At 39.0% G+C, this 60,948-nt stretch overlaps 1 protein-coding gene across 1 annotated transcript; it reads right to left on the reverse strand.

Moving 5' to 3' along the window:
- Positions 1–43,492: 43,492 nt before the first annotated feature.
- On the reverse strand, positions 43,493–59,146 carry NMBR (neuromedin B receptor). The gene is made up of 3 exons (XM_009896395.2): positions 58,731–59,146; positions 46,244–46,592; positions 43,493–43,894 (listed from the first exon to the last, which is right to left on the reverse strand). The coding sequence occupies exons 1-3, from the start codon at positions 59,144–59,146 to the stop codon at positions 43,493–43,495; spliced, it is 1,167 nt and encodes a 388-aa protein (XP_009894697.2).
- Between the last annotated feature and the right edge of the window lie 1,802 nt (positions 59,147–60,948).

A 60,948-nucleotide genomic window follows, 5' to 3' on the forward strand; every position in this document is an offset into this window, starting at 1 on the left:
GGGTCTCTTCCAACCTTAGTTATACTGTGATACTGTGATACTGTGAAATCCTGCTTTACTGGCAAACAACAACAACAACAAATCTCAAAAAAAATAAACCCCCAAACATAAAGAAAAGCACTTCAGTTGGTTTTTAATTTTAGTTGGTACCTCCAGTTGGTTTTCAAGTTCTTAAATAAATAAATAGCCCTGGCCAGGTAATTGGATGAAATGTAGCACTGAATAGTCATTTACTCTCATGAACTGTATCTCGGATTTTCAGTCTCTGCTAGCGTCATTCACTCCCACACAGTACTCTCTGCATTAAGCCAACTCTTCTTATAAAAGCTAGATTAAAAATCACAGTGAGTCACACTAGACAGTCAAATAATTGAATTTCTCAGGCAATGTTATATTTGTAATATGTATATATAATTCATATGCAACTTTCTATATATTTATATAACATTTATATGTTTCAGCAAGGGAATAGAATAGAATAGAATAGAATAGAATAGAATAGAATAGAATAGAATGGAATAGAATGGAATAGAATGGAATAGAATTAACCAGATTGGAAAATACCTTTGAGATCATTGAGTCCAACCTATCATCCAACACTATCTAATCAACTAAACCATGGCACCAAGCACCCTATCAAGTCTCTTCCTAAACACCTCCAGGGATGCTGACTCCACCACCTCGGTGGGCAGCCCATTCCAGTGGCCTCTTTCTGTGAAGAACTTCCTCCTAACATCCAGCCTAAACTTCCCCTGGCACAGCTTGAGACTGTCTTCTTGTTCTGGTGCTGGTTGCCTGGGAGAAGAGACAAACCTCCACCTGGCTACTACCTCCCTTCAGGTAGTTGTAGACAGCAATAAGATATAGATCTTTCCCAAACAGATGTTGTTTCCTCATTTTTATTAGTAATATGTTCTTGATATTTTATCTTTGTTTAAATCTAGTAGACAAATCTGTAAATTATTTACTGTGTCTACAAGGTACCAGATTCAGGATATGGTTTGTGGGTTTTTTTTCATCTGGGAAAAAAAAAAGATGAAGAAAAGTAAATTCAGAGGTGAGTGAAATCATACTGCCAGGGGCCTGGACTGTAACCAAATTTCTGCATCTCTATTAATTACAGAAAAGAAACAGTAAAACAAATAAGTAAGACCTATCTGTACAACAAAACGGGTAGCCTAAAGACAATTAACCATATGCTACATGGCAGGACAATTAATTATAGAATCATAGAATCACAGAATCAACAAGGTTGGAAATGTCTTCAAAACTCATCAAGTCCAACCTGTCACCCCGCACCTCATGACTACTAAACCATGGCACCAAGTGCCATGTCCAATCTCCTCTTGAACACCTCTAGGGACGGTCACTCCACTACCTCCCTGGGCAGCCCATTCCAATGGCTAACAACTCTTTCTGTGAAGAACTTTTTTCCTCACCTTGAGCCTAAACTTCCCCTGGTGCAGCTTGAGACTGTGTCCTCTTGTTCTGGTGCTGGTTGCCTGGGAGAAAAGACCAACCCCCTCCTGGCGACAACCACCCTTCATGAAGTATGCTTTCTTTAAATATGTATTTTGTAAGAAAAAGCTCCAGCTGTTGAAGGTTTGGAGATGCTGCAGTTTATGGAGAACTGGTGATTGAAAAGCCCTGACTTCTTGCATGACACATGAAGGATGTTGGTGATCTTATTCTGTAGCAATAAACCTTACAACAGTAAATTGTTGGAGTTCAAGACAAGAAAGATTGGGTGCAGAGGGCCGAGATAACAATCCATAATTCTGTCATTGGAAGGTATTATGTGTTAAACCGAGGCACAATTCCCCACAGATCACTGCTCGTACTTAGAGGCAAACCACAACATACGGTTATTTGCCCAGCAAAGCATGGATCTGTTGTTTTCCAGGCTTGTCTTATTTTCTTTGTAGCAAAAAGCTCCTGTAGTAGAAGCATCATAACCTTTTCCCTCATGTCTGAACAATTGCTCAGAATACTTCATGGAACACTACATCTGATAAGACATCTTCCACAGCTTTTTCTCTCAGCAAGAAGTTATATACAGGAGCACATTTGCTAGGTGTAGCTACAACAATGAAATACACTCCTAGCAGTTTCCAAGAAAAAATGTAGAGATCAGGTTAACTGAATATGCTCATTAAGTATTATGAGACTGTTAGCAACTATATATAGCACTGGAGGGTATCACACAGATGCACCATTTAGTAAATAGCAGAGTGAGACAAAACATTAAAATAGAGTACATGTCATCTTAAGATAAACCCATTTCACTTTCAAAGAGCTGCACAGAATTTTAATTAGGCAGCCACAACCACAGTGGGAGCATGTGGTAAGGAGCCATTTGACAGACTCTGGGAAAAGGCAGGGGTGTTATTAAGCCATTTTTTAACCATGATCACTGGCTTGTACTGCATCTATCTGGAGTCAAGTGAGAAAACTTTTTAATAAAATAGAAAATAACCCTATGAATTCATAAGTCAGAGAGAGACTATAAAATTATTACTGTGAAAGTGCTGGGTCTGGAAAGAAGCTTATGGGAACAGCTTTAACTAGGACCCTTCATACCGGGATTACAAGTTTTTTGAGTTTTGGCATCTTCTTTTTATTTTTTTTTTTCTTTATATTTCAAGCAGCATAAAATACTTCCAATTTTCACAAGCTCTTTCCTCCCTTTTTTGTAGAGTCCTAACATCAGCCTGGTTGGTATTAAGGGCAGCTTGAGCCTCAGAGGGTATAGTTTGGAGCCTCCCATCCCAAGTACTGCTTGGACCCCATTTTCCTTCTTTGTGTCACTCTATGTCTACTACCTGATTGCTGTTGGAGTCTCTGCCTAGAAGTCAGCAAGAGCACCTTCATGTCCTCACTGGCACATTGAAAGGGTCTCTGCTCAGTATGGCAAGGGTAAACTGTTTTCAAGCTTAGAAAATTGTTTTCCTTCCCTAGTTTGAGCTCCTATCTGCAATGACACACAGTAATGTCCATGCATCACTTTTATGTGGGGAGCCAGGTGGCTGCTTTGCATACCTGTGGGCTTTGCAATGGTCTCTCTGTAGGACAGCATCTCCCAGTAGGTAGAATAAGGTGGCCAGCTGAATTTATGAGAGAAACAGCAAATGTATAGGAAATAGTTATCTTATGGACTGTGACAGAACTTCATGTATTATTAATGCAACTCTCAGATTGGTGCCTGCATGCTATGATAATACTGCACAGGTATGGGATGTTAGAAGGAGAGCCGGTCCACCATCACTGAGGGCACTAGGGCTGGTTACTGAGTGTCCAGTGGTCACCAGTGGATTCAGATTCTGTTTATACAGGAGCAGATGATTTTTCGGTTAATCTTTGTATTTTAAGAGATACTAAGAGCCTAGAATCGAATCAAGTGAAAAACAAACTGCAGGGACTACAGGTATGCAACTCTGCCTTTGGATTACTAAGTGGCAGGATTTTTATTTCAGTATCTCCCCTCAGATGGGAATAGAAGAATTTGCTAAACTGGACTCTTTACTACAGAAGGTTCTTGTGGCAAGGTTCTAGTTTCTTTTTCTGTTAAGGTCTTCATACAACCTATGTTTTCTATAATTTTGTATAGATACAACCTACAACTGTACCTATTGGTTTATTTCAAGCTCTACTTAAAAATAAAACCAAAAAAAACAAAACCAAAACTTACTTTCAAAAGTAGCTAACATCACTGGATTATAAAAATCATGTAGACTCTTATTTTAGCTTCTATAGTAACTGTTTTAATTCCAAGACATTTCTGTTATCAATGTTCTCTGAAATCAGTCATGTGAAGCTTTGAAAAAGAAACAACTTAAAAGCTTTAAAAGACAATGTTTTGCTTAATCAACAAAGGATTTGAAAGACATTTTTATCATTATTATTGATAAAGAAAGATTTAACAAAACCTCTGCAACTACTGTGAAGGAAGATTTTCATTTTAATTAATGTAAAATGTGCATTAGAAGAATTAGGATAAGTAAACTTGTTTGTGATTACTATAATTGTCTCAGAATCACAATATACTACCTGGTATTTTAACTCCTGATTAAGACAAAATATAAATATAAAGTACTCTTAAATGGCCAAAAAATTAAGAGCCATCAGTCAGCTTGACAGGATGCTTGGTTCCATGGTTTAGTTGATTGGGTAGTGTTGGATGATAGGTTGGACACAATGATCTCGAAGGTCTCTTCCAACCTGGTTTATTCTATTCTATTCTATTCTAAAAGCATAGTAGCTGAAAGCAGAAAAAAAGCCAGAGTGCCTGAATTAAGAACAAATACCAAAAACATCATTAAATATCAAGCTATGTATTGTTTAATAAATATTCCTGATTAGTACTTGGAAAGATGAATAGAGATATTATACTAAATATGAATGATGTAGTAGTTTTCAGTTTATTAATAATTAAGGAAGGCTTTAATTGGTTGTGTGAATGGTGGAGAAATAATATAAACGAAGGAAGCCCAGACAGTTTTATCCATGATAAGAAAAGTACTGGCTGAGGAGTACTGGGCAAGCTAGTGGCCAGAAGTAGCAGCTTATTCAACAGTTCTGATCCAGGCTGACCCATAAATTTCTTTCATGTGGGCCAGTGCCTTTTCTCAGGAAAGGAGGGAGAATTCAAGCTCTCAGGTATCCAACAAGATTCCAAGCACCTGTCAGGCTCCTGAGCATCCGAATGACTCCCAAGCAGCCATCACTCCCCAGACATCTACCTGCTAAACTGCAACAATGAAGGAATGTGCTCTGCTGCCCAAATTGGTCTTGGTCTGAGGAATAATGACTGCTGCTGCGGAATTCTATTGAGAAAACCCAGATCCAGCTCTTGAAGCAGTTGAAGCTGGAATGGTCCATACTTGTTAGCTCTACTAATTCATCAGGCAGGCAGTCTGTAAGCCGGTTGGTCCAGCTATTAGGCCTGTAAAAGTATAAAGAATTCAAATTATCTCATAAAAAATTAAGAATTAAGAGCCTAAGTCAGCACAGTCTATGGAAACAAGATCAAGATCAAGAAACAAGATCTTGTTGAACAAATGTAATGTCCTTACAGGAGGTTTCACTTACAGTGGATAAAGACATAATAAAGACACAGTATAGGCTGAACCAAGACATTCATCTGCATGCTGTGCAACAACCTGATGAATAATGAGGAGTAGACGTGGAGAATAAATGTAGTGGATTAAAATTTATACAATTAACTGATGACAAAATGACATCCTCAAGGGGGAATCATCATAAAATAGATGTATTTCTAGCATTTACAGTGCCTGGTAAGAGAGTGAAAGCTCTCAGTACCTCAGTGATAATAAGCACATAAAGACAGTCCAATAATATTTGCAGATGACAGAGAGCCGACAAAGTGCTAAATGCTGATAAGGAGAGCAATCAGAAAAACTGCTCTGTGGTGCTTGACAAATGAAGCATGCTTAAGCATGTTTCAGCATAGCAAATGCAGAGTAATAGATCTATGACAAGAACAGTATTCTTTGTCCTGCAAAGCAGCATGCTGTTATGTAGCATCATTTCTGCAAAATGAGAATTTTAGCGAGCTGACAAATGAAATTATATCCACTCCTCATTTCCATAAGCATGGCAGGGTGGTAGAAAGAAGACCATGCTTGGAACAACATAAGAAAATTAATGAAGGCTTGGAGAAAGTACTTACAACTTCAATGTTGCAGGTTATGTCCTACCTGGTAATGGCCTCAAGTTTTGCCAGGTGTGGTTTAGGTTGGGTATTAGAAGAAACTTCTTCACTGAAAGGATTATTAAACACTGCAACAGGCTCCCCAGGAAGGTGGTTGAATCCCTATCTCTGGAAATGTTTTTGAAAGACGCATAGATGTGTTGCTAAGGGACGTGGTTTAGTGCCAGACTTGGTTGTTAGATAATGGTTGGACTTGATCATAGAATCAACACCTCAAGACTACTAAACTATGTCTTCAAGTGCCACATCCAACCCTTTTTTGAACACCTCCAGGGACAGTGTCTCCACCCCCATGGCCAGCAACTCTTTCTGTGAAGAACTTTCTCTTCACCTCGAACCTAAACTTCCCCTGGCGCAGTTTGAGACTGTGCCTCTTGTTCTGGTGCTGGTTGCTTGGAGGAAGAGACCAACCCTCACCTGTCTTTCTTCCTTTCAGGTAGTTGTAGAGAGCAATAAGGTCTCCCCTGAGCCTCCTCTTCTTCAGGCTAAACATCCCCAGCTCCCTCAGCTTCTCCTCACACGGCTTGTGCTCAATGCCTCTCACCAGCCTTGTTGCCCTTCTCTGGACACGTTCAAGTGTCTCAGTGTCCTTCTTAAATTGATGATCTTAAAGGTATTTTCCAACCAAAATGATTCTGTGCAAATTTTAAAGATTCATAAAGATATTTGCCTAGAAGGTTTGATTTTGTTGGGGTTTTGTTTGTTTGTTTGTTTTTACAGGGAGAAACTACAAGACATTAAGCAGCTCTAGTGAAGAAAGACATAATGAAACAAATAACTGAAAAATCAAATTCAAATGGAAAAATTAAGCATAACCTCCTGTGATGGTGAATAAACCACAAAAATCAATTACCAAGAGTGATACTGCCAGTTCCACCTCTTTTTTTCTTTAGACAACACTGTTTGTCCTTTCAGAAGAATAGTCAATACAGTGGGATGAACCCAGCACAGGAGTAACTTTTTGAACAAGTTAGCCTCATTCAAAACAATAAACAGTTCAGATGATCTATTGTCCCTTCTACAATAAATGTTGAGTGTCCTAAAATCTTAATTAAGGTAATTATGCATAACACTGTTTCTTTTTTACTTTCAGTGTGGATTTTTACCCTTACTGTATAGCAGATCTCATGTTACCTCCCCTCCAGTGCAAAAAGTATAAGTGCAGTCTTTAAAGCTGAATCAGTAAAAAATAAGGATGAATCATAAGCAATTTTAGGTCTGTTTTAGCTAGCTAGGTAATTAATGATTCAATACATCAGCAATGCTTTTATTCAGTAAAAAATAAAGAAATTATTAGAATGTTTTACATAGAAGTACAGTCACTGAAAGCTATGGGAAGTGTTTTCATCAGTGTCTAGTGGGATATTATTTACAAACTCATGTGCTATTGGAGCAATACTTTATGCAACATTGCAATCTGCAAACCTTATTCAAAGACTGACTTAGTGCAGTGAAAGATGACCTTCACTTCCATTTTCTGCCCATGGTTAGATCCCTGTGAAGCTCAGAGGATTGCAAGCTAATTCAGAATACTGAAGCAAGACTGGCATTATTGTGCCTTTAAAAGTGACACTAACAAACATTGTGGTTGTGCTTGTGTAAAAACCTAACAGATGTTGATTTCTGTACTAGTGCCAAGGGTTGTATTCCCAGTATATGAGGCAGACACTCATCAGAGGTACTTAGCAATTTTTAAGCAGAACTGGAACTTCTTAATCAGATATTGGTTAAACAGAAATTCTGTTGGGAATGAGCTGTGGACCGTGTATTTATTTGCAGTTGTTATCGGAAGTAAATTGCTATATGAAAGTAAAATTTGCTTTCAATCTATTTAAAATAAACCCATCTAGCTGCAGAACAATTCAACTGGTTTAAAACTGTGAAACTTATCTGTTTCATTAAACTGTCTAGGTCGCTCAGGAAAGCATGTGCAACGCTTGTAATAAAATGAAAATAAATGCACCATCAGCAATTGTATTTGTGTTAATTAAAAGCTTAGAGAAAGATTGTAATTGTGATGACACATGCGCAATTACATCATTCTAACTGCCCAATGTGGAAGACAGTCAAAATGAAAATTGAGAGGTTTGTAGCATCTAATGGTTATTAAATACAGTGATACTTTCAGAGATTTAAGTAACTGATTGAGAAAAGCCACAAAAAACTTGGCTCTGCTTAGAGGAACACAGACACAGACAACCAATTTGACTTGTTCCATAAACTCAATAAAGGGAGATGCTGGGTGCAGATATTCACTTTCCCAACACCTAATGTATCCATGATCTGGGTAGAGTATAAATATATTTGTGTAGTATCTGATATTCTGTTATCATGATCTGCAAGTCATCATCTGGGTAGAGTATAAATATATTTGTGTAGTATCTGATACCCTGTTATCATGATCTGCAAGTACATGGCATCTAGCTCGAAGCATGGAAGTTATGTGCAGTGCTGTATCATGCTACACAAGGTGGGGAGATTAATTTACTGCATTAGATTGTTTCTGCCCAGTGCAAGGGTATCTTCACCCTGACACATTTAATGGCACAGGCATGTATATAATTACTTTTCTTCTTTCTTCCAGAAAGATGACTTTGATTTTCAAGATACTGAAGGTGGTCTGTGTAGCCATGTGCTTTGTGCAGCTCATTGTTTTCTCCAGCAGGTGTGGGACTGCTTTACAACCTAGGGGTGCACCAAGTACTTCTGTCCTAAAAAAAACACCTGTGGACAGGAAGCAAGAGAGAGGCAGGAGGTATACAGATACTTAAATTGAAGATAGTCTCAGCAGAGAACCAGGAAACAAAACCCCTTATTTTTAGAGAGACACATGGGTCTAAATTTTCTCATTCAATCATATATATTCAGAGACTGAATGGCCAGATTTCTAGAGATGTTGGACAAGTTTAGGTCCCTAAAGTCACATTCAAGGATAGCTTTCAAATTAGCACAAAAATTTAATCTTAGCTAACAATATCTTATGAATCTTGAAGGTGATCTCAATTGATCCTTCATATTCTAGGGCACAGGTTTTAATTATATCATCTCACTTTTTTTTCCCCCTCAGGGCTCTATGGCTCATTCTATGCTCCAACTAAAGACTTTAGTAGCATTATAAAATCTGAAAAGGAATTATCAGAAAATACATTGGGTGTGAACTTTACAATCTACAATAATTATTCTGAAAATTGTATTCATTGTCAGAACAGGAACCTACGTTATACTGCACGTTATTGTCATTCTGAATTAGGACTGACAACATTCAACTTGGTTTCTTTCCAGAGGCAAGCCCAGACCAAGCAGAAATGTCCTACTCAGCTCACTTGCAAGTAAGCTGGATCTTAGCAAAGTTCATGAGTCTGCTGTTCACGGTGCAAGGACTCATTTTTCTAAGATGTAGTTCTGCCTGTGAAGACAAAATGTATATTGTTCCAAGTATGGAACTAACTCAGGCATGCTGAATTGCCAAAACAACTTTCTAAATGTTATCAGAAAAGCTGCACTTCCTGTCACTAGAAAAGTGGCAGGATACAGAGTTTTGCAGCCAGAACTAGTCTTCTTGTAAAAGAAATCTGTTCAGTGGATTTCATTCTGGGAAAAGCAATAATTTAATCTATATACTGAAAGGCAAAGAATAATGAGTTTTGAAATTTTGCTGGATGTTAGGAAGAAATTCTTCATAGAGTGATTTGCCATTGGAATGGGCTGCCTAGGGTCGCCATCACTGGAGGTGTTTAGGAGGAGACTTGATGGGGTGCTTGGGGCCATGGTTTAGTTAATTAGATAGTGCTGGACGATAGGTTGGACACAGTGATCTCAAAGGTCTCTTCCAACCTGGTCTATTCTATTCTATTCTATTCTATTCTATTCTATTCTATTCTATCCTATCCTATCCTATCCTATTCTTTTCTCTCAGCTGCTTTTAAACTTTCAGGTGAAAAGAAGTAAGCAGTATAAACCTATACCTGAACAGCAGGTATAAGAGGCCTCTGGAACTGGAAAGGTTCACCCAGAGAAAGAATACAGAGCGGATATTCAGCAAGTAATGAAATTGAGGAAAAATAAGAAATGCAACCCCCTTTTCATTAGTGTTTCATAAAAACAACATCTCTCTGATCTTTCCCTCTCCCTAATAGTGCAAATATGCCTTTAATTTTGAAAAGATGTGAAGTCTGCCTCACCTTGGCACATCATTGGGATGCTCTGGCTCTACCTCAGCCTCTTCTCTGAACAGTGATAAAATGCTGCCTTTATTTCATCCACAGAATAATTTGGTTTTGCTGTGAAACAACTGTGTGTTATAACAGTATGACTCAGAAACAGTGGAAATGTGTCCTGCTTTAAAACCATTTTGGGTGAGGTAAGGAAAACCACGCTGAAAGCAGCAGCTCTTTAATCCTGAAAAAGAGTACAGAAACAACAGATTTTAATTCTTATTATTCAGAATACTGCTGTGTAGCACTCCTCATGCAACATAACATTGCAATGAAGCAGCGGAGTTGAAGGGATCACAAGATTGGTCACTGAGCTAGAAAACACCACTGAATATGAACTAATGTAAGGGGAGAAATCCCATAAATCACATACGCCTTGCAAACAGATCACACTCAGAGTGCAGGCAGCAAATGGCACTTTTGTTTGCAGATGAGGGAAGTATGTAGCAGCCACTTTACTATGTTGGTTTGAATCTATGCAGGGAGAAAAAGCCATAACAGTGTATCTGTAGTCTCAATGTGGCTCTCCCCGTGGAGATGGCTTACGTTGCATCCCTCCAGTGGTCAGCTACTTAGTGCACCTCTGCAATCACTAGTGGAAATTGTCAGGCAGAAGTTCTGTGTGTGCCAGGAAAGCCAGGAGGCTTGGAATAATGCCAATTTTCTCTAGGAGTTATTTGAACTAAAATGTGCTCTTTTCATCCATTTTGTCAATATGAGGAGGTTTACAAATTAAGTAACAATGGATGTTGAAAGCGTTTTCAGAGGTTTTTATTTTGGCTGTTGTAGAAATCCTAACTAGTTCTCTTCTTGGGAAAAAAAAAAAAAGAAAAAAAAAAAAGAAGTGGAAGAAAGGAAACTTTTCTACAAATAGTATTACATTGAAAGCTGCTAATGAATGCAATCCAAGAGTCACTTGGATTTATGAGGATTACAGCCTCAACCCAATGAACACATCAGAATTGTATTTTTGGCACAGGAGAGGGAGCAGTTAGGGCTCTTCAAAATAGTGTCCATCTGCCAAGGGTAGTTCCTATTGTGAACATACTCCAGTTTATAAACTCCAAAAACTGCCTTCATATTCCTGACACTTAAGCCGTCTGATCGTTCTTTAGCATTTCCATTGTCTGCCTTCAGGAACAAGAGAGTATCGCTGAGGTTCACCTGAATGTCTGTCTGAAAATAGTCAGCATCTGGGTCAGAACAGTCCTCATTATCAACACAGGCTGGGGAGTGGTGTAATAGGGAGCAGCCCTGCGGAAAAGGACTTGGGCATACTGGCAGACAAGAAAACTGCACATGAACCAACAATGTGCACTTGCAGCCTAGAAGCATGGCCAGCAGATCCAGAGAGGTGATTCTGCCATTCTGCTCTGGTGAGACCTCACCTGAAGTCCTGTGACAAGTGTCCAGATCTGGGGTCGTCAACACAGGAAAGACATGGGCCTAATAGAGAGAATCCAGAGGACGGACACAAAACTGATCAGAGGGCTGGTGTACCTCTCCTAAGAAGACAGGCTGAAAGAGTTGGGATTGTTCAGCCTGAGGAAGACAAGGCTCCCAGGAGACCTTATAGAAGCCTTCCAGTAGCTGAAGGGGGCCTACAAGAAAGCTGAGGAGGAACTGCTTACAAAGACTTGTAGACTATGGCAAGGGACAAAATGTTTTTAAACTAGAGCAGGGTAGATTTAGATTGGATATTGGGAAGAAGTTCTTCACTATGAGGGTGGTGGAACACTAACAGGTTGCCCAGGGAGGTGGTGGAAGCCCCATCCCTGGAGACATTTCAGGTCAGGCTTGACGGTGTTCTGAGCAATCTGATCTAGTTGGACACGTCCCTGCTTATTGCAGGGTGGTGGGACTAGATGACCTTCAAAGGTCCCTTCCAATCCAGTGCATTCTATGATTCAATGATAATTAAAGAAAACTTGACATAACATTTCTCTCAAGAATGACAGGGAAGAAATGTGGTAGTAAGGTAAAACAGAAAATGCTTGTTAGTGCTCTGCCTGCCCTCCCCTCTTCCCCCTTCAATGTCAGTGAAGCAAGCAGAGACCAGAATCCAAGGATACTATACAGAAAGTATGAAAAAGGGGGAAAAAAGGGTGGGAGTGGGGGAAAAACAGGAAAAAAATATTTTGAATGCATGGAGGAGGAAAATCAGAAAGAGCAGGACTGAAGTTTATTGCTAGATAGATGTGAAGAACCGTTAGTCTTTAACCCGAGGAAATCCAGGAAGTGTTTCTGTCATGGGCAAGAACACCTGTTTCTGAAAAGGAATGAAGAATTCACTCTTCGTAACAAATTGCAAGACAAATGCTCTTCCAAGGCTCCTATTTAATTAGCAAAAGTCTGACAATTCCCAGACAGAGATTAAGATGATCTTCAGTTATATTGTTTAATTAACCCTTCAAGGAGGTCCTGAAAGAAGTAAGATTCTAGGATTTTCATTCCTGACTGACAATGCTAACTCTGGCAGCCACTTCTCATTGCCAAAGAATGCTATGCAGGGGATATCTATACTGTAATTCCCTATGTGAATAATGAGAGACTGAAAGATTACAGCTGTGGAAATCTAAATTATACATTTTTTTCATGCTCCTTTGATATAATGTCTGCATGATTTTTATCCATGATAATGCTGATGAAAATGAATCAGGACTCTACTGACTTTGAATCTGCACTGTGACAAATGCAAGATCATTTTCTTTCTTTTGCATCAGTCTCCCAAATATGATGTAACATCCTACTCTTCAGATAGCAATCTCCCCAGAAATCAAATTACATTCATTTTTTACTAATTACAGTTTTACACTTGGCATCCTAATATGACCATTATGCATGCTATTCTATTGGCTCTTAACTCTGCCAAAAGCAACAAATACTGGTTCCTGTAATGTGCAACATGGACTGTTAATTAGGCTCAGATGCTCAGCTTTAGTTTTCCATTTTGAAGCTATTAGGAATGTGCTAATTGTAACACAGCAGGTACATAATAATCTGAGACTCAATTTCATAGTAGTTACAAGGAAAGTGAGATAACTATGTGAGTTAAAAATGGTTTTACAAAGCATAGTGGATCAAATGTCACAAACCCTGGCTTCTCCCAACGGTCAAACACTTATTAATCAATCTTAGTACAAGTTACACAACAGGAGTGCATTTTTATAAGAAGACAAGGAGATGTGTAATGTTACTGCATCTTCCAGTTCCAAATATACAGGGTAAGAAATTTTCATCCTTGGAACAAAATAGAATTATCTCAGTCCTGATACTTGCAGTTCTCTGGTGACATGCAAGCACAGACCTGAGGAAAGCTAACAGGTGATAGAGAGAGTGATTGGAATGGGCTGCTCAGGGAGGTGGTGGAGTCACCATCATTGGAGGTGGTGTTCAGGAGGAGACTTGATGAGGTGCTTGGTGCCATGGTTTAGTTGTTTAAGTGGGTTGGATTGGTTGATGGGTTGGACATGATGATCTTGAAGGTCTCTTCCAACCTGTTATTATTATTATTATTATTATTATTATTATTATTATTATTATTATTATTATTATTATTATTATTATATGCACAGATTTTACCAGCTTGGTAGAAGTACTGGAAAAGTGTCAAGAAATATCAAGAGGACTCAGTATTGGCACTGTTGGAGTACTGACTGCTGTAGTAGCAAAGTGCTGTGGTAAGAGTGTGATGTTGCAGTGGTGGAGTACCACTGCTTGCTACTAGCTATAGTAAATACACTAGCCAGCACATTTTTAAATATCTCTGGCCTTCTTACAATGGAGCATTAAAGCTCTTTCTACTTAATTAGAACCTGTAACTGCCTGATTTTTTTTTTCTTTTCATTTTCCCATCTAAATTTGGCCCAAGCCTCCATTTTTTTCCCAAGAGATTGTTTTAAGGGGGCAAAAAAAATGACACAGCTGCAATGGTTTGGGTAAATGCAATGATTTAAACTATGGTTGTTATAAATCATCCTGGACTCTGAACCTATATCACTATACTTTAACAATATACCCTGAAGTAAAAATATAATAAAATGAAATAACAATTTTAAAAAAAAATAATAATTTTTTAAAATATACAAATCTGCTGCAAGCAGACATACCATTATGTCCACTGTAAACAGAGCATGATAAAGCAGAGGAAGTAATAAAGAGAAAAGCAACGACCTCCTCCCACCTCCCTGGCCCCCAAACTAAGAAATGTTTCATAAGAGGCATTAGTGAACTAACTGCTGGCTTTTTGGTTAGCTTGGAACACTGTGCTATCTTCTAACAGTTTACAGCACATCACTGACTGTTTTCTGTAGCTAGCAATTTTTCATCATTCCCATTAAGTTTTATGCTATCTTTGTTGAATGTAAATGCCATTGACCAGATATTCCAGGCAGGATAAGAAATAATCTCAGTAATAGACTATCTTTAAGTATACAATGGGCTGGCTGAGGGTTGGCAAGGGCAGAAGAAAACATTCTGAACATTCTGACCAAGGGGTATAAAGCTCTTTGTAGGAGTGGACTTTGATACAGTAAGAGAGACATCTCTGCCATTACCCACATCCCAGTGTGAAATACTACTCAACAATCTAAGAATACTTACAGGTACTACTTTTCATTTCTGATTTCTGACCTTTGAAACTATAGTTGGAACATGTTTGGAGTTTTTTTATATTTCCCAAAATATTTTAAAATGTAACATTTTCAGATACTACTTAGTCCTTATTCACTCCCCTAGATGAGGTCAGTGCTAACACTCTTTCTCTAATTATTTATATTTTTAAATCCTTGTGCATTTCTCTGAAACTACAACTGATTCTCAGTTTTCACAGAATCACAGAATCACCAAGATTGGAAGAGACCTCAAAGATCATCAAGTCCATCCTGTCCTTAGGATGTGGATCTTTCAGGAATCATTACTTCAGTCAGTACTGCTAATATGCCCCTTGTCTTACAATACCCAGCAAAGCAAAACCTCCCAAGTGTACTCAGAACTTTTTCTCTTCCAACAGATACAAAGCCAGACATTTGCCTCATCAACAGAATTCAGTAAAGGTAATTTCTTTCTACTTCCTGACAAGGTTTCTCAGTAAATAAAGAGTTGTAGTTCACTGCAATATGGAGCAATACACAAACTACTCACTGTTACATAGGATTGACAGCATTATCAAACACTATTGACACGGCTGAATCTAAACCAGATACTCTGACCTTGAGGGTTCAACACATTTTCCCACATGTAAACATTTAAAATGCAACTGAGGTATGGTACAAGACCTTTCCATGTCTGCTCAATAACAACCAGTGCTCTGCACACTGGTATCTTCAGTCAGGATTCCTCTCTCAGTTTATCCCCCTTTCCATTCACTTTTCTGAAGAGCACCTCTGCAGCAGAATCTGGGAAGAGTTAGGTGGAAATACATAAAACTATCCCTCCCTTTCCCATTCTTTTGCAATAGTGGATACAAGTGTAGGTCAATGTCATGGCTTTCCCCAGGGGATATTGGCCTCATTCTAATCCTTTCATTAGAAAGTATGTTTTAAGATTAGATTCTGTTTGCAAATCTTCTACTTCAATAGTAAGATTATTAGAATTCTGGTTTAATAATTCTGGTTTTAAGAAGAAAATATTTTGGCAAGTTTCTCTTAAAATTCACATCAATGACATTTTGAGAGAATATAGTCTGAAGCACCTGAGACAGGATTTGCACAAATGTTAACAGGGCAGAGATAATGCAAGAAAAGTACATGATAAAAAGAAACAGCTTTTTCCCCCTCTGCCCTGAAAATGCTAGAGCAACTAAAAGGAAGCAACAGAGCCTGAAAAATCACAGACCAAGCACATGAAAAATGGAAACAGACAAAGGAAATTAATAATTTCCTGTATAACCAGAACACCATTTTCAAGATACACAATAGGTTTAAAAATGAAAACAACAAAGGGAGAGAAAAAGTTTATAGGGACCATTGTTTCTTTCTGAAATACCAAACAGCACAAAGTTTCACCATGGTCTGAAAGAAAGCATTTCAAGAAAAAGCTTTGTGTTTGGGCTAAATTCAGCAAATATATTTCCTTGTTTGTTTGTTTGTTTTTTAATACAAAAGTGGCTCTGAAATGTATAATACCATTTAGCCTGGAAGATGCATCCCTTTATGTGGCTAGTAAGAATAGATAGCTATAATGCTCTGCATAAAATTACATGTGCTTCTTTATGATAGCTGTTATTTGCATTAAATAGCAAGTTACAGACACTATATTAAATTATCTAAAACATTATTAACACATGAATAAAACATGCTTCTTGTAATGTAAAGTACAATAACACTTTTGAGGGGAGAGAGTCCTGAAGTTTTAATATAGAGAAAAATACACTCTGAGGAGCAGAACACGGTATGGGCCAGCATATACTGCCACAACTTTGCTCAGTGACACTGATTTACATCAAGTGAGCATTTGGAATGAAACACTCCCTTCTCCCATTAGCAATCACCAAGTAATGGATATGTAAACATGATTTAGGGCAACTGAGCGTTACGGAGCAAAACAGCTGATCTGTGGCCCTATAACCCATAGCTTGCAAGCAGCTCCAGAGCAGCTCCCAATCCAGGGCAAAGTCACACAACTAGCAATGGGATATTGGCATCTACATATTGTCAAGAAGTACAAATTCTCAGGTATGGAAAAAGATGAGCCAAGCACAGGCTGATATCAGCAACTGCCTTGATGCCCAAAGGGTCCTGCAGTCCAGGTCTGCAGGACTAGTGAAAAACATATGTCTTTCTGCTCTTGGATATGATTTTAGGTCACAGTAAATGGCCAGGACAGTGTAGTGGAGAGAGATTCAGGTCAGTGGGACAGAGCCTCAAGGCAGACAATTTGCTCAGGTTTCAGATTTTGATTTTCTAGCACTCGGGAAAATGACAATATATGCTCCAAGCTTGATATTCAAGATACTGAGCACTCCAAATCACTTAAAAGTAGTATTTCTCATTTGTGCTAGAACTGTGTCAGAGATGAGACTGCAACTAGTGCATAAGAGGATAGGAAGTGTAGAGTTGCTTTTTCTATTTCATTGTACTTTAGTACTTCTGGATGTTAACTTATTTTGATGAGCAATAAATTTTTTTAAAGAAGTTGCAAATTAATTTCCTTCAGTGGATAATTCATCTAGACTGCAGATCCTCCCACTAGTCATGCTCAACAAGGAAGAAATTATGAGTTTCTTCTGCTTCATTTCCCCTACTATTTTGACATGAAAATGAGGGAAGGATGTGATGTGATTGCAATGTGTATGCAAGAAAAGAAGGGGAGGGACTGAAATTTTTATACTTATTTGCAATTTTTCCTCTTACTACTACTGTTTTAAAAGAATAAAAACATATAAATGACAATTTTCTCTTTGTGTTGGACGTAGGAGATATCATCTAGCCCTTATACTCATTACGCTGTGATTACACTGAGCCCTCATTTTCAAAGGATTTGTTAGCCCTAAATTCACTGTCTCAAGTACTTGTTTTTAATGTGCATGTAATACTAGAAGTTCATAAAAGGACAAAAAAAATCTGTCACAAAAAATATTGTGGACTTTAAGCTAACTGCAACTCAATCCCAGAAGCTACCTGAATTTGCTTCATGAAGATAACAATATAGAGACTTCAAGCACTACTGTTTTTATGCAGTATGCCTTAGCCACTAAAGGTTTTTACTGATGCAACTGCAAAAAGTTTCTCAGTTCTTTTTTTTCATCACTTATTTAGCTATCAGCTCTGAGAATATTTGAACATCATCAGTGGGGAAAGCCATTGGAAGTCAATGAGATACATCAGTGGTTCATTAAGCTAATAATTCTATTTAGCATAATTATGCAATGGGAAAAATGACACAAATACTTTGCACAAACAGAACAGTGTGAAGGGACTACAATTATTTGGCTTACTAATTAAATTTCCCATTTGACCTCTTTGCTGCAAGTTTAATTTTATAAACTCATCATGCATATCATTCCATGAGTCATGGAATAGTTGAAGTGGTAGCCTACATATACATTTTATCTCTTAATGGAGAACCTTACTAGGGCTTTCCTATGTGTTTGGAGGTTTGCTTTTATTTGCTGAAAATGCTCTGAAATAGTGGTATTTAATCACATTCAATGCAGTAGAACTCCAAGGGATTCAAAGTCATTAAAATCAGTAGAAAGTTTTCATGGGTAGCATGGTTTAAGGCCAAGGGACAGTATTAAAGTTAAATGGATTAGGATACTAAACCACCAAATACATGCAATTGTTTTAATTCTCATTTTCCTTTTCGGTGGGAGAATCAGTGCTGTCCAGGAGAGAAGTCACAGTAGTGGTATGGAACCAAACATGCCATGCACTGCTTAAGGGACTGGAGTTAGCCTTTGATCAAAATGTGTTCAGGTTTAGAGACATAAGACATATTAGTATAAATATGAGTGCTACAGATCTTTAAATCTCCCTGGTGAGTTGAGTCAAATATTTTCCTAGGACTGAGAACTTGAATCACAATATTCAACTCCATTCCTGACTTTAGTTTTAAATGCATAACTTTTTAGATTTTCCATTCTTAAATTTGTCAAATAGAGATCAGTCTACACAGGACTGAAAAGTAGTTTTATTGTTTCCAAACCATATTTTTTTAGATTTTTTTTTTAGAAACCTTCCTTTTTTCCTTCTTCATGCTAAGTGTTTGTAAAGACTGAAAAACAGTATCTTGGCAAGTGTGTCTGAACTCCTACATTTTGATTACAATTCATATCTTTTTTTAACAGACAAAGACTCAATAAAGATTAAACTCTATCTACTCATACTTATGATCTACTGGTGATGCAAACTCACTTTAGCTGTGGTCAATCTGAATACATAGAATACATAGAATAAACCAGGTTGGAAGAGACTTTCAAGATCATCGCATCCAACCCATCAACCAATCCAACACCACCCAAACAACTAACCCATGGCACCAAGCACCCTATCAAGTCTTCTCCTGAAAACCTCCAATGATGGCAACTCCACCACCTCCCCAGGCAGCCCATTCCAATGGGCAATCACTCTCTCTGTATAGAACTTTTTCCTAACATCCAGCCTGAACCTCCTCTGGCGCAGCCTGAGACTGTGTCCTCTTGTTCTGGTACTGGCTGCCTGGGAGAAGAGACCAACATCCGTCTGTCAACAACCTCCCTTCAGGTAGTTGTAGAGAGTAATAAGGTCACCCCTGAGTCTCCTCTTCTCCAGGCTAAGCAACCCCAGCTCCCTCAGCCTCTCCTCGTAGGGCTTGTGTTCCAAACCCCTCATCAACTTTGTTGCTCTTCTCTGGACTCGTTCCAGCAAGTCAGCATCCTTCCTAAACTTACAATGCTTGGAATTGCCAAAGAACTGTGGCAAATCTAAGAGTTTCTTTTTGATAATTGATGTGCTGTACACTTTTAGCTATATTATACAATTGCTATTAACAACTGGATGAATGACTCTTTGGACACACCAAAGGTGATACTCTTGATTTTGATTTTACTTTCTGTCATGTTATCTCTATAATTTTAGTTAGGCACTACTAGAATGAATGCATTGAAACCACAAAAAACACCTCGAGTGAAGAAGTTGTAGGACAGTTCATTTAAGACTAGGAACAAAAACATGTGCTTTAATTTAACCAAATAAGATGTAAAACAGAAGACTAAGGTAAAGAGAACACAAATATTTTTTCCAAGCCTATTTGAAATGCATAAGTGCCTGAAGAGATCTTGGAATGGAAGTAATGAGTATAAAATAAAATTTTCATCAGGCTTGGTAGAAAACCTAGCTTTGTAGCTCATTCTGAATAAAGTAAGGAGACAATAGAAGTAAAAAGTAAGTGGTCAATAAACTTGGAAATCTTAAGAAAATATTCAGGACCTAGTATTTGCTCATACTATTATACATGGGTATGTTCATATTTGTATATGCTTTACTGAATCTATCTTTGTACATGAAGTGTACATGTATAATGTACACAAACATGTACATGTGTATACACACATGCATATAATTTTATTATATTACATGATATATAACAAACCACAAATATGTAATATGCTACAACATAATGGGGAGGGGGGGGAGGGAAGAGTGGGAGAGAGAGAGGGAGAGAGAGAGTCAGAATCACAGAATTTCAGGGGCTGGAAGGGACCTTGAAAGATCACCTATATCAAGATCATTTAGATTACACAGGAACACATCCAGGTGAGTTTTGAGTATCTCCAGAGAGAGAGACTCCAAGACCTCCCTGGGCAGCCTGTTCCAGTGCTCTGTCACCCTCACAGTGAAAAATTTTTTTCCTCATATTTATGTGAACTTCCTATGCCTCAACTTCCACCCATTGCCCTTGTCCTGTCATTGGGCACTACCACATACACTGCATTTGTAACATGCGACAACTTGAACTTTATTTTGGTGTATCTAAGAAATTTTGACCAAAGAAGAATCCCTGTTTCTGGGGACTTTATAATATTAGTGGAGACCTCTATATTTTCATAACTTATATGCACATTCTGTTTGCCAAATGAGGAATATTTTTGGCATAGATTTTTAAAGAGCAGTTTTAACTAACACTACAACTGGTGGTAATTGTTAGTTATTTGGCACAGAAGAAAGGACTAAACTGGTGTGGCCTTGGAAACTGCCAAGACCAAAGGGAGAGACATCAGGCAGACTATTGGCATCAAAAGGTTACCAAATTAAGAGCACTTACTGTGATTTTAACAGTTTGCAAGAGGTTAAAATTGTAGTCGCTGAATCGAGAATAATGAGCTTCCACTTAGCCTTAATGCTTTGGCTTCAGGTGCCTTTGGTTTATTAAAATGCACATAAAATAAGGGGTGAAAAGGAACTTTAAGAAATAATTCACTCTCAAGTTTCTGCGCCAAATTTCTACCAGTAGCAGCTTGTTGCCATAGAGAGAACACAACACATTTGAAATGGTGAACCAGGTGACAGAGTGAACTATGTACATCTGTTTATCTCTGGAGACTGGATTGCCTGTATCAGCTGGGGACAAATGAAGCCGAATAGAGTTATCTGATGTTAGTGTCTGCCAAAAACCCAACACAATTTGGCTAATTCTTTCCTCCTGATATAATTATCTGTTTAGCTCAAGAGTTACCATATTCATTATAATTCTGAACATCTCCTCAATCTATATTAATTATATGGATAATATTATTTAAAACACAGAGCTTGCAGAGTCACATCACCAGTCAGGGAAGAACATTAGCCACAGGCTAATTGCTCAAGCAAGTTGTTGTTCTTCTGCATGTATCATTTAGAGCTTAATTCTGTCCACAACACAAATAATCACTAACTTGGCCTAAGATTTCCATAGATGTTCCTATGCATGCTTACAAGAGGGAAGTTTCTCCCATGTCAATAAAGAAAAAGGTTGTAATTGTTTTCAGGTATCTGTTATTACAGCAGTCATCCCTTCAGTGGTGTCTGTGCCCTTTTAGCATCAGATGGAGGCATGATAAGACTGAAAGAGGAAATCAGTATGCACACAGAATAAATGTAATCTTGCTTCACAAACCATTTGTAAATATAAGTAGCAAGTGTATTCCACTGCTTAAGACAGGATAAATGGCAAATGATAAGGCAGTCGTAATTCCAAAAGTGCAAAGTTAATTAGATCAGTTATAACTGAGAGGACAATAAGCACAGAAGAATGTGGATACACTTAGTTTTGTTGACATCAGCCAAAACCACTAAGTTCATTAAATTTTACCCTTGAAGGGAGGATTAATGTGCATGTGTTTTGCAGATCAAACTGATAGAGCATTTTCCTTTGCACAAGAAAAAGTACCTGATATATCTGGATAATCTAGCAAGGCATAAAGCAAATTGACATAAGAAGCCAGCATTCTTGGTATGGTAAATCTTAAAAAGTAAACCTGCTTTGGCAGTGATTCTTTCCATTCCAGATGTGGCAATCAGAACCCCTGCTTAGTAAAAACTTCATGTTTAAGACATCATGACTAAGTCAAACTGACTTTCAAAATGGGACAGTGGTAAAGGGAAATGTATTATGTCCGCTTTAAAATCAATCAGCCTGTATGGGGGGAAGTGTGGGACTCTGGAACAGGAAAATTAATGCTAGCAGACTTGCTGAAATAAGATCAAATCACAGTTAATTCAGGATACATTTTTAGTGCAAAGATGTGTTAGGAACAAGATGTATAGCCATTTCCACCAGCAAATACTTAATTTTATAAATTGTTCTTGCCTTGTCACCAGTCACAAATTAAAATGGTTTCTGTCTTTTTAGACTACTCAATAGCACCTTAAACACACCTCCCCCAAAATGACAGGTAATTTGCACAAATGAGCTGCTCTGCTTGAAAGAGCTACCCTTTTCAATGGGATATGACAGAGCCTGGTACTGTCTCTGCTTGCATTTCATATCCTCTTGGTTAAATGATCCTTCAGTACAGAAGGAAGCTCATTCTGAAATGTTAATAACAACGTATTCAGCTTCCTTTGAAGTTTGGAGTAGTCTTTTTGATGGCTTCAAACAGCTTGGGATTGAGTCTGTTATGCTGTCTTCACCTAAAGTGGCCTCTAAGCTAACATAGCCCTGCCTAGAAACAGCACATCCTGACCTGCAAGGCATTTCTGCTCCACCATATAAGCTTGTGTCCAATGTTAAATAAGGGACTCTGTGCCCTGGTCTCTATTTGTACTGCAAGCATGCTCTCAAGCATCTTGAGCATTAATATTCAATAGTATCTGCTGCTTCTAAAGATGTTTAATTAATCAGAAAGTTTCATCACAGCCACAGAAACATACTAGGTATCTCTGGCTGCTCCTAGTCTCCTTAGACTTGCCCACTGTAAAATGACTAACCTTCACCTTGTACAAAATCTTCAGTAACTAAAGGACTTAGGTAACCTTCTCACCTTCTCCATGAGGTAATATTTGCTTGACTAGGGTTGTTTTCTAATCCTAGGCTGTCGTTTTGAAAATCAGCACCTTAGAATGCTTGGGGGTGGGGGTGGTGGCAGGAATTGCCAAGGCTGACCTAAGAGCATTTTCTGCACAAAGAAAGGATACCTCTGTGTGGCAAATATTTTGATTAGCAAGCCATGGTCACAGAATTCCAGTGCTATAAGCAAGGTCCTGATGTCAGCTACAGTTCTGTTGTTCTGAGTGTACTTTTGCTATGTTTGGGGGTTCTAAAAATTATATTTTCCTGCATTTTTGGAGCACAAATTAGGAACAAAGGAGTTTATTACCACTCCACAGCTGGTTTTGAATGGGTATGTGAAACAACCTCACCCCATCTCCTCAGCTGAATTGGCAGGTTTATCAGCTGAATTGGTAAGTGTTATTGGTAACTCAGTATTATCTCTATAGAGCTTTCTTATCCTTCTAAGACAAATCCTTCTCCATGCAAGTTTACTGTTGGCAAACAACTCTGAGAGTTTTGAAGAAAGAAAATAAAGGAGGGAGAAAAGTATTGAAGATGTACAGAAACAGATTCCCCCTTTACACCACTACTTCTTTCCATACATGCATCCCTTATGTCTGTTCCATGAATTGCTAGCATATACACAGTATATTGGTTTAAAAGATAGAACTGGAAATGCTGATGCAGAACCTGAAAGCTGGGAAACATTAGCAATTTCTCTGACTTCTAGTGCATCTTAAATTTCTCCCAGCTGTTCTTACATGAACTACAGTAATTTGAATTTGGCCAACATGTTTTCCCCAAAATAATTCAAACTTCATTTGATGACCTTAATCAATAATAACTGTGATAACAAAAATACTATTCTTGTTAATATTTGCTGCTTATCTTGGTGATTTGTATAATTGAGAAATAATGGCTTCTGGAAAAATGTACTTAATTCCTCATTTAAATTATTCAACTTTAATTCCAGGTCATTGACTTCCATCACATTTTACTTTATAATGAGCTGAAAAAAAACTTAATAAACCTAGGCTATTCTCCTCCTAAAGACACTTTTACAACTGAATCACATCTCACTCTTCCTTTTGCTATACTAGAAATAGTGAACTCTTCATTCTTTAAAAGAAAGCTATGCATTACAGTCCTTCCATTATTAATGGTCTTTGCACTTCCTAATATCATCATTCTTCTAAAAATGTGGATAGCCTTGGGACTCAGTATGCTTCTTCTGTAGGAAAAAAACCCAAAGCCATTTACAGAGATAAAGCCACGTTACCACTTGCTAATTTCCTCCCTCTACAAATGAGGGTAACACTAGACTTTTCACAATAACCTGAGGTTTTGGGTTTATTCTTAGTTATTTACCTCTTTGTAAAATGCATTTTACCATCTAAAAAGGTAGAAGTGACTTCTGTATTCAGGTCTGGTAATGTTTATGCATGCTTTTCTCTCAGCAGGTAGAGAAATCACAAAATTTGGAACTGGTGCCCCTAGGATATTTTGAGTTTTCAGTTCATACAGGCACACAGATTGGAGTGTTGCTGCTAGGTTATGTAAGGCAATTTACAGATATAAAGTAATGAGAAATGTCATTTTAATAGGCTAATAATTCTAGTAATGGTAAGTAAATGGGATTAAACCTCTGTCTTTGAGTTGAACCAAGTTAGAGCTTCATGTTGTTATGGCACCATTCCAGTTAATCAATGGATGTGCCATCATTTACTTGCAGCTGTGATTCTGTGTCTCTTTTTTCACTTCACGGGCTTTAATTCTTCAATCTTTCACAGGTTGTAGGATTTGAGCTATAAACAGGAAATAACTATGGCTATGTATACATGTTCAATAAAAGGACAGCTTCTTTTTATGCCATCTAAGACAGGAGGCAGCAATAGATGCATAGGTATTCAGAGATGGAAGTAAAAGAATTGACTGACACTCTAAGAAGTTGCATTCACTTTCTAATGGTAACTCATATTTAGACATATTTTAATTTTTAATCATCTTTTGACTGTGCAAATTAAAATGCCTGCACTCCAGCAAAGACTGGGTTTAGTTTGTAACAAGTTACTTTCAGAAAAGGAATTCTACTAGTGAAAAATAACACTGTAGGGAAAACTCTGATAGAAAGTTTCACACATATGCAGCTGCACTGCTATGTTAGCCCAGAATACTGGCCCCATAAATGAGGCACATTTTTACAACACATCTTTTCTATTCACACTTTAGTCCCTCAAATCATGGAATCGTTAAGGTTGGAAAACATCTCTAAGATCATCAAGACCAAATATCAACCCAACACTACCATGACCACTAGACCGTGTTCTGAAGTTCTGCACCTACAAGTTTTTCTGACCACCTCCAGGGATAGTGATTCCCCTCTCCTTCCCAGGCAGCTTGTTCCGATGCCTGACCACTCTTAAACGTGCTAACGCACAGAACAGTTACACCTAAAATTCATGGCTGTAACAACAGGAGGAAGAAAATAATGACATTACCAATTCCTTTGGCTTCCTTTTAGGGCAGGATCCAGCAATACTAGTTACTTCAGAGGAGAAAATAAGTTGCTGCAGAAGAAATAATCAGGTTAAATGTCAAGAGGAAAGCTCATATCCGTGTATCAAAGATGATGTCAATGCTACTCATTGGCAAGTCAGATTACAGAATCACAATTACTGGAATTATCCTTTTATTTCAAGATAGACTTCATATCTATGTATCAGAGACAAAATACAGTGGTTAAATTTGCTGTGATCTAGAAATTACTTAACAGGTTAAGTTCTTCTCAATTAATGCTATTTCAGGCTTCTCCTGTACATCTCTCCTTTTACCCTGAAAGATAAAAGGAACTATTTCAGCCTGGGGAAAGTTTGCATTTGAGATTTCTTGACAATACAAATCGTTCTGGAAGTTAGCAAAGCTAATTAACTGTATTTAAGCAAATCATTCTTCCTTGTGATTTAACCTTATACTTTAATTCCCACAAAGTGATAGAAGTCCATCACCTGTCAAGGAGCTATGATGAATAGATAAAACAGATTAAATCAGTGATTAAACAATGGTTTATTTTCCTTTCACTATGATGATTCTTTCTTTTACTCTCTATCCTTTTCCTGCTATTCTTCCCCTTTCTTCTTTTTCTGTTCACTCTTGGCTACAATTATTGTAGTAACAGTAACTCACACTTTGAAAAAGACCACATGATTTCCATTTGATGAATAAAGTGAAGTGAATAGAATAGAATAGAATAGAATAGAATAGAATAGAATAGAATAGAATAGAACCAGACCAGACCAGGTTGGAAGAGACCTTCAAGATCATCATGTCCAACCTATCATTCAACACCATCCAACCAACTAAACCATGCAACCAAGCACCCTATCAAGTCTCCTCCTGAACACCTCCAGTGATGGTGACTCCACCACCTCCTCAGGCAGCCCATTCCAATGGGCAATCACTCTCTCTGTGTAAAACTTCCTCCTAACCTCCAGCCTAAACCTCCTGGCACAGCCTGAGACTGTGTCCTCTTGTTCTGGTGCTGGTTGCCTGGGAGAAGAGACCAACCTCTGCCTGTCTACAATCCCCCTTCAGGTAGTTGTAGACAGCAATAAGGTCACCCCTGAGTGATTAAGAAAGTGATTGTAGCAACTATTTTTGAGCATTTGTAGAATCATAGAATCAGTCAGGGTTGGAAGGGACCACAAGGATCATCTAGTTCCAACCCCCCTGACATGGGCAGGGACACCCCACACTAGATCAGGCTGGCCAGAGCCTTGTCCAGCCGGGTCCTAAACACCTCCAGGGATGGCGCCCCAACCACCTCCCTGGACAACCCATTCCAGGGCTTCACCACTCTCACAGTGAAGAACTTCTTCCTCATGTCCAGTCTGAATCTCCCCACCTCCAGCTTCATTCCATTCCCCCTAGTCCTATCACTACCTGATATCCTGAGAAGTCCCTCCCCAGCCTTCCTGTAGGGCTCCCTCAGATACTGGAAGGCCACAATATGGTCAGCTCGGAGCCTTCTTTTTTCCAAACTGAACAGCCCCAACTCCTTCAGTCTGTCCTCCTAGGAGAGGTGCTCCAGCCCTCTGATCATCCTTGTGGCCCTTCTCTGGACACATTCCAGCACGTCCATATGCCTCTTGTAATAGAGGCTCCAGAACTGGATGCAGCACTCGAGGTAGGGTCTCACCAGAGCTGAGTAGAGGGGGAGAATCACCTCCCTTGCACTGCTGGCCACACTTCTCTTGATGCAGCCCAGGATCTGATTGGCTTTCTGGGCTGCAAGTGCACATTGAGAGCTCATGTTGAGCTTCTCATCCACCAATAGAATTAAAAAAAAAATTTAAAAAAAGTACCTTCTAGAAGACTGTGCTGTGTTAGTAATGTATACAAATTACTAGACATGCAGGAATATTGCTGTGCTAATACATAAAACAGAAAGGGATTAGAGCAGCATTTAGAGTGCCTGTGATCAGGACTGCCTTTCTTCCCAGCAAAAAAAAAAAAAAGGAAAAGAAAAAAAAATGCCTTTAACATTATTAAGAACCAATATTGTGCTGAAAAGGCAATACATTTCATTAACTCATCAAAGTGGATCTACATATTCAGATCTAAATGAAAGATATTTCATTTATAATCATCCCCTCTTTTCTCTAATTGTATATCCATTAATTAAGCTCTTTCTTATCACATTACTGAAAATGAGTTTGCCCTTCTCTCTATCATAATTTGCAAGCAATTCAGTGAGGAAAGAACACCTAAATTCTCTTATTTGAGTTTCTGGTTCATTGGGCCTTGGAAAAGGCATTTTCACAGTGTGACAGCTGAAATATAGCAACTAATCCTAGTGAAGGAAAAGTGGTCTTGTAGCTGTCATATGAGTTAGCAGGCTTCAGTAGCAAATGATAGGAAACCAAGCATAAGCTAGGAGCTGATGACCTCGTAAGAAATAACTTACACCTATATTACCCCATGCTTTCCAGTGACCGTCATTAACAGCTGGAGGTATTGCCTTAGGCCACAACTAGTCCACCAGATTAAACAGATAAATAAATCAGCTAGGGTGAAATAGACCAAGAAGATGTATTTTCTGTCTTACTAGAGGATGAAGTCCACCTCCCATGAAAGCAGCAAGACAGGCAAATTAGTTGACCTCAGTACAAGGCCAACCAATTTGTTCTAAGTCTAAGTAGTGACTTTGCAACTTGCAGTAGTAATTATTTGAACCTGCCTCTCCAAGAAGCATTCTCAGGTGAACTTTCCTCTGCCTGTGGTATTGAAGTTGTTGCAGATAATAGCTGGCACTTCCCAGAGCATGGATCCTGGAGACTTTGGGATGTCTGGTCTTCACTAGCTGTGTACTGAGAAAAGCCAATATTCCCCATGCTAAAATCAACATTCTTAATTACCTTAAGGTAAGATATCTTAATTACCTTAAGGTAATTAAGATATCATGCAATTTGGAAACAATATGCTGGGTTCCTTCCTTCCATCTATTTCCTTAAGGAACAAGACATTTTCCATAGTAACTTCCATCATTTCCCTTTGTTCTCTTGAATTTCTTTCTCTTTGACACTTATGGATCTGCTTTCTACCATGAAAGCTCATCTTACTCATTCCAGGAGTTAATTTTTAACTGCAGGCTACTTGTCTGACCCATCCAGGCATGCAGAAAACTGTATTTCCTGGCATTATCCAGTTGTTTTCAGGAGAGAAAGCCTTCAGAGACTGCTGCAGGAGCCAGGCAGCATCACCTAGAAATAAGCAAACTTCCTTCTTGCTTCCCAGACAGACCTCTTTCACAGAAAAACAACATACAGTAAATTGAAAACAAATCAAGCTGTTATAGCCACTGCTAGAAGTCCCACAAGCATCACACAGTTTTGTCACTGAGCCATCAGCTCTTAATAAAGCTGTCTTCCTTGAAGCTGTGAAAGCTTCTCCATGGTCAAAAGGTCTGCATGACAGCAGCATACAGAGTAGCCTCAGCTTTCCCTAATCCAGCTCTATACCTTCCAGTTCCCTGCTGTCTCTTCCTCCAGCACTACCTTGTCTCCAAGCCAGCCAATCCCAAGTCACAGTATGTCTTCTATGCCTACCCTAGCTTTTCTTGTGTGCCCTCTCACATCCCCATTACTGTATGATAGCCTCTTGGCATCTCCCTACTCTCTGCAGCTAGATTATCTTTTAACTCCACTTTAAGTAACACTGGCAAGCAAATTAATCACTTTCTCCCTCTCTTTCTCCTTTCATTCACTCTTGTCATTTACTCAAAAGCCAAGACAGTCACTAGCAAGCTGGTATCTTTGTTCCAGTGGATAAGTACTGCTTCAGGTTTAGCAGTGTGTGGAAATTGCTGGTGGTGCTTTCAGGTGAATTGCTAGCTTCCTTGGCAAGCTAAGTGGAACACCTACCTTAGAAAAGGTAAAACAAATGGGACATAGATGGCAGGCAGGATGGGAGCATATCCTGTGCATGTTAATCAGAAATGAAACCAGAGAATTACCAGACTTAAATTCTCTGAATTTCTGGAGAAAGTGGTAGGTTAGGAGGATATACAAGTGAAAGAGAATTAGATATAGCAACTCACTTCATAGGTTTCAAATTTATGTCTACTTGCATCACTAGTATCTGTTCTGGTGCTTTTCTGGCCTTTAGAACATCAAATAGGGCACCTAGAGAATACCATATCTCAAATACAACCATTCTTTCATGTGTGGCCTGCAGAATTGCAGCCACTTCATGAGCCACTGCTCCTCAGTTGATCACATTGTTTCAGACACATCAAAAGAGCACTAATTTGTCCAGGGAATGGAGTTTTCTCTTTTCATAAGGTTGACTCTCCAGGTTCATTTATTTCCTTCCAAGAAGTTTAGGTCTTCTCTGTGTTTATACTAATAAAGCGTCATTAGCATAACCAAAAGAAGAAAAAAGTTGACTCCAAGCAGTCAAAGAAAGAATTACTTGAGAAAATACATGTGTGTGTGTGTGTGTGTGTATTTGGGTATCTGTTTGGTCAACTCTGAGTACTCATGTACTTTGGAAATCCTGCACCAAAACAGATTATAGTTTCTGCAGAACCATAACATCTGCCAAGAACTAGGACAAAGTAACAACTCTGCTTAAAAGTACTATGTTGAAAAACTCAGGAAAATAAAAAGAGGTTTGAGTTTTCATATCACAAAATACTATTCTGGGGAAGTGGGCTGGTAGAAGTTGAGGGGCCATTTGTTAGGGAATTAAGTAACCTCAAATTTCATTCAGCTGTGTCAACAGAGAGTCTAATCCATTGTGGCTTAATACCAAAATGTGAAATTCGCACCCTTGGAGAGAAAAGCCCTAATTAGCTACCACAGTATGTACTAATCTAATTTTCTTGGCAGTGGTTACCTATATGCCTAGAGCTGAATGAACATAAAGTCTGTGAACCAGGCAGCTGCTGACAGTTTTTGGCAATACAAGGTTCACATGAGACAAATTATTTATTATATGTTCTTAGTATTGAAGCATAGTATTGCTGTTGCTAATATGCACGAGCTTGTGATCAGGCTTCTGATTTCCACCACCACCATCACCCCCCTTTTTTTGTAACATAACAACCACAGGATGAAACAGTCTTAGAGAGAGGCAATGAGAATCAAGCAACATGCTTTTTGTCAATTTTATTTCCTCTCTCATTTATTTCCTACAAAAGCTAAGATGGGCAGTTCAGACCAAATTTTTTTGTTCTGGCATTGTATTTAACAAGCCAAGATGGAAGCCGGGGGGGAGGGGGAAGGAAAATACTTCATACCAGAAAAATAAAGCAATGTTTATATCCTTTAATGATAGAGCTACTTGTCTGCTCAGTACAGGAGACAGTAAGTCTGAATTTGTATAATGTTCTTTCATAAATATACCATAAGATCTGTAAAACTCAGGCTCCCAAACCTCACTGTGTTATTGTACTGAACCTGTGGTAAACCACCGAGAGTCTCAGAGCATGCAGAAAATCAGCATTTTATATATTGGCATTTACAGAGGAGAATAAGTGTTATGAAGTAGATATTTTGAGTAAGATGTAATGCTGTCTAACATATACCCAGACTTCAGAAACAGATAACATGGCATTATTTTTATTAGCACTGGTTTCATTATGCTAATGCTTAAAACAGCAGTAAAGGGCACCATCAAGGGTACTAGGTATAGACATATTTACAGGAGAAACAGATGAACCAGTGAAGAGGAAATTACCTGGAAGATCACTTATCTTAAAACACCATTTCCCTCGTGACTGCTGAACCAGTGGAACATCTTAGCAGTTACCTGCACTGCAACACTTCTAAACCTGCCTGAGACTAGGTACATGAGTAGAAGAGTGCAGTTGTACAAGCACATAGAGACAATGTGTAGATTTTTTAAATTAACATCTCTTACGAGATTTACTACTGATCATCATTTTCACCAGGAGAATCCATTCAGTATTCGTTCTTCCCAGTACTTCATGTGCATACATGTGTTAAGGGCATGTTTGGACTCCTGTAACGGGCCATGATTCTCTTTTCCTGTGGTGTACTCAGGAAGCGAAGCCCATGACTGTCAGGGGTACAAGGGAGTTAAGGCAGGTGTAGCATATCCATCAGCAGTTTCCAATTTGAGCATAAGATATAGAAGATGCTTGTAGGGAGCGTAAGATCTACTCAGCCTGGCCACACAGCCCCAGGAGGGACTAGAGAGCCAGCACATTGCTGCCTTCATATTCAGTATTCAGTATCACTATGGTTGGAAGAGACCTCAAAGATCATCGAGTCCAACCTGTCACCACAGACCTCATGACTAGAGTAGGGAGGACACTAGTGCCCACTGCAGGCTTGAACTCACGACCTTCCCCGTTAAAGGTCTTATGTGCTACCAACTGAGCCCTGAGCACAAGCTGCCACTCACTCTGGAGTGCTCAGCTGATGGACATGAATGGGCACATACTGTTGTTACCAGTGCTCCCAAAGATGGCTTGGTTTTTTGTTTTGGGTTTGGTTTTGTTGGGGGGTTTGGTTTGGGGTTTTTTTAGAGCAAGGTCAGTCTGGCTCAGTCAGCACAAAGGGCTCACACATACACCAGGAACCTGAAATGTCTGTCTTTTGTGCAGCCTCAGTACCAAGCAGGTCCTGAATATAAAGACTGTAAAGATACTGAGATAGCTTGTTCTCTCCACAGTAGTTTGAAAATTACTTCAGACATCATCTGCCCTTGAAACTTCCCTTATCTGCTAGGGATGAGGTAGTAGTATCCCATCTCTCTAAGGCTTTTAAAGGAAATATAATATATTTTCTGTCAATATAGGATACTGGGATTCACTTTTAAAAGAAAATAATAGTATTTTATGGTCCTTTTACCTACCTTCTCAGCTACTTCCCTCTCTCTCTGCTGTGCTTCTAATAAATTGCTCATCCAAATCACAGTAAGTGTTCTACTACAAAGACCTACCATTCTTTTTAAAGATAATCATTAAAAAAAGAGAAGTTTCCCTTTTACTGAAACTCCATATATGTGGTTATTTTTTTTAGAAGCCAGCCTCCTAGATGCTGTATTCTTTCTTCCTGAAAAGCATGACAGTGCTGTAAGGACATGTCTGTATTGCCAGGCACCTTCAAACTATTAGGTCTGGGTGACTGCCCTACCTATCTGCCCACTTTGTATCAGCATAAGACCCCGGCATATGCTACATCCCTCAGCACATCACAGACAATAAACTTTCTGTAGGCAAAATTAGTACTGCATAGTCTGTTAAGTTTCATATAATACCTCTTAAGATTTAAAGGCTGATCTCAAATGTCTCCTTTCTCCACTCCATAAAACTATAATCTTATGAGGATCATTGTTTTTTTTTTTTTCCAAGTTAATGTTCCATCTTATACTCACACTACAGAAACTGCTTTTATCTTGTTACTGGTACCATGGAGTTTTTTGCAGAAGGAGCAACACTAACAGTACCACAGGAGCAGAGAAGGAGAAGAAAAGCAAAATGTTATTTATCAGCATAACCTGGGGGCATAAAACCAGACTGAGAATATCCTATCATTTCTCCTTTTTTACTTTTAAGGCATTTCTATCATATTATTTTATGAATGATTAATTCCTGGATTTGAGTTTGGTTTGGTTGGTTTTTGTTTTCTTTCTCTTTTGGAGCTCATTGAATTTAAATGGAAAGAGGAAAAAATATCTCTCTTAACTGCTGTAGAACAAACTGCAGCATATAAAATTGTCCAGCTGTTTCTCATGGTACAAACTTATCAGATTACCTGATAAGAATGGGAAATCCTTGGGTGTGCACATCATTGCAATACACAAGTAGAACTGCACACTGAAAGGGAGCAAGGGAAGCCACATCTCTGTCCAAGATCCTTGATGAGGGATGCATTGCAGTACTCCTCCCCTTTGTTGATGCCACACTGTACTCATGAATCTTCCTACAGAAAGGGTTCCCCTACCAGGAAGATGTACAAATATATACATGACTTTGACATGTTCTGGTCTCCTTTACCCTGAGAAAATACTTGAGGTCCTTGTAGTACATGTTCATTTGCCCCTGGACTGTAAGTCCCAGGATGAAACTAAATCAGGTTTCCAGGTATCCTAAAAGAGGGAAACCTTAGCAACTTCTGTGGTACCTCCTTAATGTCTTCTCTGCCAATTCTCTATTCCATGCCAGAGGAACTCCTTCTAGGTGAACAGGCCACTGTGGTGCTCAGGTAAGAGCACATGTAATGCCCAACTTCTTCTGCATACTGATTAGCTATTTAATTGTGTAGGACAAGTCTGTAGGACTGATCAAACTGTCTTTTCCAGCCATGGAAGGGAACCAATGTTTCAGGCAGTGAAACAGACAGTGTGGTCATGGTACAGTATTCTCTGAGAGACTAAAACACTTCTGTTTTCAGCACTAGACTTACAGATGTTATACCTTTTCTTGCAGAACATCACTATCTACAAATGATGGGCTGCTTCTGTTATCAAATCTCAAAAAGCATGAAGTATTTCCACTTTTGTTTTACTTTTTTTGGTTGGTTGGTTGGTTGGTTGGTTTGGTTTGGTTTGTTTTTTTCTGTTTTGGTTTTTTTTTTTTCTTTGGTTGATTAGTTGGTTGGTTTGTTGGTTGGTTGGTTTTACAACAGTTAGGATGATTATCATGAGAAAAGAGCACTGCTTACAGAAACCAGCATGCTTATTTGTGAGTCCAAGCAAACTAATTCTTTTTATTTGCAGGACTGTATAAACATCCTGGCATTCAGGCTGTGCATTTCTCTGGATGAGAGCATAGGTGTCTAAGGTACAATGCACTCAGAGGAAGTTGAATTACACATCTGTGCCAGGAGGAATGGATTGAATTAAAGTGAGTATCAGTTCTAGACAACATTTGTAGCCATATGAAGTGCACTGTTAATATTTACACTATTAACATTAAATTAGCACTGAGTATCTTCACTGAATTCTCTAAAGACTGATACTGGACTGATTTTGTAAGGTTTTGTCAAGTCCATTTTCCTGATGAGTCTTGTGCTGTTAGCTGTCTCCTCTTCTGACCAATGCCAGAAGACAACACACTCTTTAAAGGGTACAGAAGCCCTCAAGAGGCCTACAGGAGTGTCTAATCAGCAGTATCAGCTATATAAATTATTTTGGTTCTCTGCTATGAATTTATGGGATTTGAGGGTTTTGTATCTTTCTAAACCTACTTGCCTCTTACCAAAGAAAGTGCAAGACAGATGCACTGCAAAATCATCATTCTTCCATTGTTCACATCACTTGCAGTATTTTCTGCTCACTTGTCACAGAAATACAGAATGGTAGGCAGTGAAATGGACCTCTGCTCATCACCAAGCCCAATCCCCCTACTAAAGCAGGCTCACCTAGAGCAGGTTGTACAGAATGCATCTAGGTAAGTTCCAAAATACTCCAGAGAATAAGACTCCATAATGTCTCTAGGCAGCCTGTTCCGGTGCTCAGTCACTCTCACAATAAAGTTTTTCCTTATGTTCAGATGGAAGTTCTTTGTTTCAGTCTGTGCCCATTGCCCCTTGTCCTGTCACTGGGCACCACTGAAAAGAGCCTGGCCATTCCTCTAGGCACCTGCCCCTTAGACATTTATAAGCATTGCTAATATTCCCTCCCAGTCTTCTCCAGGCTGAACAGACTACTACTGACTCAGTTGTCTTCAGTAGTTGCCCGTCTCTCTTGAACTGGGGTGTGCAGAAATGGACACAGCTTTCCAGATGTGGCCTCATTAGGGCAGAGTAGATGGGGAGGAGAGTTTCCCTTGACCTGCTGATCACACTTGTCTTAACATCCAAGGATATTATTTGCCTTCTTGGACACAAGAGCATACTGCTGGCTCATGATTAATACTGCTGGCTCATTGTCCCTCTTTATTTGCCATATTTTTGAAAACAGAGGGGATTAAAAAGTCACAACCTTTATATTTTCTTTCATTCTTTATGAGCACTGTGCACTGTCATTGATCCTGCAGGATTCCATGAAAGACAAATCACACAAAAAAAAAAAGAAAGTTTTTAATCTATTTGCCATGACTTAAGGGTGTGCCCAAGGGCTATGTTGGCATTAAAACTTTATCTTGGTTCTGCCATTGTGCAAGCTCTGGAAATACCCTGAAGGGTTCTGCTGTGCCACACTTCACTTGTGCAGTGTCTGAGACAAGAATTTATCAGGAAATATCTTTATTTCCATCTGACAGACTAATAGACTAACCATCTTTAATTTTTTGCCTTTCTGTCAAATAATTATGCTGTGCTTGCTCGTTTGTTTCACATGAAGTAAGTATCATATGTCATTTAGTCAAATATAAAAGGAATTCTCTACTAAAAATTCTCTGTACACATGACAGATCCTTTAAAGTTTGACCTTCTGCAAAAGTTGCTTCTGTTTGGGGACTGTCAAACAGTTCTCTAGACTTAAGACTAACGTTGGAAAGCTTGAATCGGTCAGTTTGGGTTCTTCTGCAGCTCAAAACTAGAAAATCTCTGGCATCAAGTATAAAATTGATTTTTCTCTGCTTTTGCACAGATTCAGTCAGGATTGCATTTTTTCATAGCAGATTTAAAATTACTTTCCGTACATAAAATGTGACATTTTCAACAAAAAAAAAAAAGGTTGATATTTTTTGTATAATTCCTTGTCTTGGGATGAACTTCCATTTTTTTTTCAGACACTCCAAGTAAAAAACACCACTCAAGACACCTGACTCTGGTTTTCAGTAGTTTTTTTGTTGTGTTTGTGCTTCTGTGGGAATTACAGAGGCTAAGCGAGATGAATAAATGGATTTTTAACAGGCTTATTACAATGAAGAGTTGCCAACATATTCTCAGCATGAAAAATAAAGCTCTTAAGATTTAATTTTTAGCAGCCTTTCTCTAAGAGCAAAATTTAATTAGAACCTAATTATACTGAAATTGAAGTAACTGCTGAGGTAGTGCAATGAATACTCGGTCCCATATGGTCTGATTTATAACCTACAAGCACTTTGAAGAGCTATCTCATTGTCCTCTTTATATTCATATGCATTTCCTACTGATATCAATAGGCTACATTGCATAGATTTGAGAACATTTTAAAATAAAGTCATACAAGAATATATTTTGCTATATATTTACACATCCAGGAATAAAAATGCATAAATTCATGTTAAATGTCAGGACTCTAAAGCTTCTATTAGAGAGGTAAAGAGGAAAGTTAATGAATCTCTAAGAAACATCAGTATTACCTTAATTCTTTAGTACAGAAAAGCCTTCCTAAACTGGATTACAGTTTCCTATTTTGCACCCACTTATACCAATGTAAGTCCAAAATAATATTTCTGAAATAATGATTTGGAACACAAGCCCTGTGAGGAGAGACTGAGGGAGCTGGGGTTGCTTAGCCTGGAGAAGAGGAGGCTCAGGGGTGACCTTATTGCCCACTACAACTACCTGAAGGGAGGTTGTAGACAGGCGGAGGCTGGTCTCCTCTCCCAGGCAACCAGCACCAGAACAAGAGGACACAGTCTCAAGCTGCACCAGGGGATGTTTAGGCTGGATGTCAGGAGGAAGTTCTACACAGAGAGAGTGATTGCCCATTGGAATGGGCTGCCCGGGGAGGTGGTGGAGTCGCCATCATTGGAGATGTTCAGGAGGAGACTTGATAGGGTGCTTGGTTTAGATGATTAGATGGGTTGGATAATAGGTTGGACACAATGATCCTGAAGGTCCCTTCCAACCTGGTCTATTCTATTCTATTCTATTCTATTCTATTCTATTCTATTCTATTCTATTCTATTCTATTCTGTTCTGTTCTGTTCTGTTCCATTCTATTCTATTCTATTCTATTCTATTCTATTCTATTCTATTCTAGTTATTCCAGACTTAAAATGAGGTCTAATAAACATCTCTATGCTCTGCATCAACCTGTAACATAAAAGTTTATAAAAACAAACAAGCAAAAGAACAACCAAAAAAAAAAGCAAGCAAAAATAATCACCCAGAAGTATTTTGCCCATCTATTTTCTTATCCACCATCACTTTTCTCTCAGAGAATCCCTGAGACTTTCAAAGGCTTGTATATGTGAGTACTAGGTCATTACAGGGCAAGATCTTAAACTGGCACACATCTTCACGCACTTGCTATGTAAGGGACAACATAATGTATAAGACAATGGAGGGTGAAAAAAACAGCTGGCCTGCAGAAATAGTCCTTCTTGACTCATGGTCTAAATAGTTTTTTCATCAAATTACAAGTCAGAAGTAGATTCAAATCTTTTAAGGTCCAACAGGAAATATTAATGACTAAATGGCAATTAGTTATTTGCATGTTTAGCAATTCCTACAAGATAATTTTACTGTAGACTTCATCTAGTTTGTTAAGCTCAAGCTATTTTCTCCAGTGATCATTTTGTATTTTCAAAATGGTTTCTATAAGACAGCAACCTACATTTTAAAAAAGAGTTTTCTATCTGACCAACATGATGACCAGGTTTTGCAGACTAGCCAGATGACATTTAGTGTACTAAATAACTGTATCGTTAAGACCAAAGTCTTTTTTGTAACAGAAAGCTCCTCTTACTTCCTCTTATTTTCTTACATGCAAGAGGCTTAAAAATATATCTGGGGTTTTTTTCCTGCTTTCTCCAGTTACACAGTCTGATGGCAGATCTGGCAATACCATGGGAAACAGCAACAGTTCTGCTTATTGGCAGATACATGTCACTGAGTGCTGTTACTACATGTAACTTCTCAGATCACATTTGAATCCACAACCCAAGCACTGCCGCAGAAAACTAATGGGTATCTAAAGATGAGGCAGGACCTCCTAAGTAACCATCACTGCAGCATTCACTGCTTGAATGCACACTATTGAAAGGTAGAAATCTCTGTAGAAATGTGCTTTCTTTTTAACCCTATTCAGGCTGCTACTGACATTATAAGTTCATCATAAAACATCTTCACATCTTTGAAAGAGTTGAAAGTTGGTTAACTTCTGCACATGTACTTGCCTATTTGGCAATATTGTAAGATGTGATCATCAGCACACTGGCCCTCCTGTACTTACTGTGTAAAGGACCATTTCCTCTCCTCCACACGTAGCCTCTGTTCTCTATTGCATTTGCAGGCAAAAGAGCCAAACCGTGAATTTGCATCTGCTCAGGTTTTAATAGTATTATTCAGAAATAATGTGTTTATTAGCTGCTTTTCTGGTCAGGCACTAGTAAATCCTGTCCAGGTACAAGCTGATTTGAAGCTTTGATGTTTAATTAAAATGCGTTCTTTAGGCCATTGCTAGTATTGGCCAGCACGCTGGAAAATGCAGCCTGACTTCTTGTGATACAAACTGTAAGGGGGACCCAGATACTCTGTTTCAATAAAGGCTAAGCCCACAAAAACACTCTTGCTCTGTAAACTTCCAACAGAACGTTCAAGAAAAGTATTGTGAAAAGTCATTATGTAAAGATATCCAGAATCAGGAAATGCTGGATTTACAGGGACCCTTGCTATCTTGCACCTTGCACCTGCCCTGTGCAATGAATGAAGAGAAGTCCTGTAGCAGTGGAAGAGTGTGTGATCCTAGAATGACAAACTCAATGATGCCTCACTCAAAATAGAAGTGAGAAGCACCAGTGATTTTAGCTTTTCCTTCTTTGTCAGTGCACCGGTTCAGCAGCTGAGCCAGTGCAACACAGATAAAATGTTGAACTGAGGCACCAGGAGTTCACACAGGTCATGGCGGGTGCTAAGGTGGTTTAAAACAGTGTCACTCCTTCACTGAGCAGAGCACCACTACAGTCCCTGGACTTTCTTCACTGAATCTGTCAGAAAGTGGTAACAAGGAAACATGGTGAATACACCTGCCTTTGCCAAAAGAGGAAATTAAATCAAATGCCATTTAGAAATGAGAGAAGCAGTTATCTGAGGATGGTGAACAGTAAAAGCTGTATTTGCTGTTGCTGGCATTCTCTCCTACGGATGTTTCCCCTGCTGCTGATAGCTCCATTCTCCACAGATACAGGATGAGAGAGGTTGCTGTAGACTCACAAGCCCACCCAAAGATATGCTGTGTTTTTCTGAAATGTGTGCACTGCTACAGAAATTAGGTAACTCTGTTCTCAGATTGGCAAAGCTGATGGAAGCTTGGCAGCATTTATTTTCAGATATTGGGACGCTTGAAGGGTACACTGTCATTTTAGAACAGGCAATGCTTTTAGATCCTATTGATTTTATTTCATTGTCTTGAGATCGTCTATCCTTATCTCTAAGTATAACTCCATACTCTCTCATCTCATAAAACACACGCACTCCAAGGCTACACATAACTTAAGGCTGGAATGCACTCCCCAGCACAACCTGGACAAAGCACCGAAAAAGGCCAAGAGACAGTACATGCCATTGGGAATAGTGCTCCATCAACAATCATCAATGGCAATTGGGCAACAACTAGTTGTCAGGATCAGGTGTTGCAAAGAGCTTCAGCAAGAGGAGACAAATCTTGGGATATGCTTACATGTTTCATGTAAGCCTGGGGTTTGCAGTGAGAGGGATGCCATCGCAACACATGAAGACACAAGGGACTCCCAGGCATTGATCTCGCTATAGTACCTGAAAAACTGGCATGATGTAGTTTACATATTTCCTTTGTTTCTTTGACTGCAAGTAGAAAAAACAATTACTGTCTATAATGCATTTTACAATCATTTTTTTTAATTGTTAGCAAGCAGCATTGTCTGAAAATAGCAGCAAACACACAGTTATACTTTTATACAATGTGTACAAAAGCATAGTAACAGACACTTCTAAAATGTGCATATCAGGTAAGTCATACACCTCATCAAGCTCCAGACAGATTAATTAATGCCCCCACACCATGCTACAAGAATTTGACAGGCAGCATATACAATTTAGGTTTTGAGTATTAGGCCTGTGAAATAATGAAACAAAACTGATTTCCTGACAAGAAGGAGCCTGGGAATGTTTTCCTCACAGAAGAGAAAAAGAACAGGCTGTAGCTTGCAGTTCTGCCAGAAGGCAGATTCATGCTTTCTACACCACATGTATCAGTTTAAGAGACTGAGGGAAGAATATTAATCAAACACAAGCATCAGATCTACTATAAATTAGATTATTATTTTGCCAGTAGGGCACCTGTATCATCTGGTAATGTCTATATCAGACAAATGCGTTTGGGAAATAAAAATTACTATGGATATAGAAATTCTATGAAATGTTATGCTGTGTAGAGAGATTGCCAAACAAAATAAAGAGCAGGGAACCAGGAAAAAAATGCAGAAATGAAAGGGAAACAATCACAGTCAATCACCATCAAGAACTGAGAAAGGAAGACTTTAAGTTTTTGTGTTTGTGGGTGTTAAAAAATCCATGAGTAAAAGTGATTCAAGGCTGATCAGAAGAGCGGGATCCAAAACTTTGGTTGGCATTCAGGGAGAGTTAAAAGCATAAAATTAAGGAGGAGTTCTGAGAACCATGTGGGCTCACACAGAATTAAGAGAGAGAAGAGGCAAAATGGAGAAAAAAAGATGGATGAGGCAGTGTTAGGAAGCTATGGATAACAACATCCTAAACCATTACAGATAGATTTACAAGTTCATGTCATTCTATTCCTTTATTTAAAATCTTCCAAGGAGCCACTGTAGTATTCCGTAGGAACACTGCAGACAGCTAAGGAAAGCAGTATGGAGCTGGTCTACACTGACTTTCATAAGTTTTCTCTTTTGAATGCTGCATACAACTTCATTATGTAACAGACATTCAGACTTTCAGTCTGCTACTTTCCCTGCTGACTGCTAACAGTTAGGGACTTTTTTCAGGTAATTAGCTAAAATAATTTACAAATTACTTCAATATACTTTCTTGTTGCTTTAAAAATTGGGCTAAGGGTGTAGTTACCCTTTAAGATAGGAGAATTGGGAGAGAAAATTTGAACTTCAGCTAGTTCCACAGAGGGTCAAATAGAACTAAAAGAGCAAGTGCATTAATAAGGACAAAAGGAACTTTAAGTTGTTACACTGCATTAGAATATCAGCTTTTGAAATTATAAAACTAGCAACTTATTGTGAAATCCAATCTATATTTCTAGTGCACTTGCTGCTATTCACCTCTGAGAAGTCACTGCAGAAGTGCAGGCTATAATGTTGTGACAGCGACAGACATGTTCTGGAGTAGTTCCACTGAATCTGAAAGAAAAAGCTGTCTAAAATCTGGCTCACCAACTGGCCATAAAAACCCTACTTCCACAAGATGCCATTGTCTGCCATTATTGCCCATTGTCCTAAAAAGGATGCTGAGCATCTTCTCTCTGGAGCTCAGGGAAACAGACAATGCCACAGTTAAACTCTCACCTGGCTTAGGGAATGGTTATTACTCTGACAGTATATAGCTGTATAAGGGGGAGATCAACTCCAACTCCATCAGCTCTTTCAACAAGAGCTGGTGCAACCCTGAGACCTTTTCTGGGTAGCCTTACTTGAGGTTTTGCAGCAATAAGATTCAGTCATTTTGTCTGTTTGACTATTTGTGTTGACATGTGATCTGATTTTTTAAAAAGGGGGGGGGGGGGGGAAAGGAAAAAGGAAACTAATTTAAAAAAAAAATAAATAAATGAGGGGGTTTCAAGTTAAATTGTTTGTTTTCTTGTGATCTGTAGGGCAGCTTTTCAAGCCTTGCATAAGGTATCCCCAGCAGAGGAGTGTGAATGAAAAGAGAAGGCAGTAAGCCCTCCTAGAAAATTGTTCTGGACAGGATGGTAATTGATAACTACAACCTCACCCACTATTCCCTGCCGTTTTAACCCCACCTCTGCACTGACCATGTACCCTGAAGATGTCCTCCTGGGAATACTGACAAAGAACTCTGCATAGTCCATAGCACTGGAATGACTCACAAAAAACACTTGAAATTTCTTCTTTTAGACAGCCAAGCTAGGATTTGCAGAAGTGCATTGACTGATTACACATGAGGGCCTTCAGGAAAATAAAAAGTGTCTTCTAAAGATGAGCTTTTCAGCAGTAGCTAAGTTTAGACTAGTAAACAGTGCTTGGAAGGGGAGTAGATCTAGACAGTTTGGAGCTGGTGCTGAGCAACCAATGCCAACTCTCCATGTTTCACTATTTGGGATTTATTTCAGGAAAGAACTTGCCTGGTTCCACAGGCCGGATGATCACTAGTGATCAGAGTATGGTAGGTGTTTTCCTGCAGGACATCCTCCAGTTTGGTTTTGTCTGGTATCAGTTTGGATTCTGAAGTCCAAGACTGCTCTGAGCTGAATGAAGTCTTGCCACAGACCCTTTCTGAAAAAGCCACTAAGAAATTTATGTCTTTGAACATTCAGCCATCCCATTAAGTTCAGTGTTTTTCTTAGCCGTGTACCCTTGTCAGCAACTGTTAGTGTTAGCAAATACAAAACATGTAAACACTGAACCAATGCTGTCACAGACAACAAATCAGAGAAATAGGCTTTCAGACACTGAGTTTCAGAAGCAAAGACAATACCCAAAAAAGTAAATTTTCATCATGTCTGCCAAATTGTAAACAGAAGGCAGATTTAAATGAGGTAAAGGTCTGGCACTCAATATTTAAGTCTCTTTTTTTCTGAAAAAAGAATCTATGCATTGCAGTGGCTCCTTAACTGGGTCCAAAAAATGCCTACCATTATTAAAGAACAGCATAGATAAAATCATGCAAAAACTTTTAGAGTAAGACATATGCTAGGTCAATATTCAGCTAAAAATACATATTCTTCAGATATGAAAATCTGCATTTTTTAAAGCCATATTAGGTCAGCTACACTAATATTGACATCATTATTTTGCTTTCTTACATGTTAAACATTAGCATTTCCTTTAAAGTACAATATGAAAACAGTCAGTTTTGTCTTCTCAATAAAATGTTCTCCCCACTTCTACCTAAAATTAATAATAGGCCAATAGATTGGCCAGACTTTAACAGATTCTCTGTTCTGAGGACTCAGATGGTCTATGCATATGAGAGACAAAAATGAGTTACAAACTGCAAAGAAAGAGTTCAAATTTGTTCTGCAGTCAAAAATCACACCTCTTAAATCATAATGACACTTCTTGTTTCAAGCTGTGCCCATTCAGTTGTGTCATGCTAGTCATTGTGTTCCTGGTATTGCTTTTCAGGGAAGCCATTTGAATGGCAGAAGAGTTGCGCAAGTAGCTGGCAGATCTCGCTCGATGAACTTTCCTCCTGCAGTGAAGCTGGTTGTTGAAATGTCTTCTAAAACTCTCACTAAGAAAGTACAGTGCAAATGGGTTGACACAAGAGTTGCAGAAGCTCAGCACTCGGGCCACTAAAGTAACAATCATATGTCCTGTTGATGGATCAATCTTACTGTAATTAAAAGACCGGTACATGTATAGCACGTGGTTGGGAAACCAGCAGAGAGCAAAGAAGCCGACAAATACTAGAACAATTTTTGCCAGGCGTTTCCGAGTTTCCATCTAAAAAGATGAAGAAAACCCAAATGAACAACAATGAACAGAATTACTCCACAAAACAGATGTAATTAATATATGCAGCACTTTACTTTGCATTAGCTTGAACAGCTGTCATAAGTAAGGCCAGTAAAAATGCATCCTTCAGGAGCTGAATTACTTTTTCTGCCTCATTTACTTTCTTTTCCCACTTTCAGTCTACTTCCAGTGAAAGATCCTAGCTGTTTGCAGTTACAGAAGTTTTCTCTTTGTGATATATGCAGCAAGAGTGATTCATGACCCAAGTGAATGTTGGCTTTTAGCCTGAAAGCACACATCAAAGGATGTCACGAAACAACCTTTTCTGATGAGATCTCAGTGCTTGGCTTGAAGTTTAACTTCAGTTAGAAAGATATTTAGAAACAGTTGACTTTCAAATCTAGAGACATTTTGAGTGAAATGTAAAGACACAGCTAGGGCATTAGCTATAGCTAACATCCCATCATTTTGCCCAAAATGCCTCACTCTCACACATCTCTCCTAGAGAAATCACTAAAACTGCATTGCACAGTATGGAGCATCTTAATTCCACAGGGTGAAAGGTTACATCTTCAATAATGACATTAAAGAAATACACTTTAATTGCAGTACTAAAGTGTAACAGATTACAATGTAGATATCGAGAGTGACCAAAATTGACAGAAGCCTACTTGAGTGGTCCTAAACTGAGACAGGAAGAGAAACTAGCCAGAGAGAAGGCCCAAAAGGGAGGCAGAAACTTTCTGCATCCTCCTTTCAAAAGGCTTATCATGTGTATTAGGTACCAAAATTTTGCAAAGGCAGGAAAATTTCCTGACTTTGCTCAGTTTTCTGAGAAAAGTAGGAAGTTAATTTATTGTAACAGGGTTTCAAAATCTGTGAAATCGATCTGTAAGTAGTTTTCTTGACTCTATCTAGACCAGATACAGTGAGAAATTCACAATAGATAGGAAAACTCTAACATTCCAGTTTGGTAGGATTTGCACTCAGATTGCAGAGGCAGACTAAAGAGTGCAAAGGCACAGTGTGAATATTAGGCTGTTGCACTATGGCCTAAAGAAAGATCAGTTGATGGCAATAGTATGAATTCACGTCCTCTTGCTCTGAGATATGTAAGCACATTGGAATTTTCCATTCTTCTGAACCTCACAGATTAAAAAAAAAAAGGCAAAAAAAAAATAAAAAAATCAACCACCAACAAAAACCACACAGAAAGAAAAAGAAAACACTATGTAGAATGAAAAAATATGTTCTTACTTTGAACATACGTGTGAGTTCAGAAATGCAATGTAAATTAAATATTGTTTCCATCCTGAGGGTTCAGCCAAAAGGCTCTCTATATTTCACAGGAAAAATGAAAAAATACATGAAGTGCTAATATTTATGCATTTTTTACAAGAAACAGGCTACAGTAGAAATGAAATGCTGAGCAAAAAGGACATGAGGGAATGTGTCTTTCTTTTTGAAAGAATATGCATCACATATATCCAAGGAGGGTTTATAAGCATTTTCTGCAATACTGGCAGACAAAAGGCTTCCAAATTGTTTTAAGGAGCATACATATCTTTCTCTATCAATACTAATGCTTTTGTAAAGCATTTGAGGCACTTGCATTGCAAAAGCTGTCATTCGTGTACGTAAGTGTCCCTGCTCATGAACAGCTTGTTGCTATCTTTGCTGCTTCCTGTGCCTCACAGGGACGCTGGCATTGTCCAGCATTACAAGTGCTTTCTCTTAAAAGAATACAGAACCTAAAGCAAAAGTTTTATAGCATTTATAATAGAAAAAGTATTAGAAAAGTGCAAGATCAGGATGATATTTGAGAAAGCCAAAGAACAATCAGTTCCTGCTCTGTGTTCATTATCTTCAGCACTCCTTAGTTTGAGAACCTTAGATCCCCTGAGATATTTTTTTTCCCTGTGTAGGTCAGGTTTTTTCATTTCTAAGCACAAAGAAACTAGAGACAATTCTCAAAAACTTATTTTAAGAGTTCTTCTCCAAATGTCTCTCTACAGAAACAGGTGAAACCACTAGCACTAACTGCAAAAACATTGTTCCTCAGTAAGAACACAGGAACAATTACAATAACACATACAAACACATACACCGATCCCATTTCATGTTAGGAATATGCATTGGCAGCACTGAATTAGTATTTTTCCTTGTTCATATTCTTTTACATACTGGGCTTAATACCAAGTAATTGTGAAAACAAGAGAAATTGTACTAATTCTTTGTGAAACTGAATAATTCAGATGTTAAAGTTCCTGTACTTTCACTTGCAAGTGCATACAGAACACAGACCTTTCATCAGGATGCACAAAGCAAATTGCTTACCTGTCTTTTGCAATGCTCACTGTACTCTCCAGGAATGTTGTGAGCACTTTTTATTAAACTCTTTGCGATATGATAGTAATAGATACTAATTATGGCAAGAGGGATAAGGAAATACACAAGGAAAATCAGCACAGAATGGATCTTCGGGTGCACATCATCTGTCATGGGGTATGGTATGCATGCTGTGAAAGTGGCATTATCTGCATCACTGATGTAGGCCAGCTCAGAGAACACTGCTTCAGGAACTGCTAGAAGCATGGAGACTACCCAGATGGCAATGGCTTTAAGACAGGTCCACAGCACTGCACTGGAGGTCTGGATGTCCATGGGATTTACAATTGCTTTATACCTGAAATTGATCAAAACAGAGATGAAAATTAAAAGGGAGCTTTTCAAATACAACATGTGATACACAAGGCCACTTCGTACCTCTGATTAAAATAATGTCATATTTTGTTCTTATTTGAAATGTCAAGTGATTTGTAATCTTTCCTAAATTTGCATTCTCTAAATCTCTATCTTCATCTGTATATACCCATCAGAGGTGGCAAAAGGAGCCCTGGATACATCCTGTGGCTCTGGTGCCCATTCTGTGCCGGCCTGGTGAAAGCACAGAAGCAACCCTGGCTTCAATCTTTCTTTCTCCAAATCCCCACAGCAAACTACTGAACGGACATCCTGCCTCCTTACTTCCACCTCATTCTTGTGCCCCCACATACATACTAGCCTATTTCCTTTCTCAGCTCCCACAGCCCAGGATTTCTTCCTGCCTGTCACCAGAGCTTTCCCACTGTCAAACTCCACTAGCCCCTCTGGGACCATGGGGTAATAATCATCATTAACCACTTCTAGCCAGACCACTAAAAACCTGTGGCTGTGTCAGCTCTTGCCTTTCCACCTCAGCACCTTTCTATGCACAGAGATACTGTCCTGACTGTACTGTCCTGATTTGGAACATCCACATCTTCATAAATCAGTCAAGAATGGCTCCATGTGGCCTGTGAAGAAGAATTAAGCTCTTAAATAAAGTGAACATTGCTGCATCAAGATTTGGAAGATGCTGCTTTATACCATATTTTAGGAAACTTTCTCATAACATGTGATTATATATAAACCTTTGCACAACTGATGATTTCATAAACAATATAATGACAACAGTGTGGTGGTTTGAAAGGAAAGGCTCTGCTTTCCCTCCCCCACTGAGAAAGAGACCACGGCTAAACCCAGTCGGAGAAATGAGAGTATATTTTACAAGGAAACAGATTAGATGTAACACAACAAATACAGGTATTTTACAATATATACAGGAATATACAGCAAATGAACTCAACCAGAAACCAGACCCCCCACAGAGGGGCTTCCCCCTGTGCCCCCTTCACCCCCCTACCTCCCTTCTCTCCCAAAGAGGTAGAAGACGAGAAAAGAGGGGTTAGCACAGCAGACAGAGGCCTATGCACAGGGAGTTAGTTTCTTATCTCTTGGCAAGAAGCCCAGAAGCAGATCCAGCCGAGAGGGACAGCGAAGAAAGGAGGACTGAGAGAAAGTTCCAGCCACGCTGGGACTAACCTCACCTCCCACCTTAACTTGGCCAATGAAATTCGTTTAGAATACCAAAATATTTTATAAACATTTAGCCAGTGTGCCCCTTTCTTAAAGGCACAGCCTCAAATGGTCACAAACAGGAAGAATTGCAGAGAATGGAAATAACACACTGCAGCAAAGCAAAATAGATGAATAGATGTAGCCTCTGGTTAGGAGTTCTTTTATTAAAACCAAAAATATTACAAAAGGTAATAGAAAGTGAAACTTTCCACAAGAAAAGCTCAGTTTTAAATGGTCAGATATACTTTAAGAAAAATATTTCAAGGATACTTTAATGTTTTAGTTTGATTTTTAATTTATTTGGATTCCACCACCACCCCACCCCCACCCCCCCCGCCAAATGTAAGTAAATCCTGGTTTCAATCTTTTTATTAAAAGCTGAACATAAAACATTTCCGTTTGTCTAACTTGTAGTAATTTGGAAGCTTGCATTATGTGATGGGGATTTTTTGCTTCTTCAGTTTTTTCTTTCTACTTTTGATTTGATTTAAGATTTGGGGCAGGGAGGTGTGTCTGAAATTGCAGAGGTTTTGAGAAACAGAAAGATTGTTTTCTTTAATATTTAAAGCAATGTTTAATAGCAAGAAGGGAGTCAGGAGATATTCATACTCCAGGTACATAACTGTATTTATCTTAAGGTTTTTGCTAGTCAGCAGAGATGTCTTTTCAATGGCTGATTTGGGTTATAGATGTATTAACTCACCTGCTGAGGTGCTTGTTTTTCTCTGTTAGTGTGGTAGTTTTAGTCTATGCCTTTAAAAATTTTCCAGAGATCTTGAACAGAAAGTAGTGAAATGTAAATAAATCACTCTTGGGTGTAAAAAGAAAATAATGATAGCTCTATACAATCCCATTGGAGAGTTACCTACCGTAAGAATTAGTTTGGTAAACAATATTTCTCTTTTCATTTCTTTGGCTCTCCTGGCTTACTGACCTTGACTGCATTGCTTTTGTTGTGACTGGTATTAACGACAGCTTTCCTCTGCCTTCTTTTCTCTTGTCCCGTTGTGTACAAGGCGGGTAGGGAAGGAGGCAGGGAAGCAGAAGCTGTTGCAGCTCCCTTGGTCTTTGGCCAAGGGGGTTCTTGTGCTGTTTATTAATTGTAAATACCTATAAATGTTGTAAATACTGTATATTTTGTACATATTTTTTGCATTTCATTGTAGATTGTAGTTTTGCTTGTGAATGCAGCTTTCATTTGCTTCCAGCTGAGCTGGTCTGGGAAATTGAATGCTGGGGGGGTGGGGGGGCAGAATTTTCAACTCACCACAGTTAGCTATACAATGAGCTTAGAGTGAGAAGAACTGTAATTTAGGTGTCTCTACTGGGTGATAAAGCTCCTTATCTATGCATGTAGATACATGTACCTGCATATACAAAGAGAAATATATATCGGTACCAGCAGGTTTCGACATACATACCAAGGGTTAGGTTATGGCTAAATATAACACAGATGCTGAAGGAAATGCTGATAAATTCAACTGTGATCACAAACACTCTTTACAGCTGATTTGCGGGTCCTGGCAGGTACTGCATAGACTCTCAACACCTTGAGCAGGTGTTTGAGGAACTGAGGATAAAAGCTATACCTTCATACAGCAACTCTGAGTTGACTGGCAACAAACAGTGCAACAAGCCATGCCATGAAAATGTGGAACAGAGCATTGTCTTGGTACCCTAGCAATCTTCCTTCAGAGAATATTTGAGTCAAAATATGCCTCAGAGTCCTCTTTCTCAGGACTGTAATAATTTGTATTATCACTAAATAATTAAAAATAATTGTTATCTATGTTCATACCCTCTCTGACTTGAGAGAGAAGATTTTTTACTCTGTCTTAACCCACACGGTGGAGTAGAAAATAAAATTCAGTAAACTGCCTCTGTTAATTTATATTTACCATTTCTTTTAACACACAGTGAGAAACTCCCTAGACACCTAGGTGTAAAGAAATCCTTTATAGGATATGAAGGTTGCAGGCTTCTGTACAAATAATGAATGCTCCCCAGTACAAATTCTGACCTTATTATTCAATAATTTCCTTCCTATTGCTGTCTGCCTTGATTTCATTACATAAAGACAGATCTATTTATTTTCATTCAGATAAGGTGACGTCAAATCCTTACATCTGCTCATTTCTTTAAGACCTCACATTGCTGGGGAAGATCTGGTTTGGGGACTTCAGAGGGGTGGGTATGCAGATGACATTGGATAAAAATTATGGTGTTTACTGCAGATGTGGGGTTTTTCCTCTCTTTTCCCATTGCAGTGCTTCAAACTGTTTTGACCACAATCCCATGACCCAAGAAAATGATCATGCTGAGATTAATTCTTTTAGCAGAATTTGGTCTCTTTGATATTTAGAAGGTAGACTTTTTCAGAAGCCTTTACATTAGCAGAAGATATGGCACATATTTATGCCTTGGCATATACTGCTACTTCAACAAATAGCATGTTTTCCCCTGAGCCACAACTGACTCGAAGATGGATGGCGCTGGATGGCACTGGAGCAGAAGGTCTTTTTCCACAAAAACAGCTCTGTTCAGAACAACAACAAGAAAATTCTTTAATCCTATCACATTCTGCTTGCTACTTTAGCTGACTACAAGATGGCACTCTTCTGCCTAGGACTCAGCCCTGCACAGTACTTGGTGCCAACAGGAACAAAAAGGTCTGAAGTGCTTTAAAAAAATTAAGTCTGTCATCTTGTTTACAGCTCTGAAAAGATAAGGAGTAGAAAGAGACAGGTTACAAATAAAATGAAATTTAAACTAAGTGGAATTTAAAATGTTCTCAAAGTGAACACCAAGTGTCCTCCTCTGTATAAAACAAGTGTAAGGCTAAAATATACCACCAACCATTCAAGTCACAAACTATTTATTTTCTATCAATAAGACAACACTGGTAAATCAGAGTAAGGGTGCAAATTATTTAGTCACATTAATAAACAAAATCCATCTTTTCTTTTACTTCATTGATGAAAAAAAGTAAATTACAGGTTGCCAGGAAGTTCAGGAAATAATTAACAATATGCATTTGATGCTTTCATGTAAATTCTGCCTTCCTATATCCTCTATCATTATCACTGATGACAAAGGCAACCCGACTCAGGAAATATTTTTTTAAGTTTCATTTCTTTGGAGCTATGGCTTCTGCCAAGAGACACAAGCACAAACTTGCCCATTCTGCAAGGGGTGGATAGGAGGAAAGTCAGCACCTAGGCTAGAGATTAGGCACTGCAATGTGTAGCTTAGACAAGCTGTTTGGTTTTGTCCCCTAGCACTCTGCTCTCCATTTAGTCATACTACTTCTTCCTCGATATAATACTATGGCAAGAAAAAAAAATCACACCTAACTTTCTCTTATTCTTTCTGAGTTTAAATTCTGAATCTTGGAGTTTCAAAGGAGTTTGAGGAAACAGAAACGTTTCCTCAAAAGGGCTTGATCCAAACCCTGTTAATATCGCCCCCTGGTTTTAGACTAAAGAGAGATGCATGCTTATCTGCTTATCCACCAGATGCTTACTTCATGTCTCCCAGCAATGATATCCATACATATCTGAATGGAAAACACCTCATAAAATTGTCACTGCTGGAGCAGAAGGTCAATGAAAATATCAGTTACAGACACTTAAGTGCCTGGAAGCAGAAAACCAAAGACAAAAAAAAACTGTTCAGTGCAGAAAACACAATTATTAAGTACAATGCTATGTGGCCAGATCATTTCTAGAAATGTTACAAGCCAGGATGAATTAAATAACCAACCTCCATGTATTTGGAATAGACTTAGATTTTACCATTTGAGAATCTAGACCATAAATCTCTAATTTCTGAATTCAAAATGCTGCAACAGACAACAAAGCAGGTTTCCCCTTACCTTCCACAATTCCATGAACTAGTAGGAACTTACTTGCTATTTATAGTCATACTGTCAAATGGTTGTATTTCAGCATGGATCTAGAAGTTATGAGAGGAGGCACATGTTTAGACATAAGGATTGTGATTGCATGTGCCTTGTTTCAATAAGAACATATATTAAAATAATAAAAAAACCAACACTTTAGCAACAGGACTATATACTCAGGAAGAATGGTTCTGTAGCAAAACCCATATGAGAAATACACCAATTCTATAATCAAATTACTTTAAATTGAGGATTCAATGAAAGTATCCCTATTGGGAAGGACATTTGAGAGTTCCACCATTCTGCACATACATAAAACATATATATTATTTATTCTCTAATAAGTTTATCATCACATGTGAAATCTTTTTTCCTAGAGAAGGCATTGGTAGAGTATATTTTATCTCTGACATAATATCTGAGGACTTGCTAAATATAAACTTAAGGATTCCAGGAGTTCAATTTGGATAAACCCATTGCAATGTAATACAGGCAAGCAAATAAGATAAATGTACAGAGATTTATGTTCAGGATTGCTTGGTAAGAATTCAGTCAGATCTGCTGTATTCCAGCTTGCTTTTTTTTTCTGGAAAAAAAAAATAATAATAAAGCACCATAGGATTTAACTGAACTGATAAAAGAAACAAGAGGAATGTTTTTCTAACAGTTTCTCAGGGTTTAGTCTGAAGCCTAGAAAAGGCTACCAGACTCTGACATTTGCATTAATCAAAGCAAAGCTGGCTGCTGCCAACACCGCATTGATCACTGACTAGGATGAACACCACAGCCATTTCTCACTCTGCCATCCTCAGGACTAACCTGTTTTCATATGAGTTGAAGAGCATAGGACACATGCACACAGGCAGAAGTTTAACAGATGTGTGTGTCTATATGAAGTTTGAGGAAAATTTGCCACACATGGGAGGAAAATGTTATTTGCCGAGAAATCATTTTCATCCACACAGATGGTCACAAGAGGAACTTCTCCAGCAACTGATGTGAATTCCCTGACTTGACCAAACTTATCCTACAAAGGGTAACTCCCTAATCTACTCCAGTTGTACAATTCCTTCTTCAGTGTTACAGGGGGGAGGGCAGTCTGCCATCCATTTTCCTTTCTGGAATATTTTCCATCTGACTCCTTTTGGGTACATAGAATGGAGAGAAATAAATTAAAACTTTTGGGTGGTCACAGGTGAGAACAAGCTTGAAAAATCTGTCAAGTGTTTCATCAAAAGTAAACTGGCAAACTTTATTTTGTGAGTCTAGTTTGCATGTGTAAACTAAAGGGTGAGGTGGAAAAAAAAAACAATGTGAGAGACAAAGTTTGCCCAGCATCTCCTAAATCCTTTTTGCTTTGCCCATTGTTGCATAACTATAACCATATTGTTACAGCCTACAGTGACACATCTGGACCATCATGTGTTTTAATATACTTCAGCTAGTTATTCATTCAATATGTTTACCTCAAGAGTTACAGTTTCTAAGAGATAAACTCATAGATGTCATAGTTCTATTGGGTCCATATTATTTTGTTTTCCCATCTATGATAAACAGTTAAGGCACTGATTTTCTTTTATACAGATAGTATTTCACTTTACCTTTGATCATTTTTTCTCTATTCTTTTGTCAATTATAAGTCATTTTCAGGACATCACTTTAATACTACTTCTCTCACCAAGGCTCTTTAGTCTCCAAATGTCAAGTATTAGAGCTCAAAAGCAAATCATGTCAACTTTCCTGTGTCACTTGCTCTAAAACATAGAATAAGAAATCAGGATTTTGGAGGTCTTCAACCAGTATATTTCTGCCTGATTGAGCACCTAACATAACAAAAGAAGAAACTTCAAATAAATTCTGAAGAAGATGATGACTCCAAATGAATTTTTATTAAGAATTATTCTACTAATGAAAATTACAGAAGTAGAATAGAATAGAATAGAATAGAATAGAATAGAATAGAATAGAATAGAATAGAATAGACCGGGTTGGAAGAGACCTTCAAGATCATTGTGTCCAACCCCTCAACCAATCCAACCCACCTAAACAACTAACCCATGGCACCAAGCACCCCATCAAGTCTCTTCCTGAAAACCACCAATGACGGCAACTCCACCACCTCCCCAGGAAGCCCATTCCAATGGGCAATCACTCTCTCTGTATAGAACTTCTTCCTCACACCCAACCTAAACCTCTCCTGGCACAGCCTGAGACTGTGTCCTCTTGTTAGTTTTTAAAAGTAGTTACTAGGGTACCTTTTCACACTCCTGAAGGTCTTCAAAACATTGCCTGAGTTCCCTCAGAAGCAGGAGACAGAAGGCATGCAAACTGAGCCAGAATGGATTTTGTTATCAGTTGTAGCCAGAAGTCAACACATAGATATTAAACTTGCACGAAATGGTTTTGAGCCTCTTTGCACTTCTAAAAACAAAAATTGCAATGTTCCAAAATTAAAGCAAAAAAATAAAGATTATTGAACATCCCAAACATACATGACATACCCAAACAAACAAACAAAAATCAAATAGCACATAGTTCAGCTGTGCTGTTCAGATATATAGGATATATTTTTAGCATCTCAGATAGGAACTGTACTTAGTTATTTATGTATGAACATAGATTTTCAAACTTCTTTGTTACAAAGAGACAGGAAAGGAGTCATGGCCCTAATTAAAAACAAAAAAACAAAAGAACAAAAAAAAAAAAAAAACCTTGTTACCTGATTAATCAAATATGTGTCTCATCAAAGGTGTCTTTTTGTCACACTTGTTATGAAGAACACAAAGAAAAGTTACTTTGATTGCAGTAGGGCCAGCTGCTCCACTATTCAGCATCACTGTCTTTAGAGAGCAGCACAACTGCATTTGAGTTAACACCTTTAAACCCTTCATTAGAAAGAAAATTCAGTCTAGAAAAAGTAGCAGAATTAAACATAAAAATTAAACATAAATGGTAGCCAAGAGAAAAGGAAAGACCATATGGGACAAATATAATGTTGTTGTAAGGAGCTGCCATTTATTCCTTCAACCTCTATTCACCTCAGGTCTTTTGGCACTTTTGTGATACAATTGTTTTTTATCAGCATATACAACAATGCAATGATGGCTAGAGGTGTACACTGTCACATTCATTCTTGAGCTGCTGCCCACTGAGCTTCTCTAACTGCTTTTCTAGACTAAATTTTATGAGTCATCCAGCCTTCTAGCTTTGAAAGGCATCTTGGAAATATCTTTCTGTACTTGTGCTCTAGTTTACCCTAGAGTTCTTCCTGGGAACAAAACAGCCCTGAGAAGAGCATGAAGAACCCTCCATGGGCCTAGTTTGCACTCTGAGCTAACTGCATGGCCCACCAGAGATGTAAACTGAGAAAATGCTCCCTGAAGCAGTGAAAAAGTTAATGGGATAGTTCAATCAGGCATAGTTCAAGCTGGGTTCATCCCTAGTTTCTATATCACTTTTTGCAGTGAGGAGATGCTGACACAAGGTTTCCTTCTGTCATGATGCAGTCACTCTGGCTACGCTTCTCTCACCTCTTTATCCTGCTTATCCAAGACCACACCAAGAACTGAGACTTTCTCATCAACATCCAATAGCCCTGGCCAAAACTACACTCCATGGCCCTTGGAAAAGCAAGCTACACAGGAGACCCATTTTTATTTCCATCATGCACTAGTTCTGTAGGCATTTTCAGGGTGTGCTGATTGGTATTGGAGGTCATCTTCCCTATGGCCCCTCCAATTCCCTATTATACTTCTTTTTTAGTTTTTCACATTTTTGTCTCTCAGTCTCCATCCTCTTTCCCATTTATTACCCACTGTAATTATTAGGTTTTCTCTTTCTGTGACACCCACCCCCCACCCCACCCCCTCTGTTTTTTTCTTGGTTTTTTAAACCTGAGAAAGATTAAGATTTTAGAAGTGGTCTGATTTCTTCACAACAGAGTAAAATCAATAGGAGCAGTGGCTTTGAGAGGCATGTGTGTTGTCTCTCCACATCTCTGTCTTGGCAGTGACAGGAGACAGCTGGCTCAGCAGCAGTGATCCTGTGGTGCCTTTGGCACCCCAGAGGAGAGTGAAATCACACCCTCCTCTGATGCAAACACACTAGTGCCACTATTGCATTCATTCCTCTGCCACCATTCCCACCACTGTTGATGACCTCTCCACCCTGTTCTGCCCCAAAAGGTATGGGACTGCAGCAGAGAACCACTGTCCACACTCAGATGCCAGACTCACAAGAGCTCAAGTGTGAGGAGAACTGTTTGATGGGACCATCTGCTATTCCTGGGATGGGCACCCTTGGGTGGATCTGCTGCAATCTGTGAATTCAATCTGCAAATGTGCTCTAGGGAAATCTGGGAAGCATTGTTACAAATTACATACCACATTTGTGTACACACACAAAAAAAACCCCAAACCACAACAACAAAACAAAAACCAACCAACCAAACAAAAGAACCCACAAAACCAAACCCCAAATAACCTCAGTACTAGATAACTAAGGTTCCAGATAGAAGGTGCACATGTGTCACACTGAAAGCACTAGGGATGCTGAAGGGAATTCTGTGACCAAAAAAAATAAAAAGGTAACTTCAGAAAAGATATATATGCAATGAATACTATTTTTGCTTCCTTGTAGCTTCAGTTGGCAGGTAATGATCATTCAGACTTTATTGCTTCTGTACCTGCTCTTGTTAAATGTATCACATGCATGTAATTCACCATGCAGTATTTCCACATAAATAATAAGTGTTAATTACACTGTGGGAACCAAGACAACCTCCCTTACCCCAATTAAAAATATTTTTAAAGCTGTTCCTTAGTGTAACCAGTGCCTAGACTCCCATGCAGTCCTGGGACAACAGGGAGTTAACAGGAAAGGCTTTAATGATCATACAGTAGTCACAGAATCACAGAATATATCCGGCTGTGAGAGACCTCAAAGATCATCCAGTCCAATACATTATGTGTGAAATAAGCTGTCACTGAGAGATATTGTATACCACATATATACTGGAATATAATGGAACCTTTTTAGTGGCATCACTGCTTTCAAATTGCTAACATCCTATTCTAGATCTGCTTATATGGAGAAAATACTGCCCCTAGCCAGGCCTTGCCTCCTCATCCACAGATGTAGGATGCTGCCATCACTTCGGATCTGCTGACATAACTAGCCATAAGTGATCAAGTCATCATGACACACATTAGGATCTGGTTACAAATTAGTGTGGCAAAAACTCCTCCACACCAGTGCCTCCCTTTAGCTCAACAAAAGTGTCAAACAAAAAAAGTAGACTTTAGTCCAGTAAACTTCACTCAAGAGATGACTTGCACCCCTAGGAGACAAGACATTGGCCTCTGAAGTCAGTAGCTGTTCTTCTGACTGAAAAGTAAATGTTTTTCCTACTGAAAATGTAACTGCAGAGGTTAAAGAGAGAGTTGTTAAATTCTTAGTATAACCATTTCTGATATTTGTATATACTGTGAACTCCAAAATGCTGAAAGAACATATTTATACAAGCTTATATAGTCATAGTGCCCAATCTGTAGCTGTTTTCTATGATGTGTAATTCTAAATGCATACAGTGTAAACAGATTCAACATTGTTATTTCTTGAATCTTTAATGTTAATAAAAGAAGGGTATAAAATACAGGCAAAGCAAACAATGAATGCTCCAAAACTATATAAAAAGTAAACTAATGAATCCTTAAATATTAAATCACCAGCATTCCCTCACATGATAGTCCATTAGAAAGATGATCTCCTCTGAAAATAGCTTCTTCCCTTTTCAAATAAGATAACACAATCATACTTTTAAACAGTGGAAACAGAGCAGAAATAAAACCACAAGGTTTGCTTGGCTCTCCAAGGAGAGTTTCTGTCATACTCTTTAAATGAGATAATGAGGGGGTCACAGGTGTTCACTTTAAGGTATGTTTTGCAAGCTCTTCTTCAAAAATAGAATCAAATTTCCATTTGCATTACAAACACAGTCTATATATGCAAGCATTTAAGGTCCTGATTCAAACATCACTGAAATTGCTGACCACTGAAGACTACCCTTAGGCTTCACATCATATACAAATGTAATGCATTAGTTCTGCTTAAAATCCAGCATAAGGAAAAAGAGTAATTCCTATGGAGAAGGAACTAAGCATTAAAATTTCTGGGTAAAAATAAATAAATAAATGGAATTGCTTATCTAATAGGAGAAAAATACTTTTATTTAATTCAAGGTTGCAAATTACACTGCAAGATTTTGCCCTTTGGAGCCTGAGTCAAAGTCCAACATCCACCCTGTTGCTATAAATCCTTCAGCACTCATTTATAGTAACTGGGAGGAAAAACCTGGAGACTGGCTCTTTTTTCTCTTCCTAATCTGACAAGATTCTGTAAATTCAGAAGAAGCCAGAATTAACAGCCTGAACAAAAGTTTAAGACTAACAATTACAGCAGAACAGTTTGGCTCCTTTGAACTCCGAGTTCTGGCAGCTGCCTCTGGTAACCTGCTCTTCTGTGTCACACACATACACACACAAACATTTTCTATGCAGAAAGAAACTTATTGATTAACAGTATCTCTGTGCTTGACTTGGTTTGAGCTGCTCACTGCCTGTTGACATACCACTGTGCCTTGGCATGGGTGATATCTAGCATCTAAAAACTTCCCTAATTAATAACATTACAATACACGGGCTGCCCTGAGGTGCAGAAGAAAGGACTAAACCCAGCTCTTGCAGCTGACACCCTGGAAGCTGGAGGCCCAGGCGCATCCATTTACAATAAGCCTTGTAATTTGTTAGTACCAGATTTGCCATTGGTCAGTGAGGGAAAAAGAAGCATGAGCACCTCACAAATTGAAATGAGGGGATTGCAAATCAGTGATACCTTGTCAGAGAGATGCTTTACCTTCCATGCCAGCTCTGGCTAGTCTTAGCCCAAGCTGCAGAGAGCTGAGAAGGGGTAGCCCAGCTTTCCTACCTGTCAGCACTGAGGGCGGTGAGGGTAAAGACAGACACACCAACTGAGGTGAGCTGGATGGCAGGGATGAGCTTGCAGCCCACCTCCCCAAAGAGCCACTCCTCAGAGAAATACCGGGAGGCATCCACAGGCACACAGGTCACTAACAGCAGCAGGTCACCGGCAGCAAGGCTGGAGATGAAGATGTTGGGCACACTCCTCATGGCGCTGTTGGAGATGAAGATCTTCATGAGAGTGATGTTGCCCAGCAAGCCCACAGTGATGATGAGCAGATAAAGTGAAGGGATTACACAGCGGACGATGAACATGGCCATGCCCTGCTCTGGGGGCAGTAGGGCTGGGTCTGGCACCAACTGGGCGCTCCCATTTCCCCCGAGGGGCACTGCTGTGAACTCGGGAGGCAGTTCTGTCTCCATCTACCACCTTCGGGAGGACTGCAGGTCTCCAGTAAAAAGTGACAGTGAAAAGGAGACACTAGAAAGCTTCACCTCTCTGTAAGTCAGCTAACTTTCTTGCCCTTCCTCCTGCCTTTTTTCCTCCCTCTTTTTCTCTGCCGAGTTTCGTTCCCTCAGAAACGCAGATGAAGCACTGTTCGCCGGCGCAGGGGAGGGGCGCATGGATAAAAATCCCGCGCCGCTACCTTCCAGCGCTTTGCACAAGCCCTCTCCCGGCTGGGCAGGAGAGCATGATCCTGAGTCTCGGAGACAGTGAGCGCCACCAGGAGAGCAGCCTTCGGGGCTGAAGAGGGCCCGCAGCAGATACCCCGCGGAGGCCCGGGAATGGGCCCGCGGAGCCGCAGGCGCTGTCCAGCGGCCCCGGTGCTGCTCGCTCCGCGGAGCCAAAGCCGGGTCGAAGCACAGATCAAGACTGCTCCTTCCTCCGCAGCCTTTATTTATACCTGGCGCTGGGAGGAGCCGCCCCGCCTCTTCTCCGCCAAACGCCCCAGCCCCGAGACGGGTTTTGTGCGGCGGAACGACGTGGAGCCCGGAGCCGCCGCCGCACGGTGTCCCAGCGCCACGGGGACGGCTGTCGGGGAGCGAGGGACAGAGCGTGAGCGGCTTCTCTTTCAGCCGCTGTCCTCCGCACCGGAGAGCTGTCCGCCACCTCGGCGTCTTACCCAGGCGAAACCACCGCAGCGCTTTGAAATGCAGGGTGGTGGGGAGCGAGGAACTTGCAGATATTTTATTCCTATCATCCAGCTGTGGGTTCTGAATAGATCCTACTCAAAGACATCGTCTAACTTTAAAGTTTTAGGGTTTGATTCGCAAAGTTATATTTCACACTAGTCTCGACCATGGAACTGGGGACAGGTGATGTGTTTTATCTATGACTTGCTATGCAAATGGTATAACATGCTGAAGAAAAAATGTTGTTTGCCTCTGAAGTGTAGCATTTGTCCCTAGCATTTCTTGCTTTTCAGTGAGGTAGTATCCTTTACTTTCCAGTGTCTGCCCATGCACAGGCTTTCCAAATGGCTCCGTTTCCAGCAGAAGTCGTAAAAGTAGATAGCAATGCAAATATGCTGAAAGAGAGGCAAACTGACTAGACTGAAGTATTCAAGATAAAGAGATAAGGTAGAGGAATAAGTGCACTTTCCAGTGATGTGCTCTGCAGACTGACTCGTCCTCTTCTCAAAAGGGAAGATATGTTACCTTGCAGTGAACTTTCTCATTCTTCTTATTAAAATAAGTTTCTTGAAGCCCTGTGAGTTTACGACAGGTGTACAGAGAAATCAAATGAATGCATAAGGAGTTCAACCACTGAAATACCAGAAGAAAAACATATCACCTGGGCAATAATTCACAGCCTGTCCATGACATACTGTCCAGTGTAGGTATTTAATTTAAATGACATCAGCAATTTATTGTAAATATCCTTTTACTATGAGTAGCAAACAAAAAATATTATTGCTTCTTAAAACATTTTTATGACTCTGCTCATTTCCCTGCATTTATATGTGTTACAGCTGTGTAAATTACTGATTCATATGATGCTGATTAATTTATTAGAAACTCAGCCAGTGCTAGTCCTCCAAATTAATCATGCTAGAGACGTCACATTTATCACTAGGGAGCTTACGAGTATTGTCACAGAACTCCTCTGGAAATAGCTCATTACTGATCAAGATTCCTCCACACGGTGTTAAATTCAGCAACACTCCCCTTGAGGCAGTCTTGCTGTTGGCTTGGATATTTATTACAATTGCTGAGACCCTCCA

This window comes from Dryobates pubescens, chromosome 6 (genome assembly GCF_014839835.1).
Source record: "Dryobates pubescens isolate bDryPub1 chromosome 6, bDryPub1.pri, whole genome shotgun sequence".
Lineage (NCBI taxonomy): Eukaryota > Metazoa > Chordata > Aves > Piciformes > Picidae > Dryobates > Dryobates pubescens.

Coding starts and splice junctions, on each gene's coding strand:
- NMBR (XM_009896395.2), bottom strand. CDS start 59,146: ATGGAGACAGAACTGCCTCCCGAGTTCACAGCAGTGCCCCTCGGGGGA. Junction 46,593..58,730: donor ACCGCCCTCAGTGCTGACAG/GTAGGAAAGCTG, acceptor GATCAATTTCAG/GTATAAAGCAATTGTAAATC. Junction 43,895..46,243: donor GTGAGCATTGCAAAAGACAG/GTAAGCAATTTG, acceptor TCATCTTTTTAG/ATGGAAACTCGGAAACGCCT.